The 72,089-nt window shown below is 43.3% G+C and overlaps 1 protein-coding gene across 1 annotated transcript; it reads left to right on the top strand.

Moving 5' to 3' along the window:
* The first annotated feature begins 42,194 nt into the window (after positions 1-42,194).
* Positions 42,195-59,229, top strand: lrrc71 (leucine rich repeat containing 71). The gene is made up of 17 exons (XM_084165494.1): positions 42,195-42,608; positions 42,781-42,819; positions 43,128-43,262; positions 43,864-43,983; positions 44,290-44,365; positions 44,586-44,660; positions 46,968-47,036; positions 47,146-47,305; positions 47,466-47,549; positions 47,766-47,840; positions 48,197-48,301; positions 51,196-51,283; positions 51,369-51,448; positions 51,554-51,580; positions 54,066-54,177; positions 58,462-58,553; positions 58,730-59,229. The coding sequence occupies exons 1-17, from the start codon at positions 42,527-42,529 to the stop codon at positions 58,850-58,852; spliced, it is 1,542 nt and encodes a 513-aa protein (XP_084021620.1). The 5' UTR covers positions 42,195-42,526; the 3' UTR covers positions 58,853-59,229.
* Positions 59,230-72,089: the final 12,860 nt, after the last annotated feature.

Genomic DNA, 72,089 nt, shown 5'->3' with positions numbered 1-72,089 from the left:
GGAAGACAGCGTTTAGTACCACCTCGGGTCATTACGAGTATCTTGTCATGCCATACGGGTTGATGAACGCTCCTTCAGTTTTCCAATCATTCGTGGATGAGATCTTCAGGGACATATAGGGGCAGGGGGTGGTCGTGTACATAGATGACATTCTTGTGTACTCGTCTACCCGAGTCGAGCATGTGGCCCTGGTGCGCCGAGTGTTGAGGAGGCTGTTGGAGCATGACCTGTATGTCAAGGCAGAGAAATGTCTGTTCTTCCAGGAGTCGATCTCCTTTTTGGGTTATCAGTTGTCTGCGTCAGGGGTGAAGATGGAAGTTGACCGGGTGTCAGCCGTGCGTAATTGGCAGACTCCAACCACTGTTAAAGAGGTGCAGCAGTTTTTGGGGTTTGCAAATTACTACCGGAGGTTTATCCGGGGTTTTGGACAGGTGGCAGCTCCCATAACGTCTCTTTTGAAGGGGGGTCCGGTGCGTTTGCAGTGGTCAGCCGAGGCGGACAGGGCTTTTGGGAGACTGAAGGACCTGTTTACTTCGGCTCCGGTGCTGGCGCATCCGGATCCCACTTTACCATTTCAGGTAGAGGTGGACGCGTCAGAGGCCGGTATAGGGGCCGTGCTTTCGCAACGGTCCGGCACCTCACCTAAACTCCGCCCCTGTGCTTTTTATTCCAAAAAGCTCAGTCCGGCGGAGCGAAATTATGACGTAGGGGACAGGGAGCTGTTAGCCGTGGTACAGGCCCTAAAGGTGTGGAGGCATTGGCTTGAGGGGGCTCAACACCCTTTTCTCATTTTGACTGACCACCGTAACCTGGAGTACATCCGGGCAGCTAGGAGACTGAACCCTCGCCAGGCGCGGTGGAACATGTTTTTGGCCCGGTTCGTATTTAAGATCACGTACATCCCTGGGTCACAGAACGGTAAGGCAGACGCACTGTCTCTGCGGTATGACACGGAGGAGAGGTCCGTGGAGCCCTCTCCCATACTGCCGGAGTCTTGTCTGGTGGCACCGGTAGTGTGGGAGGTCGATGCTGAAATCGAGCGGGCGTTGCACACCGACCCTAGTCCTCCTCAATGCCTGGAGGGTCGGACGTACGTCCCGCTCGAGGTTCGGGATCGATTGATATATTGGGCTCACACGTTACCCTCCTCTGGACATCCTGTTATTGGCCGGACAGTGCACTGCCTTAGTGCTAAGTACTGGTGGCCCACGTTAGCCAGGGATGTGAGGGTTTATGTCTCCTCCTGCTCGGTGTGCGCCCAGTGTAAGGCGCCTAGACATCTGCCTAGGGGTAAGTTACAACCCCTGCCCGTTCCACAACGACCATGGTCTCACCTCTCGGTGGACTTCATCACTGACCTTCCCCCCTCGCAGGGGAATACTACTATACTGGTCGTTGTGGACCGGTTCTCTAAGGCCTGTCGTTTGCTCCCTATGCCGGGCCTTCCTACTGCCCTACAGACCGCCGAAGCTCTATTCACCCACGTTTTCCGGCACTACGGGGTACCCGAGGATATTGTGTCTGATCGAGGTCCCCAGTTCACCTCCAGAGTCTGGAGAGCATTTATGGAGCGTTTGGGGGTCTCGGTGAGCCTTACCTCAGGTTACCATCCAGAGAGTAATGGGCAGGTGGAACGGGTGAACCAGGATGTGGGTAGGTTTCTTAGATCATACTGCCAGGGCCGGCCGGAGGAGTGGGCACGGTATGTTCCCTGGGCAGAAATGGCCCAGAATTCCTTACGCCACTCCTCAACTAACCTAACCCCTTTCCAATGTGTGTTAGGTTACCAGCCGGTTCTGGCACCATGTCAGCAGAGCCAGATCGAGGCTCCTGCGGTGGATGAGTGGGTGCGGCGCTCGGAGGAGACGTGGAACGCTGCACACGTCCATCTGCAGCGGGCCATCCGTCGTCAGAAGGCGAGCGCCGATCTCCACCGCAGTGAGGGGCCGGTGTACGCACCTGGTGATCGAGTTTGGCTCTCTACCAGAAACCTGCCCCTCCGCCTGCCCTGCCGGAAACTGGGTCGGCGGTTTGTGGGGCCGTTTAAAGTCCTGAGAAGATTGAACGAGGTGTGTTACAGATTACAACTGCCTAGTGACTATCGTATTAACCCCTCGTTCCATGTGTCTCTTCTCAGGCCGGTGGTAGCTGGTCCACTCCAGGAAGATGAGATCAGAGAGACTCCTCCGCCCCCATTGGACATCGAGGGGGCACCGGCGTACACCGTGCTGTCCATTTTGGATTAGAGACGTCGGATGGGGGGTCTCCAATATCTCGTGGAGTGGGAGGGGTACGGCCCGGAGGAACGGTGCTGGGTGCCGAGGAGAGACATTTTGGACCTGTCTCTCCTGACAGAATTCCACCGTAGTCACCCTGACGCGCCCTGCTCCGCGTCCTCCTGGTCGTCCCCGAGGCCGGGGTCGGCGCACGGCTGGAGCCGCGCGTCAAGTGGGGGGTACTGTCACGGCCGAGGCTGCCTCTCTTCCTTGCTCGGGCAGGCTTCGGCGGTCGTCGTCTCCGGAGTACTAGCTGCCACCGTTGTATGTTTCGATGTTCGTTTGGTTTTGTCTTGATGTTGTACACCTGTTATCGTTTAGCGTTCATTATTGTCCTATAAGTTCTCGTTGTGTTTGTCAGGTGTTGTGTGTGATTGCGCTACTGTTGGTTGTCTGTGCTTCGTTGGTTCCTCCTCTGTTTGGAGAGGGTTCTCGCACATGTTAGTGCGCATTTTGTTTCACGCCTGTGTGCGTATTTACTCGCCTCCGGGCTTTTTGGCTCGTGTTCTAAGTGATTGTTCACTAAAGTCTTTTGGACTAAGTTTCTGCGTCCTGCGCCTGATTCCTGCACCACACCCACCTACAGCACCCACTGACAGTGTTTCCCTTCAGGATTTACCTTAAGGAATTATTTTCCCTTACCTGAGGTCATGAACAGTCAAAATCATGAATCGGATGATATTTGAAGGAAACCAGATGATGATCAAAATATAAAAAATTACTATTGCATCTACACTGATAAAGTTTGATCATAAAGTTACTGGTCCCCTCCATGATGTCAACACTTGGATTCATTATTAAGCGGGCAAGGTGACATCACCTTAACTCTCATTTTAATACACCAATGGTAACATGATATTCTCTTACCTAATTTAAATAAGTATCGCCTTGTAGCCAACATCGGAGAAGGCGTGTTTGCAGAGTGGTGTGGTTTATATAGCTAGATAGCTACTCAGTGGCGACCCGTCATTCAGGGCTGGTGGGGCATTAATTTGTGTTACATATCACAAAGAAGAAAAATAAATAAAGCCACATACAAACATGGTCTCTTTCTTGAGTAAGGCAGCTCCAAAATGTTGGTGTTTCAGCCTAGCTCAGTGCTTTCTGTAGCGGAGGGGTAGCCAGTTAAAGCACAGAGTGTAGGCGTTGGTAATCTTCTCTAGTTGCGCCGTGACCGTCTCATGGGGACACTACGTCACCGCCCAATCTACAGGGAGAGCTAGGCAGTTCCAGCTCCCTTGGGTGCTGCCATAGATTTACATTAGAAGTGCCTGTCCAAGAAGGCTCAACGTCATTGGCCACAGATAAAATGACGTCAAATCACGTTATATCTACCGTAGCTTTGATTGGACTGATCATGTAAACATCATACTTTCAAAATCTTAGCTAGCTAGCTAGACAAGCAGTCAACATGAATCATGTCGACAATCTACTGGCAAATACTTTTCAATACTTGTCATATGAAGATAAATTATAGATAACGTATCGGTGCTCATTGGCCATTGGACATAAACATTACACAAGTCGGAAATCGCAAATTCAACAAGGAATCAGTGGCTATCTGTGAGCGTTGCAAAGCAATCCCTATTTTGCTTCCCCTACCTGCTATTGGGTGGAGAGGGTGTGTGGCCCAAGTCTGGGTTTAAGGATTTAAAACATCTGTCTGAAAGGGTCTCTTATCCAAGCTACGTTCAAAACAGCTGGGAACTCGGAACTGGGAAATCTCAGACTTCCGACTTCAGTGCGTTCAAGACAACTGGGAACTCTGGGGGGGAAAAAAACAAGCTCCGACCGGGAAAATACGTTTTTTCTAGAGCTCTGACTTTCCAGCCTTGAAGATCATTGATGTCATGATTCAACCTCGTTTTTTTCCCATTTGTCTTGAAAGCACCATAAATCCAGAGAATGCCAGACTTTGATGACAAAGTTTGATGAAAGTTTGCGCACAAGAAGGATCGCCGCACCACCTTCATGTACAAGTGAGCACAGCACAACAACAGTGTCCAAAAATATGTCTTGTTTGCTGCTGCATAAATTATGTAATATGCCAGGATATGTATACCGTAGCTAAGAAAGTAATACTAAGTGTATGTTGTGTAGTAAGCGGTTAGTAGCCCATGTCTCACCCTAAGAATTTGGTCCCTCTCCCCCTCAGAACGTAGCCTACTGTTCTGACCTGGTGGTGCACATGTAGCCTATAGCCTGTTTTAGAGAAATGTCATAATTGAATATTGTAAGAGCTTTCATTGTCTGCTTATATGCCCACGTTATTTATCCTACGGTTCTGACTTGGTGTACATTGAGAATACTGTAAGAACGGCCCATGTTCTGAATTCTGTCACTGGCCATTTCAAAAGTGCTGAGCAAATTGGCTTATCGACTATGTCCGTTTTAGCACTCGCTCATTTAATGCCTTAATCTAAACTACGGCTTGCCTCTTATCCGTTCATCGCTCCCTTATGCTACAGTTTGTACATCTCAATTGTTATATTGCTTATTTAGGTCTATCGCATTAGTATCTTATTCATAATTTTTGGCAATGTTGGAATGTTGCATTTCATTGTTTTGCTTACTTTGTGTATTATAATTAGCTCATGTGCTTTTCTCCACGAGGAGGGGATACTATATAATGTTGGGTCTGTAACCATGTTTGCCAGTGACAGTCTCTTCCCATGCAAATATATTTATTCAATAAAAAGTTCAGTAATAGACCCATGTAATTCCAGTTGATATTGCGAGGGTTGTTTTTTTTGCGCAATGCGCTGTCTGTGCGTCTGTATATTTTCTATAAAAATGGATCCTCATGATTGTATTTTCCTTCCTTTTTAGACCACATAGGCCTAATAAAATACTTTAAATGATAGGCTAACCACGTCTCTCTGTCTCTCTGTGTGTGTGTGTGTGTGGTGACTTAAAGAACAGTCAAGTTTAGGCCTCAACATCTAGCTGAATTTCTGTCTGTGTCCATTTTGAAAGTGCTGAACGTCACAGCTCGTTTGCTTGCACTTGCTTATACTTAGAGCTAAGTGTTAATGATATAAGAACAAACATTATGAATTTACTGAACATAAATGTAATAATGTTTGTGTATGGTTCAAAAGTGAAAACCCACGACGGCATTCGTTATTATTGAAGGAGAATGCGGTTCTTATCGTGTTACACAAATCCACAAGGAGTCAGTAGAAACCATATTTATTTGTCAGCCATATCTGCTATGGTTTTTAAAAAGGCAGTAAATTAGGCTGAATGAGCTGTTTCGCTGCCAGATGAGGCTCCGCTGATAGCCAGGTGTAGCGGTGGTCAGGATTCACTCCATGGTGCTGAAAGGAAAGCTCTGCTGTCAGGACAGCTTTATGTAGGCCGTAACAGTTTATGGGCACCATTTGTCACTGTTATAGTGCAATTAATGCATTGTTTAGTGTTGTGTAGTGGCTTTGTTGGCATGAATCTAAAAACAATTGATGAGTTTCCCCCCCAAGATTTACATGCTAAAATCGCCACTGTAGCTACCAAAATGTGACTGTAGGGTGTCAGCAAATATAATTAAAAGTTGACCCTATTAATCTATGGCAAAGATACTTATACAGTGAGTATACAAAACATTAAGAACACCTGCTCTTTCCATGACATAGACTGACCAGGTAAAACCAGGTGAAAGCTATGATCCCTTATTGATGTCACTTGTTAAACCCACTTCAATCAGTGTAGATGATGGGGGAGGAGACAGGTTCAAGAAGGACTTTTAAGCCTTGAGACAATTGAGACATGGCTTGTATATGTGTTCAATTCACAGGGTGAATGGGCAAGATAAAAGATTTGAACAGGGTATTGTAGTAGGTGCTAGTTTGTGTCAAGAACTGCAACGCTGCTGGGTTTTTCACACAACAGTTTCTCTTGTGTATCAATAATGGTCCACCACCCAAAGGGGGGGGGGGGTGCAAATCAATATTAGGAAGGTGTTCCTAATGTCTGGTATACTCCGTGTATGTTTCCCCTTTCATCTGTGTCTGGTGTTAGCTAGGTCTTCAGCCAGCATGGAACATAAGTGGGTGGTCATTCAAAACTCAGACGCAGTTGTCAAGTCAACACATCTGTCAGTGCTGCTGTGAAACACCACAAGAGACATGCCAAACGGGAGATTATATATATTTTTAAAGATATTACCAAATTTGCTGGACATTATTTTACTGCAACACTGCTGACTGCGTCCAAGTTGCTTGACATAGGCATTTCAAAGAGCTGTCAGTAAAGGTGAGCTCATGCATATAAGCTCTCTGCCCACTACTGATGGGGAAACATAGCTTCGTGAAGTATTGAGGCTTTCCAGCTAATTGTGTCGAAAATAAATAGGTTAATTACTCAAGGCTTTGATCAACAGTGTACACTAGTGGCACCTGCTGGTCAAAATAATTTAGAGCAGCCAAATTATTATAGATGACGTCCCACACGCTGTAGCACATGCGCATAGTAGCCTTTTTGTCTTCTACCAAAACCAATACCAAACTAATCAGGTGGTTGTTCGATGAAACGAAGCTTCGGACGTCATTGATCACGTGCTTCTGATAAAGTGATACAGGCATTGGCACACTGCTTCGAAATAAACTGCTTAGCGACTTCGACGCATGCCTCGGAGCTCCGGTATCAAACATAACATCACTACCTCCCACTCAGCCTGTCTTTTCAAACTTCCTGGTAGTTAGCCATGGGAGAAAAAGTACTTTTCAGAATGACTGTTCAGGACCTTTAAGGGCGTTGCATAGAGTCACTCAAACATTTCCTTAGGTAAGGGGTTTAAGGTAGTTTGAAGGCATGTAGGGCAGAAAGAGTCTCTGGTTACCATGGAGATGACCTTCACTGACTGTAGTTCTCGTCAAAGAGATCACATTTATTTTGGGAGATCACAAAATATAACTTCTACATTCAAGACAGGAGAAACAAATTGATTCAGAAGATAAAAGTTAAGTTACTTTTTTTCTCAACTTGTTTCTATTACTTTCTAGCACGTCAATCTAACATACAGAGTAGGTAGGTAGCTAGCTAGCTTTGTAGCCAGAGATTGTTCACTTTCCATTGTTTAGCTAAGTAGCTAGCTAGATATATGCCTAGCTAGCTAGTTTGTTTTCCTTTTGCAACCAGGGCAGAGGAAAGCAACATTCACCTCCACAATATTTGGGCTTGTTTCTGGGCATCCTGTCCAAGGCATTTCTAGGTCAGTAAGATGTGTTTCGCACATAATTGCCCAGAAGGAAGGCAGATCTGGGTTTCATGCCCAGATGCCCCCGAACCCCATCAATGCACCGGAAGCCGTCATAGGGTGTATCATTCAGCGCGTGAAGCCCAGACCTGCCTTGTGGCATTGCGAAGGCTCTGTTATACTGATTAGACTATACTTTTTTGTGCATGTAGATATGATTGTCCTTGTTCCATAGAGACATTGGATGTCTTTCAGTGATGTTCCTATCGGCGGATTCATTGCTAAATATACAAGCTTTTTCCAGTCTCTGAAAGACTACAACTCGTCTGGGGCGGTGCTTTGTGCTCTGACCTCATCCTTCCCCCAAGGCTGGCTTTTTTGAAAGGGAGACGGACACCAACAACACAATCCTTTGGGCAAAACTGAAAGAACTGACCAGACCGCAATGGCTTCAAGTGATTCCTCATCAACACGAATTTGACAATGGAGCATTTTTTGATGTTCTATTAGCTACATGGTGACATTCAACCATACATGTTTCAACCGGATTATAGCAAAGAGGATTCCAAACAAAGAGTTGGATTCAGCTAGAAGCTCAGCTACAGATGCCAGCACCAAGAGGGCAGATGACAAATATGGTGGCTAGCTAAGTTATTTTTAGAACAGGTTTTACAATCGGAGATCTATTGTATCTCGCTTGTAAAACCTTTTCTCTTTTCAGTCGTAGAAATGTCTACCAAACAGCAAGCTACAACCAGCCACCTAAAGCTAGGTTTACCAGCAAATGTTAGCACATGACTGGAGTTGGCTAGCTAGTTAGCCTGGCACCTGCTGTTAACTTATGTGCCACACCTCTCATTTGTAACTTGTTAGAAAACGTGTAACATCAGCAACTGTAAATAATTTTACTAACTAGCTAGCTAGGGTTGACATTGGTTATGATTATGACCGTGGAGGCATTTCAAATCTCTCAAAATTATAGGCATGACACAAGATAGGATTCCAAACAGATGTAAATAACAATGATTTGCTATCCAGCTAGTTAAGTTTACTAGAAACAATAATACAACAATGTACTATTGTAAATCTCAAACTGATAAGATGGTTTTACTATAAACGATTTGCCTAAGCATGCCTGATAGCTATGGGACACAACATCTAGAGTCTGTATTGGTTTGATTCCCTGTGTTGTGCATCGTTCTGGTGGGTGGCAACGGAAAATAACCCAAAAAACGTTTCCTGTAAACAAAAGCATTTGTATAATCTCTAGGATCTCTACTTACCAGATGTAAAGTGAAATGTGTCACTCGCTATCATAAATATCTGAATCCAACTTTTGTACAAACCGCACCATATTCCTGCTTTGTAAACAGTGGTAGGAAGTATTGCGTGAAGTACGTGGTCTAATGGCAGCCCGCTGTCTAACTTCGCAGGAATATGGTGTGGTTCAGACAAAAGTTGGATTATGACATTTATTTGATAGCGAGGGACACATTTCACTATACGTCTGGTAAGTAGAGTTCCTAGAGATTATGCACATGCTTGTGTTGACAGGGCCATTTTTTTTGGGTGAAGCCTGCTATATTGTGGTAGGGTTATTTTCCGTCGTCACCCACCAGAATGACGCACAACTCAGGGAGTCCAACCAATACACAGACTCTCGATGTTGTGTCCCAAAGCTAATGCCTGATAGACATGGCTGTTGCTAGATACTGTCCGCTTACCTACCTAGGTACATTTGTATGGTCTGATCACTGTGCAAAATGTAATCTCTGTGCCTGTGCACATGTATGCATGTTCAACTATTCTACCCTAATGTTGATGTTATGCTGGCAGAGTTCAACTGTCGTTCAAACTGTACGATGTGAGAGAAAGATCACGTATTTACCTGATTTGTTTAATATGAATAGTTAACAATTTAATATGCTTAACAATGGTAGACATTTATTTAGTGCAAATGCTGTGCTTCTGAGAAAGGATGGTCTGGGTGTGTAGTCAAGGACATGGGATAGAGAAACTTGAGGAACAGAGACTTGTATTGTTTCAATTTCTCGTTGCTTCTGAGTAACATGGTCACACGGCAAAGAGCCTCAGAGTGACCACAGTTTTTCAGTTCATCCTGTCTTTTACTATCTTCCAAGGGCACAGTTGTGTGGAGATATGAGTAGTAACTGAACTAACATTATCACTTGTTTGTGTGCTATGACCCGATACACATAGCCACAAGAAGAAAACAAGGTAGCTCCTGATCTGTCGGGGAGGGGTGGAACCAGCCATGACTAAGCATGTTTAGGTCCACTATATAAGACGTCAGCATTTCCTGTTTGTTGGGCTCTCACTCTATCCACTTGGTTGTGTGGGTATTGCGACTAGCTCCCTTTTCAATAAGTTATTTGAATAAAGATTTAGTTTAAGTATAACTTGTGTGATAAGTTTGTCTCTCCTCATTTGATAGTATTTAAAATATCCACCACATTTGGCAACGAGGATGGGATCTGTAACTTCACCTGTTGGTCGCTCCTGAAGATCTGGTTAAACTGTGCACATGGGATCCCCAAATTGGGATCTCAGGAGAACCGCGCTCCTAAATGAGCAGCTGGACCTGCCTAAGATCTGAGAAGAAGCGGGCATGGGTGGATACCAAATCTCAAACATAGTATTGAGAGAGGGGAGCAAGATGATCCACCAATATCCTGATTGGTGGTTGACCTTGTCTCTCATTATTGAAAAGGAGGTGAGCGAACCACACGTACGTGGGCTCTGATTGTGTATTCCTGTGAGAGGTGGCACCTTGGAGGTTTAAGCAGGGCCAAGTCAGAGGAGAGTAATCTGAGAGCACTGTCAGACTCAAAGATACTCTGCCACTGGTCGGTTGCGGGCGATTTAGAGCCGTCCTGACCAGTGGCGGCTCCTGAAAAAATTCTCAGGGGGGGCAATTTTTCTGATGATTTAGGTGACCTACACACATTTTAAAAAAGATATGTCCAGCAACAACATGAAGACAGGGGCAGCATATAAGTCAATACCAGAAGCATTTATTGACTGATCTCAAAAGTGTTGGCTTACCAGGGTTGGTGGAGCCCTCAGTTTCATCTTTGCCTCGCAAAGCTAACTCAAACACGCCGCAAAACTTCACACACTGGATTAGCCGGCTGAGGATGTGGCGGTTCTTGCTAATGTCGTAGTAAATATATTTGTTATAGTGAATATGGAATATGATATGTTGAGTAAAATGTTGTGCTAAGATCTATTTAGGTCAGGAGCTGGTTATAAGTTCTGTTCCTATCCAATAACAATGGACAAAAGGGTCCTATCTTGTCAGCCTTGTCAGCAGGTGGCCAAGGACAACACCCACGCCATAGGCCTCTCAGTTCTTCCAACTCACGAGTTCTTGCTCTGAGGACACACACACACACACACACAAACACACACACACACACACACATCATCACTGTTAAACACACACACACACACACACACACATCATCACTGTTAAACACACACACACACACACACACACAAAAATCCCCTCTCTTAGGCTGAACATTTGAAGACAGAGAACCCGACTCAGAGCCAATGCAACAGTGACAGTAGCCTGGAGGGGACCTCGCCCAACTCATCAGGACCAATCAGAAGATCAGAACTACTAGATTCAACCTACTTCATTTATTGCATAAAATGTCAGCACACAATGTTTCGGGGCTCTCTTCAGATAATAATAATATGCCATTTAGCAGACGCTTTTATCCAAAGCGACTTACAGTCATGCGTGCATACATTTTTGTGTATGGGTGGTCCCGGGGATCGAACCCACTACCTTGGCGTTACAAGCGCCGTGCTCTACCAGCTGAGCTACAGAAAGTGGATACTCATGGATGCGCATCGCAATTGTAAAATGTCAACACAATTGGAGACACCACGTCATTTTTGGAGACATGTTATTGACAGTAAACTATTGTAGATGCGACTGCTAACTAAATAAAACATTTTAGCTGGCTAGCTAATCATCTTAGCTAAATGTGGGGCAAACAATTCAGTTATTTACCGTTAATTTGAGGGATTGGGGTGAAAGAAATCGAGTTACATAGTGATACTTTACGATATACTGTATTGACAATATCGCAATATTTTAGCGCTAGTTGGCTGTACCTGCACCAAAACACCATTATTGTTCCTTCATAGCTTGTTCTCAATCTTTTCACATTGGGAACCAATTTGTTTTCAGCACTTTTATTTCCATGACTGATCAAAACTCGTTCTCATGGCTTTCTGATCCCTCTGCAACAGACATATGGTGCGCAATAAAATCACAGTATCGAATCGCAATACGTATAGAATCATGAGACTCGCAATGCTGATGCATATATCTTATCGTGAGGTTCCTGGCAATTCCCAGCCCAAGTTCATTTGCCACAACAAATCTCTTCGCTAGCAAACGCGATGTCTTCTCCAAAACGGCAATGTGTCTCCAGCAATGTTTACTTTTTTGACGTTCTATGGCATCTCCACTTTCCAAGCATATATGACCACATGTAATATTTTGGTAAGTGATGCAAATAGTGAACTATGTAGGGCCAGGATGTAAAATATATGTAGCTGCAGCAATTTCTCTTATCTGATATGGTAAGTAATGGGGCTTAATTTATAGCTCCCTAAGAGTTTGACGAACGGGTCCGTGCACGCGATTCCAGATATCTTTACCTCTGAATAAACTGCCTTTATTATACCATATCCACCCTGTCCAAAGTCTCTACTTGGTCTCAGTTCTCCAGTAAACTTGTGATTATCAACACTAACCTCATCGTTGTGGCGGCGGACAGCTAGCCTGTATCCCTCATCAAGTTGAGTGGCAATGTTATTTTTCCGTTCGTACCAATTTTTGGAAAATCCTCGGGTGTAGGACTTTCCGCCTTTAGTAGAAACCTGTTGAATTATTAAATTTGGTCTGGGAGGTCCTAATTGTTTCGTTGCCAATTTATCTTCATTTGTTCGCCGACAAAAAGGAACTTCTTTCAAAGACACAATCCGCTCTTTTCTCAGTTACGTTCATGGTTACGTTACGTTACGTATGACGAAAGCGCGTAAGTGCAAGCCCTCAGACACCCATAGAGATTGTATTGAAGGCTCTGAAATTTGAAAAAAATAGATTTTACATTAGAGGCTATGAGAGACTTCTGGGCGATTTTCAACCTGACTGAAATCGCCCCAAAAGGGGGGGGAGCCATTTGAAGCACGACTTTAGCCTGATTCGACATTTAGTGGCAGTGTGGCACTGTGGCAGATCAGACGTATAGATTACAACACTGATAACTACTGTTGCCGTGATATAATTGATTAGAAAAAAAATCCCTTCCTTTTCCCGTTTGGCAGTGCGTCGCCCATATCGCCCTATTGAACAGGCCGCCCCTGGTCCTGACACTGAATTGATCACAGTAGGGATTGGTGCGGTCTGTAGGGACGAGGGGCCAGAGTGTCTGTAGATAAGCCAGTACTTGGTGAAGTCCCATTGGATGAAGGACATCTGTCTGAAGGGTGTGCCTCAGAAGTGGTGAAGTCCGGTTTATTTTAAATGTGCTAGCCAGGTATGCCCTGGAGGAGCCAGAGTGTCTGTAGAGAAGCCAGCACTTGGTGAAGTCTGTACCACAGTAGGCGATATCCCCATGTGGAAATAACACCCCGTTCTGGGGCCACTAATTAGGCAATATTTTAATGGAGATATTAATATCCCTGTTCATATGGATAAAATATAAAATCATAAACAGCGCTAACCGGTTTTCTTTGTTTGTCTACCCCTGTGTATGTGTGTGTGTTTGTGTTATGTGTGAGTGGAACAGGAACCATGGGAGCACACGGGGGCAAGGGACATGGCATTCCAGATCCCCCCACGGGGGCCCTGAAGGTTATGTGCAGATAAGTGGGAAAGGGACATTTTGGACCAGGTGAAATCATGTACAGTGGGGAGAACAAGTATTTGATACACTGCCGATTTTGCAGGTTTTCCTACTTACAAAGCATGTAGAGGTCTGTAATTTTTATCATAGGTACATTTCAACTGTGAGAGACGGAATCTAAAACAAAAATCCAGAAAATCACATTGTATGATTTTTAAGTAATTAATTTGCATTTTATTGCATGACATAAGTATTTGATCACCTACCAACCAGTAAGAATTCCGGCTCTCACAGACCTGTTCGTTTTTCTTTAAGAAGCCCTCCTGTTCTCCACTCATTACCTGTATTAACTGCACCTGCTTGAACTTGTTACCTGTATAAAAGACACCTGTCCACACACTCAATCAAACAGACTCCAACCTCTCCACAATGGCCAAGACCAGAAAAATGTGTAAGGACATCAGGGATAAAAATGTAGACCTGCACAAGGCTGGGATGGGCTACAGGACAATAGGCAAGCAGCTTGGTGAGAAGGCAACAACTGTTGGCGCAATTATTAGAAAATGGAAGAAGTTCAAGATGACGGTCAATCACCCTCGGTCTGGGGCTCCATGCAAGATCTCACCTCGTGGGGCATCAATGATCATGAGGAAGGTGAGGGATCAGCCCAGAACTACACAGCAGGACCTGGTGAATGACCTGAAGAGAGCTGGGACCACAGTTTCAAAGAAAACCATTAGTAACACACTACGCCGTCATGGATTAAAATCCTGCAGCGCACGCAAGGTCCCCCTGCTCAAGCCAGCGCATGTCCAGGCCCGTCTGAAGTTTGCCAATGACCATCTGGATGATCCAGAGGAGGAATGGGAGAAGGTCATGTGGTCTGATGAGACAAAAATTGAGCTTTTTGGTCTAAACTCCACTTGCCGTGTTTGGAGGAAGAAGAAGGATGAGTACAACCCCAAGAACACCATCCCAACCGTGAAGCATGGAGGTGGAAACATCATTCTTTGTGGATGCTTTTCTGCAAAGGGGACAGGATGACTGCACCGTATTGAGGGGAGGATGGATGGGGCCATGTATCGCGAGATCTTGGCCAACAACCTCCTTCCCTCAGTAAGAGCATTGAAGTTGGGTCGTGGCTGGGTCTTCCAGCCTGACAACGACCCAAAACACACAGCCAGGGCAACTAAGGAGTGGCTCCCTAAGAAGCATCTCAAGGTCCTGGAGTGGCCTAGCCAGTCTCCAGACCTGAACCCAATAGAAAATCTTTGGAGGGAGCTGAAAGTCCGTATTGCCCAGCGACAGCCCCGAAACCTGAAGGATCTGTATGGAGGAGTGGGCCAAAATCCCTGCTGCAGTGTGTGCAAACCTGGTCAAGACCTACAGGAAACGTATGATCTCTGTAATTGCAAACAAAGGTTTCTGTACCAAATATTAAGTTCTGCTTTTCTGATGTATCAAATACTTATGTCATGCAATAAAATGCAAATTAATTACTTAAAAATCATACAATGTGATTTTCTGGATTCTGTTTTAGATTCCGTCTCTCACAGTTGAAGTGTACCTATGATAAAAATTACAGACCTCTACATGCTTTGTAAGTAGGAAAACCTGCAAAATCGGCAGTGTATCAAATACTTGTTCTCCCCACTGTATAGGGAAGGTGGTTTTCTGCAGACAGGGACACTCAGTGTAACAATGTTAGACAAAGTCAGGGAGAGACTGACAGAGTTTGAAGGGACTAAAAAAGGTAAAAAGATAATAGACTGGGTTAAATTTAGAAAATGGGTGGGAAAGGCGTAGACAGAAACAGGACCCATTTCGAGGACAGCCCCGTCAGAATATGGTAGTGCAGACTGAGGAGGAAGGGAAAACTGATAAAGACGAGACAGTGAGAAAGAACAGAAAAGACGAGAGAGATTTCCCCCCTCCCTACTTTTCTCCTGACCAGTTTCTACCCAGTGCTGCCTGGGCCTGTGGCTGTGGCTGATGACCTCCCACCCTCGCTCTACACCCCACTGCGCCTCCTCCCCCAACTCCACAGTTCACTCCTGTGCTTCCCCTCACGTATGAGTCTCCCCTAGTAGCAGCAGCGGTGGACAAACTGCTCTCTGGACTGGCCATGCTGGCGGTGAGAATGACATCAACTCCCAAAACCAACCAGAAAGGGTGCTGCTGGAGGAGCCAGAGCGGCGGGTAGGAAGAGCTACAACTACTTCTCACAACAACCACCCCCAGCTCCGCAGAGGAGGACGACGGCGATACATCAACCCAGTCGGGGTCAAATACATCTCCTCCCCCAGCGAGTAGAACCAGATGACAGAAGAAGTTGGCACCCGAGAGGAGAGGCGGGACACGCGCTCTGGCAGCCTGTCGTGTGGATCCAAAAGGTGAAGACCCAGAAGCGACAAGCTGCTCAATTGACTTTCTACCAAGGCCAGGCGCTAGCCGAAGGAGGGCCTGGGAAGGGTTGTGGGGGTAAGACCAAACCAGGGAACGGTTTCACATGTGGTCAACCAGGCCATTTCTCAGCCCAGTGTGAACAAGCTCAAGCTCAGCAAGCCGGAGCACCGGGGAGAGGCAGAGGCAGGGGCGGATCAAGAGGTAGAGGAGCCCCAAGGGAGGACAAGGACTGTGAAATCCCCCTGCTAAACAGCCATGAAAGCCGCCAACCAACCAATGGCCAGGGCCACCCCAACAGGGGGCCCCTCAGCAACAATGGGGCCCACAAGGGGGCCCTCAAGGCAGACGGCCCTGTACAGACGGGGAGGAGGAGGAGGGAGAATATTGACGGGCGGAGGGGGAAGTAGTAGTTGAGTTAGAATTGTCAGCGCAACCAGAACATTTGTTTTTAAAGAGCCATAACCTTCCTCGAATCGAGCCAACAGTGGAGGCTTGCATCAATGGTGAGTCAATAATATTTATTGTTGATACGGAGCTACGATGTGTGTGGTTAACTGTAAAGGCTGTGACAAAACCTCCCATGTCTAGTGAAACAGTCAACTGTAGGGGCTTCAGGCCTTCCATTCAGAGAGCATGTAACTATGCCTCTGCCTGTCTCCTTTTGTGAGTAGAAGTGTCAGCATCAATTTCTCTATTTTACTGTCCTGTCAATCTGAAGGGGCAGGGACCTCCTGTGTAAACTGGGCATCAACATAGCATGTGGCCCAACCGGTTTAACCGTTATTCATGAGGAGGAGGATGAAGAGGGGGAGCAATTTATGTTAATGTCTGAGTTTTGTGACTGGTATTATGCATGGGACGTTGATAAATGAGGTGCCCAATATTGCTCGTGTTTTCTCAATGACCAAAAACACATTGGGGTCACAAGGGCAGTTTCATGTCTGAAGCAGGCTTACATTGCACCTCCCATTTCTCACCATTGACAAAATACCTGAGATATGAGAACAAATGGCTGTTAGAAAGTGTAGCGCCAGAATCTATCCAGTGTGAAGGGCTGTATTGTAGCAGTGATTTCTGTGCTTTGGGGGTTAATCTAACCCCTGCACAGAAAGAGCTCTACATGTTTGAAGATAGTGCATTACATGTGTCCCTGGCAAAATCATGCAGAATTGAGTGGGAGGATACTGGGGTTTGGATAAAGGGCCTGGTCAATGCTGTTGATTGGGAGATGGGTTCAGATGGGTCAACTTATTCACCCACCATACTGACATATTGTTAACCCCTCAACTGGGACACAGCAGTTGAGAGGGGTGTGCATGGACTTGATCAGCCCTCCTTTGTCACCAATATCATGCTTTTGAGTGAGGACTCGCCCCTCTTGAGAGGGGTCCCTGATTGCCTATAGGCAAGGGATAATTATGATTTTGGCAGGATGAAGAGGGCTGAGGTCCTTGTGTCACTCCCAAAGATACCAGGCGCCCCTCCAGAGCACAGTATCCATTCAGTAAAGAAGCTATTGCTGGTATTACTTCTGTACATGCTTCACTCCCGAGTGGCGCAGTGGTCTAAGGCACTGCATCGCAGTGCTAGCTGTGCCACTAGAGATCCTGGTTTGAATCCAGGCTCTGTCGTAGCTGGCCGTGACCGGGAGACCCATGGGGCGGCACACAATTGGCCTAGCGTCGTCTAGGGTAGGGGAGGGAATGGCCGGCAGGGGATGTAGCTCAGTTCGTAGAGCATGGCGTTTGCAACGCCAGGGTTGTGGGTTCGATTCCCACGGGGGGTATGAAAAAAAAAAATTTATGCACTAACTGTAAGTCGCTCTGGATAAGAGCGTCTGCTAAATGACTAAAATGTAAATGTAAATTGGTAGAGAAGGGAGCGTTAGTCCTGTGTCCAGAGTCACCTTGCAATACCCCTATCTTGCCAGTAAGAAAAGCCTCAGGGGATTGGTGTTTTGTTCAAGATTAAGACCTGTGAATGATGCAGTCTTTGCCCGTGCCCCAGTGGTTCCCAATCCAACTACGTTATGATATTTATTTTGATGATTGTTTTTGTAAGGGAAATGTACTGCTTGGAAAGCATTTACTGCTGTTAGCAGGTTATAGTTGTTTACGTATTTTTTTTTATTTGTAACGGAAATGTACTGCTTAAAGCATTTACTGCTGTTGTTTTTATTTAAGATTAATTATCTTGAAATTATACGTTTGAAGACAATGAGAAAATTTGCGTTGACGTATATGAAATTTGTTTAAGGGGTATTAATTTCGTATTGGAATGAATAAGAGTACTGTTGTAACTTTAGACCTTCCTAAATTTTATAAGATCTACAATTGCTGTAGACTGTAGTTTTACAAAATTATAACTAAGCTACTGACTGAAGGAGGTATGACTGATTTACAACAATACCATTTTATGTCTGCCTGCTAGTTGTAGCAGTGTTGTATAAGTCACCTTGCAATACACTATCTTGCCAGTAAGAAAAGCCTCAGGGGATTGGTGTCCTCTGTAGCTCAGCTGGTAGAGCACGGCGTTTGTAACGCCAAGGTAGTGGGGTCGATCCCCGGGACCACCCATACACAAAAATGTATGCACGCATGACTGTAAGTCGCTTTGGATAAAAGCGTCTGCTAAATGGCTTATTATTATTATTATTGTAACCGCTAACCTTTGCTTTCACAGCACAACCGGTTGAAAACTTTAGAATTCTACGTTTTGAAAGTTAAATGCTTTGAGTCTTGTGTAGAGAAGGCCTGTGTACAAAATGTGAAAAAAGGGTTCTTGATGTAACCGATTCCTGGTTTTCAAGTGAGTCGATACGTGTAGAAAGAATACCAGTATTTTCGGGAACTGAATTTAAGTAGTGAGAATTGTGTTGATTGCTCTTTGGAATTGAATTTAAGTGAACCAAATGTCATTTAAAATAGGCCTGGAATTAGTTACCTGATTGATAAGGAGGGGTACCCCATTAATTAATGTGTGGACGCACACAATAACTGAATGATTGCATAATGATGAACTGTTTGAACTGTTTAACACACAACACTTACAGGAATGACGGAAATCACTCAACCATTTTCTGATCTCACCCATGGCCACAAGATGGCGATGAAGGACATATAAAGTGGACTCCGGAGGGTTTGCAGGCAGTTGACAACATTTGACACAGTTGCTAACCTTTTCTCCTTGTTTAGGTTTGCCGGATCATTCTAAACCATTTAATCCATTGGTGTCAAAATTTTTTTTATGTCATCTGTCCTTATACAGAATCACAGTGGGAAGCAGCGGCCCGTTGCATACTGCTCTAAGAGACTTGACAGTGTGGTGAGAGGGTTGGTGCGTCGCCTCAGAGCTGTAGCAATGTCAATGTGCCATGTCCCTACCAACTGACGATGAGGGTGAGCCCCATGATGGTGCTGTCCTAGTTGACCAGGTCTGTAAGACACGCCCCGATTTATCTGACGTGCCTTTAATGAATGCTGATTTGGAACTTTTCGTTGATGGTTCCGCTCAAAAATCCCCTCCAGGCGAACCATTAGTGGCTTATGCAGTAACCACGGTTGCCACTACCTTAGAAAGTGCTAAAATACCACCCCATCTGTCAGCTCAGGCTGCAGAATTGTTTGCTCTTATTTTGGCCAAGAATAAAACTGTTATGATTTATACTGACAGCAGGTATGCATTTGGGGTTGTGCATGACTTCGGTACACTCTGGAAACAACGGGGGTTCCTCACCTCATCTGGTAAGACAATTTCACATTCTAAATTGGTTGAAAACTTGTTGGCTATTTTGTTGCACTTCCTGTCTCTGTTAAAAACATTTATTTACAGGATGTGTCTAGACCTGCAGTCTACAAAATGTACTGGCCTGCCAGCATTGCCTAGGTCCTGTTTCCCATGTGTCAGAGGGGAGTGGTGGGAATTTTCCTGTATTTGCAGAGCAATTTTGTGCAAAATGTGTAAACCCCTTTTCCACAGAACAGATTGACACTGATTGGTTGCGAGGATCAAATGGTAAGCTACTGTGCTGCACTTAACAATGTTCTGAAGTCTATTCTCCCCAGGGTAAAAGCATCTTTGCCTGAATCAAAGGGAGGACAGCTCCACAAATTCCAGCCAGGAGATTGGGTGGTCATCAAGGACCTCTGCAGAAAGACTTGGCACAAACAGCGCTGGACTGGTCCATTCCAGGTGCTCCTGACGGTTGCAGAGAGGTCGACGTGGGTTCATGCCAGCCACTGCAGGAAGGTGCCCCACAACCCAGACGATGATGTACCAGCCGATGAATCGTCATAGGCGACCCCAGTGGCCATGGGAGGACCAGGACCGGACTCTACGCATCATGTTTGTTGCTTTCGTGGTCAGTCTTCTCATAGCAGCTGTAGTATGGGCCCTGGGAGAAGTGGCCACAATGCAATTGAAGAATACCAGCATAGTCCCACGGCGGGACTTAAATAACAGCCGCTCCAGCTCGAGCCAACAGCAGGCTCAGGACGGGAGTCCAGCAAACAATAGCCGCCCCATTGTTTAAGAGGACTGAGATCGACGCATCAACGTGATGATTGTCCTCTTTGTACAGATGAAGAGTGTACTTCTTAAACTTTTTAATTGTGTAAATGAGTGTTTTGCACCAAGTGAAGGTGAAGTTAGAGTAATAATTCACATTTTAAATTATTTGGACTGATTAAGATTTAGCAAAAGTGAAAACGAATTAAATGTTTGTTATGAATATTTGTTAATGGTGTTAATACCGTGTTTGATTTGTGTGTTTTTTTTTTGGTTTAGTGGACTTTTCACAGGTTATAAATGATACACCTTAAAGGGCACATAAGTTTCTATTGCCAGAGTCTTGGTTGCACACATGTAAATGACCTGATAACAAATGTACTGAAACACCCAATGTAAACCTGGTACACAAATTGTTTGAAATGTCTTTAACTAATGTCTGATGGTCCAGGGTAAACACTAATGATTAGGAAAAAGTTTATAATTTAGCAATAGTCCTATGTGTGATTCGAACCATGACAAGGACAGAGTATTGATTTTGCTGCTCATCCTCATGTTGAAGTTTTGCTGCAATATGTCTTAAAACTGGACAAATGTAAATGTTAAATGTTGCCATGACCAGGGCCAGAATACAGGATGTGAAGGATTAGCTGAGCTACCTTTTACTGCTGAGGACAGTGATGTTTGACCTGTTGCATAGTTAGATTCCCCTGTTGTAGAAAGAGGTTTGCTCACAGTGTCGGCTCAGTAGGAGTGGAATATTGGCTGAACGCCCAGACTCTGTGATTGCCAGGTGTTCTCTCCTAGAAAGCCGCACTCTGGGAGCAAATGCTTTACTAAGAAATAATCCACTTGGCTATCTTTGTTATACCTAATCATCAGCAGACACTGGCAAGTTAGAACTGTATATGGGCCCCATGTAGCTCAATTGGTAGAGCATGGCGCTTGCAACGCCAGGGTTGTGGGTTCGATTCCCACAAGGGGCCAGTATGATTTCTTTTTTTTATGTATGCACTCACTAACTGTAAGTCGCTCTAGATAAGAGTGGGTTCGATTCCCACGAGGGGCCAGTATGATTTCATTTTTTAAATGTATGCACTCACTAACTGTAAGTCGCTCTGGATAAGAGCGTCTGATAAATGACTAAAATGTAAATGTATATGGTATGTGTAGAAGGTAAAAGGTTTGAAACCCAGTAACACAAAGGGAGGTTCCTCATAAGGATGATATACATGTCATATGTTACATCTGGAAGGTTTTCTATTTATTTATTTTTGTCTTTACATATGGTGTGAATTTGTCATATTTTATAGAAGATTGTGAGAGAAAGATCATGTAGACCTGTATTGTTTCAATTTCTTGTTACTTCTGAGTAACCTGGTCACACAGCAAAGAGCCTCAGAGTGACCACAGTTTGTTTTACTATCTTCCAAGGGCACAGCTGTGTGGAGATACAGTGGCTTGCGAAAGTATTCACCCCCCTTTTTCATATTTTGTTGCCTTACAACCTGGAATTAAAATAGATTTTTTTGGGGTTTGTATCATGTGATTTACACAACATGCCTACCACTTTGAAGATGCAAAATATTTTTTATTGTGAAAAAATGAAATAAGACAAGAAAACTAAACTTGAGCGTGCATAACTATTCACCCCACCCCCCAAAAAATATTTGTGGTATCCATTACTGGGAGTTACAGGATAGGTACTGTTTGGTGTAGCACAGATACTTTTGGACCAACCTTAGCTTGGTGATGCTGTCTTTGTCCTCTATTTGTGGAAACAGGAGTCTCATAAAATGTCAGTGTCCAGTTGCAGGGGGTCAGTTTGACTTTAGAAAATGCTCAGTTAAAATAAATAATTGTTTTGCTCCATGAAATAATCCAACAATGTGTACGCCACCATCTTGTCTTTTTCAAGTCTTCTCTCATTGATGGAGACCGGTGTCTGTTATCATGACATGCGGCACTTTGGGGTGGACACCCACCTGCCTAGATCAATGAGAAGACTTGAAATAGACAAGATAGTGGCATACAATTTGTTGGATTACTTCATGGAGCAAAACAATTATTTATTTTAATAACGGAGCATTTTCTAAATTCAAACAGACCACCTGAAACTGGACACAGACATTTTATGAGACTCCTGTTTCCACAAATTGAGGACGAAGACAGTATCGTTGGTCGAAAATTCTCTGTGATACACTAAACAGTACCTATCCTGTAACTCCCAGTATTGGATACCAAAAATCTTTGGTTAAATCACATGATCTGGTGTAACAATCTGTAACTACAGTTCTCTGCACTTTGCTACACCTGAGACACTGGTGTTTGGCACGGTGGGCTGTGGAAGCCGAGACTCTTTGTGCTTGTGGCGAATGGTCTAGTGTACGGCCAGCTGGATAAGACTACCGTAAGTGGTGTAGGGCTCGTAGACCTTAACCACCAACTGTTTGGACCTCTTGCAGAATATTTGCTGGTACTGCACATCTCCTGGAAAGATGTTTGTGGTGTTACCATTTTACACTTTTTGTGGAAAATATGTAGGGCAACACACCTTTGTTGGTAAAGGTGTCAACCGATTGGGACCTAAGTGTTTAGAGACAGACTAGTGTATTGTTTAGGGACAATGATGGACATTGGGAGCTGCTTTTGAGAGGAAAGATCAGTCAACAAAGTGAATGGGCTGGGAGGCTGCAGAAGGTGTGAAAAGTCTTAAGAGGGCAGTTCTTAATATTGTTGTGTATGGGAGATTGTGGAGAAATGGCACCTTTCAATCGTTCTCATACACAACAATACATTTACTGTCTCGAAGCACAACCCTGCACAACCAAAAAACCCTTCATCTCAAAGACTTACCTGTAAACCATTGACAGATCATTCTTGTCAATAGTAGCCCTTGACAGGGGATTTTTGTAGATGTGTCTTTGTATTGTGTTTTAAGAATCTGCAGAGAGAAGAATGTGGTTGTGTCATTACTGTTGTAGTCTTGATTTTATACCTTTCAGTGTCCCTTGCTGGTTTTTGTCCCCACAATCTTGTTGTGCTCCATAACCGCAAGGTGTGTCCCCTCCCTCATGCTCGTGTACCCCAAATTCTGCCACTTTGGGGTATTTTTCAGCAGGGCACTGTGGAAGGACTGCAGATCACCTGAGTTTTACAAAGAGAAAAGGTAAAAAGATTAAAGGGATAGTCTAAATTGATTACATGGTATGGAAGGTACTCTGTGATCCTCAGGCAACATCTAACCACATGTAACCCCATAACACAAACACAAACCCATACAAACACTACCCAATTCATGTTTATGCCACGCTTACTGTAAATTGAGTTATCTTACCCGTCAGTTTGTAATTATTTTTGCCAACTTACCTTCACCTTGTGCAGAGCTAGGGGTTGGAAGCACATGCTGCTGCAATCACATTATGTACCACCTACAACAAAACAAATAGCAATACACAATTTAACCACCCCACTAATTGTATTGATCTCTATTAAGACTGGCTAGCTTAGCACACCTAACATGGACATTTCAATGCTGTTGGCCAGTGTCACTAAATTGGCAGCAAGATTGCTAGCCAGCAAGCAGAGAACCAACCATAGACAATTTATACACATTCTTCATTGCTACCAACACACAAACAGAGTGACTTACCTATATCGACAATTATATTTTTAGTAACGGAGTGTTGTCCAGACAAGGGTAGAATAGATGGCTACAATATTTTTTTATTTTACCCTTATTTTACTATGTAAATTGACTGAAAACACTCATTTACAGCAACGACCTCTAATCGAGAATCTTCCGTTTTGTTGTGAATGAAAGAAAATGGTATCGCATCACCCCTCAACTGTGGTCAAAATGGTTTCCTCATCAGTTCAGCCTGAAAAAAACCTATAATCTTTGGTCACCGTAAGTATCATTATTGATAGCTGCAAGTCACTGGCAGCATTGAGGTAAATCTCTGGTAGGTAGTGTGGGGATCTAGATGTGATGACTAGCTTTTAGAAAGAATGCATTAATGATTAAACATAAAAGGTTTGTACGCCAACGGATTGGCTGAGTAAGTCTAAACCACGCTCAGTCTCTACTCTGATTGGCCAGCAGGGAGCGGGACTATCTCTGTCAGAGTATTTGAAGAAGAGCCTGTAACAATGGATCAGTTCTCTGAGTGCCCTGCGTGGTATTTCAGTGGACCCGTATATACGAACATCATATTTACCATTTAAATGTTTTGCATTAATTAAAATACTAGTCTATTTTAGAAGACGTGTATTGACCTCTTTTGTTCCTAATACCAGATTTGAATTGACGCAACTTAATAATTGGTGACCACCGACTGTGATCTGGTAGAAGGGACTTCGCTGGGTATTGTCCGGCCCATTGGACATCTCTGTCATTGAATGGTGTGTTTCACAAAGAGTCCGGACTACTAAAAATAGGTAAGCAGACACCTATTGTTATATAACTAAAGTTCTGCACATTGGCTTTATCCAAATTAATTTTGTGAAACACCTGTTTGATGTAAGTGAACTAATGTATGAAACTATTATGAGTAGATAAGCACAATATTGTGACATGCAAACCTTTGGTGAATGTGAGTGTTAAAACCATGGTATTATAGAGTATTGTTCACCGGCACGTACCAGAGGGCTAGGTACGGCTAGGATCGGGAATGATACTGAAATCCCCAGGCTAGGACCACCAGGGGTGGGAACTGGGGTTACAGGGAATTATTGGCTTAAAAGTGTTGCGCTATTGACACGTATCAGAAGGCTAGATACGGCTAGGATCATAAGGGACACTTACATTTTAGTCGACTCCAGGCTAGGATCACAAGTGGTGAGAACTGGAGGCGTAGGGAATTATTGGCTTAAAAGTGTTGCGCTATTGACACGTATCAGAAGGCTAGATACGACTAGGATCATAACGGGCACTTACATTTTTGTCGACTCCAGGCTAGGATCACCAGTGGTGAGAACTGGAGGCGTAGGGAATAATTGGTTAAAGGTGTTACGCTACTGACACGTATCAGAGGGCTAGATACGGCTAGGATCAGAGGGACACTGGGTGTTGTTGTATGCATGAGAGTGCGAATGATCCCAGACTAAATAAAAGAGTGAATGCGGGTTACTAAAATTAATAAACCTGTATGCCTTGATAGAAAACTAATTAGGAATTAAAGACGTCTGTGGCTGTCCAAACTGTATAATTTGTGAATAACTGTTGGGTTTGTGGTTGCTTAAACCGTATAACCCGTTAATAACAATTGGGAACATAAAGGTAAAGTAATGAATAACTAGTATGACTAAACTGAAACGTTTGAACTGATATAACTGAACTGTAACGTTTGATGTTTGACATAGCATAATACTGGTTTTAAATAATTATGTTGAAGCAATTTGGTTTAGTATTTGATTTAACGTTTGATGTTTAACATAGCATAATACTGGTTTTAAATAATTATGTTGAGGCAATTTGGTTTATTATTTGATTTAACATTTGATGTTTGACCCTGCAAAATACTAGTTAAATAATTAGACTGAAATAATTCGGTTTATCGTTGAAATATAAATATGCACCGACTTTAACTAATTAGGTGGGAATAATTTGATTTAAATAAATAGACTTACGTACTTTAAATAACGGCAGAATATTGGAAATGCTAAAACAAAAAACAGACAAAGCCTGTTCCGACTGGACACAGAAGGGAGAGTTGCAAGGGGAGGGGCTGGAGACAGCGAGAGTGTGGCTTTTGGAGCCAGGAAAGACTGGGAGTTGGCTGGGAACACCACGGGGCGATTGTTTGAGAGGTGCCTGTGGGTTTCTGACGATATATACGTATGAACTTGCTCACCCGAACGTAGACGTACATCATGGGTGAGAAAGTAGAGAATATTTACATTTGCATTTTTTGTCATTTAGCAGACGCTCTTGTCCAGGGCGACTTGCAGGAGCAATGCAATGCATGTCATGAGGACTTAATGAACACTTGGGATAACTAACATTTATGAAATATTTAGAATAATGGTAATGTTTAGTATACTATGGGATGGAACAGTTCGTTGAATGATTTCAATGGCCTCTAAACTCTGTTTTAACTTTCTGGTGTTAATTAATCATCCACACTAGTAAATTCTAAAGGCATGAGAGGAGGACTTTAAGATAGCTTATTTTACTAAGTTGACGGTAATTTATAATACTGTGAAAAGTGTGAAGAAGATTATAATTTGGTAATAATATATATGATTTGAACCATAAAATAACAGAAGAGAGAGTGGAGGGATGGCAATTGGATAATGAATTACCAATATTACCTAAGTGATTGTTTAGGTAGGTGGTAATATTGACACATGGGCAAATAATGTGTCAAAAGGGGGATGGTAGGATTAAATAATAAATATATACGAAGGAGAGGACAAAATACTTAAAAAAAACAAAACAACAAGAATAGAAATTGAGAGCTGAACATGTATGTGTGAAGATAGTTTATTAACCACACCTGTATGTCAGAGGTTTTGTGCCCCACAGGTGAACTAAAGGAGAAGGTGACCCACTCTATCTAACCAGGAGACTGGTGAGCATCCAGTCCCTAAAGAAGAAAGACTGGAAGCAGGCCTGGTGGGAAGGGCCCTATCAGGTTATATTGGTCACTGCCTTTGCCAGCAGAATAGCTGAGAGATCCACATGGGTGCATGTCACACACTGCAAAAAGGCAAACCCAGCTACACCTGACGAACAAACACAGAGTTAGGAGAAAGAACCGATCACCACTAGGGCTCGGGGTTGGCTCCTTAACGAAGATTCCCTTACCCTGTCTGATCATCCCTGTGTGAGTTCGATAGAAGGTAAAGCAATGGGTTGGCCTCTGGCGTCTGACATGTTCTCAGGGCGAGGGTGGGGATTCACAGGTCTCCTGAAGGTAGGTAGCTGTCTGATTGTGGGGGCCATATTCCTAACACACTCAAACCCTCCTGATTCGCCAGAAGTAGTAGTTAACCTAACACAAGTTGCTAAAATAATACCTGAGCACAGTCTACGAAGGCATAGGAGACAGCTAGATGTAGGGAAAGGGGAAGTACTAGGGACCGTAGGGAAGGACATCACCTTTTGAGGTCTTTGAGGACGAGTTGGGGACTACTGGCTGGTAGTATCGTAAAGGATGGGAGATATATATGTATGTCACCATGTACATCCTGGGACTATGTAGTTGCTCATACCAAGCGGGGGGGGGGGGGGATATGTCAATCTCCATACACAGTTTAAGGACAGGTGTAGTATTGTGAAAGTAGGGAATTACCAGAAATGGCAGTGCGACCCATATAAGGGTAGGTACTGTCTGAAAGTCTGAATTACGCTAAAACAGGTTACAGACCTGACAAGTGAGATATCATCTTCAACTGGGGCACCCTATAGAGTAAACCTCTCTGAGGGAGGTAGTGAGACCAGGGCTGTGGTGAAGATAGTGCAAACTATAGACCTGAAGGAAGTAGTACAGGTAGAGACGGGTTATAGAGATCTTAACCTGTGGTTGGAATGGATTCAGTATTTGGCAAGAACTATGTCTAAAGAGGACTGTTATGCCTGTGGGACAGCCAAACCAAGGTTAACAACTACTCCGTTCCCCTTGACAGGCTTTAACTCTCCGTCAGGTTTATCCTCCATGATTAAATTGTTCAAGCCACCTGGGAATGTGGTGAAGGAGTCTTGTAGTAACTTGCACTATCTGTATCCCCCGATAACAAAGTCACCCCAACCTAGGTTGCCTCCGTTTGAGGTCTCAGGGGATTCTTATTATTGTTTTTCTAGGACTAATAAGAAAGGATACAGGGTAGGGCATCTTAGCTCCTGCTCCCACACAGAGAATGTCACAACTAAAGAGACCATGACTAATCTCTCCTCTTTGTTGCAGCCAGAGGATTTTAGGAACCAAAACCAGGCCCGTGCTGACATCTGATGGTTGTGTGGTGATAACAGATTGTGAACTCACCTACATACGCAAACATTCAAACGTGTCAGAGACTGGTGAGTTGTCACGTAGAAATTGGGACCTCCTCCCGGGATCCTTTGATGAAAGGATATATATTGATGGGATAGGAGTACCTCAAGGGGTTCCAGAAGAATTCAAAGCTAGGAATCAGATCGCAGCTGGGTTTGAATCAAGTCTTTTCTGGTGGTCAACAATTAATAAAAACGTAGATTGGATAAATTAAATTTACTATAACCAGCAAAGATTTATAAACCACACTCGTGATGCAATAAAGGGATTGGCTGAGCAGAAAACGGCAACTAGCTTAATGGCATGGCAGAATAGAATAGCTTTAGATATGCTTTTGGCTGAGTGGGGCGGAGTTTGTGTTCTGTTTGGATCTATGTGCTGTACTTTCATCTCCAACAATACAGCACCGGACGGGTCCGTGACCAAAGCGCTTCAGGGACTCACCACGCTGGCGAACGAACTGGCTGAGAACTCTGGTATTGATAGCTCCCTAAACGGTTGGTTTGATAACATATTTGGTAAATGGAAAACTATTGTTGTAACTATTCTGGGTGAAGTTATAGCTTCTATGGGTATACTTGTTCTTTGTGGATGTTGTCTTATTCCCTGTGTCTGAGGGTTGGTGAGAAAGGAGATGGAGAAGGCAGTTTCCCAACAGATGGTGAGATACGGCCCAATCCCGGACTCCAACCTAAGGAATGAAGGATATGACCTACCAGGCTTGGTGGAGTGACACCCTAGAGGGTGTCTAAAGGGGGCCAACATTTACTTCCCTGTTTGTGTTTTATGTTTTAATAATCTTGTGTTTTGTGTTCTATTAATCCTGTGTTTTATGCTTTATTAATCAAGTTAACCATTGGGAATGTTTGTCTTTCCTTGTGTGAAGGTTTGAAGTTCCTGGGTGGCTGGTAGCCAACCTAGTACCAGTTGGGTGTAGATGGAAGGACTGAAGGCCTTTTTATTATCATTATTGCCTATTAATAAAAGTGTGATTATTTTTGTTTGTATTGTATTTTAATGAGTGACACCCTGTGTTTTCTTATTTTGGGTTCACACCCAGTGTGTGTGAAAAGGGGGATTGTGGGGATCTAGATGTGTTGACTAGCTTAGAAAGAATGCATTAATGATTAAACATAAAAGGTTTGTACTGTACTGATATAAATTGTTTCACATAACAAGCTGTGATTCATGTGAGGAACGTTAGGGGGTAGGATGAGATAAGACTTGTATTTCTCACAGACACGAACACTGCTTCTTTGTGATCTGTAAACCGTCCAAGGACGTAGGTACAAGGAGTACAGGGGAACAGTGTCTATGGGTGATGACTCTACAGGTTGTGATAATAACAACCTATGCCTGGCAACAGTGTGCAACAGTGGAGCGCCAAGGGACTGGGACCAGCCTGTGCGCCAACGGATTGGCTGAGTAAGTCTAAACCACGCTCAGTCTCTACTCTGATTGGCCAGCAGGGAGCGGGACTATCTCTGTCAGAGTATTTGAAGAAGAGCCTGTAACAATGGATCAGTTCTCTGAGTGCCCTGCGTGGTATTTCAGTGGACCCGTATATACGAACATCATATTTACCATTTAAATGTTTTGCATTAATTAAAATACTAGTCTATTTTAGAAGACGTGTATTGACCTCTTTTGTTCTTAATACCAGATTTGAATTGACGCAACTTAATAGTAGTTTGGTGAAAGATAACTCATTTTCACAATTGTTTGTAATTAGCACAGCCAGACACAGAACACCACACGGGCAGGATGACAAACGTTAGTGAACTAATCTTGCCTAGAGAAATTCTGAGATTACAGTGTGTTGGTCATTGGAAGTAGGCTAAACAACGACATCATCCAAATTTGAAGGCACGCCCCATCTACCTTCTTCTTCTTCTTCTTCTTCTTCTTGTTCTGCTTGTTCTTCTTCTTCAATGAGGTTTAACGGCGGTTGGCATCCAATTTCTTGCATTACCGCCACCTACTAGACTGGAGAACAACTCCCTTATATTGTGCGCCGCCCCATGGGTCTCCCGGTCGCGGCCGGCTACGACAGAGCCTGGATTCGAACCAGGATCTCTAGTGGCACAGCTAGCACTGCGATGCAGTGCCTTAGACCACTCGGGAGGTTATAACTCACTTTGCTACAACAAAATAGAAAATACAACAAATACCCTACCATCTAATACTACACTACATAAAAAACAAAAACCATTATAACTACCATACTCCACTATTTAAATATATTTATTCCTACCAACAGCCTGAAGGGATGGGACACCACCACTAAACACACCCTGTAACTCTTCTGATGTCAAGTCTTGCACACCCAAATACCTCTCTGCAGCTGCCACCACAACCTCTATTTTCTGCGACTTACATTCCACCCCTGCAGTACAGTTGATAACCATTGCTATAAATCCAATCTTACTGAAACATATTGACATTTTTGTCATTTAGCAGACGCTCTTATCCAGAGCAACTTACAGTTGGTGAGTGCATACATTTTCATACTGGCCCCCCGTGGGAAACGAACCCACAACCCTGACGTTGCAAGCACCATGCTCTACCAATTGAGCTACAGGGGACTTGTTGATTTTTCCCTCTGTACTGGTATATCTCTACTACTCACACCATTCCTCTCAGGATCTCTCCCCTTTGACCCATCTTAATCTACATTCTTCACTGCCTCAGCATATGACAACTTCTGCACTACTCTAACCCTGGAAACCTCAACCTGCCTCCCTCGCACCGGACATTTCGGATCCCCATGGGCACCCCTACAATTAACACATACCACTACTTTTCCCAATGCTACACATTCCTTTGTCTCATGTCCTTCTGCACACTTCTCACACCTAGGAACCTCCCTCCTACACACTGCTGCCACATGCCCATAAGCTTGACACCTATAACAACGTAATGTATTCGGCACAAAAGCTCGTACCGGATAACTTATATATCCTAACGTCACTTTGTCGGGCAAAGACTCAACATCAAAACTCAAAAGAACAGACAATGACTCTTCTGTTTCTCCACTCACGCCACCCTGTCTGCGTCGCACCAAACAACGAGCATCACAAACACCGGGAATCTTCCCCTTCAGTTGGTCAGCTTTCACATTTACCGCTAACCCAGTAATCACGCCTTTCAATTGTGCCTTTTCTTGAGAGCAAAACAATTCACATTTCTTGCCCCCATTCGTTTAACACAGAGTGCCTGCTCCATCTGACAACAATTATCACTAGACCACTTCTGGTTACCCTCACCGATTTCACAGCACCCAACTCTGTTTTCACCCACCCTGAAACCACAAATGGTTCAGCCAAAAGGCAAGGGTCCACTTTTACCAAAAACTTCACTCCTACTGTCACAGACTCATCTTTATCCTGACCCTCTGTGCAAACCTCGGGCTCCGAGAACTTCACCACACCTACCACCTCCGATACTTCGCCCTCATTCACTTCCATTTCTCCTCCTGTCTTCAACTCACTCTGTTTACACTTTCTACCATTCTTCTTTAACAAACCATCTCCACTTTTACTTGAGTCATTTTCTATTAAGGTTTCTTTACTTTTACTCAAGTTTGACAACTGGGTATTTTTCCACCACTGAGAATAATGCAATAATTGTGTAACATTTCAAAATGCAATTGAGCGAAAAAACAGTTGGCAACTGTTGTGGGTTTTATAGAGTTTCCCTTTCCTGAAGTGAATTACCCTATGTGATAGCCAATTTGTACACAAAAAGATGTCAGCAAATCAATCGCTATTGAACAAAATAAATCTGCAATTCTGGAGCCCTATTTTGACAGTTAAATTATAGCAACAATAGTCTAATTCTCAAAAATTAATGCCAATCGCTGGTTTAGGTATTGCACATTAAAATACAGTATCTTTTTCATGAGTTCCTGCTTGGACATGTTAGATGAAACAACTTATTTCTTGAATGAATAAGTATGGAGCCATCCTATATTGTTTTTTAATATAGGCTATATTGATAAAGGGTTGACCAGTGTAGACTGGTGGGAGGAGCTATAGGAGGACGGGCTAATTGTAATGGCTGGAATGGAATCGATGGAACGGAGTCAAACATGTGCTTTCCATATGTTTGATGTGTTTGATACTGTTCAATTTATTCCATTCCAGCCATTACAATGAGCCCGTCCTCCTTATAGCTCCTCCCACCAGCCTCCACTGGGGTTGACATGGGTTCATGGTAGGCCAACTTTGAATTTTAAAGTGAAAGCAAGTGCCATGCATGATCCCAAATAGGCCTATGGGAGTTTTTTAAATGCTCCGGAGTTGAGAATATTGGTATAGGCCTATCCAGATACCAAAAAGCTGAACAGATAAACACATTTTTGCAGGAGGGGGGAATTGCATTAAATCAAATTAATAATGTCCAATGATTTATGGGGTGCCGTTAGTGATCATTTAAATGATCAATAGCCTACTGAAGGTGCAACTGTAGTTGAATGACCAAAAGGTAGGTAGGACTGGTGCCTGTTTGGATAGTTCAGAGATCTGGGGTTTTAGGCTGGGTTCTTAGAAAGCACTTTGTGACATCTGCTGCTGTAAAAAGGGCTTTATACATTTTATCTGCTCTTTTCTATCCATGTCATCTTATGGGATGAGAGGAGAAGGCAAGGCAGGCAGGGGCAAGGAGGGAAGGTGTGGTTAACTCAAGGCTTGGTATAGAGTACCACATTATGAGTCATAATACCCATAAAACCTAGCGGTCAAACGCGGAAATGATTCCAATCGTTTTTCCACCATTCATTTTTCCAATAGGGGATTTTAGAAACATTTCAAATAAGGGCTGTGTTGTGTATAGGCTTAACCTGGTGTGACGTTATTATAACCGTGTAAATCTCTCTCTGACAAGGTGACTTTTAACAATATATTTGCCTTTCTTTACCCCCTAAAAATGAAATGCGAATAAACTGCTAATGTGGCTATCATACAGAACTACAAATGCCTGCCTCAAGCTTCACGTCACTCACCAGGGCCATGATGATCTGGATGAGACTGCCGAATCGAGGCAAAGGTAAGAATCTCTGTATTAACTATCTAATGTTAGCTATATTTAGTAATGAATAAATTGGCTACATTTGTTTAAATTGACAATTCTGTGAACTGTCTTGGGTAAGTTTTAAATGTACACAATACCTGTTATCTAGCTCATTGGTTCCTAGTTAGCAACATGAGCCTGGCTAGATGGCTACATTAGGCTAGCCATTTAAATGCATGAGAAATTCATAAAAACTAGTGTAGCTTTTTGTTTTGCTTTTATAATCATTCTTGATAAGGTTTATTTGTGTCTGTGGGTGAGGGGTGGGTAGCCTACTTCAAGTACTACTTGAATTGTAGCTACCCTAGCTAGCTGTATTATTTTGGTCTGGCTTTTTGAGAGGTTTCAGAGATGGACTAATTAGCATCCTCTCTTGTTTTAATTTGTGTGAGATTGAGGGCATCTAGTTTAGATTGTAGGTTGGCCGGGGTGTTAAGCATATCCCAGTTTAGGTCACCAAGCAGTACGAACTCTGAGGATAGATGGGGGGCAATCAGTTCACATATGGTGTCAAGGGCACAGCTCGGGGCTGAGTGGGGTCTGAAGCGGCAACAGTGAGAGACTTATTTCTGGAAAGGTGGATTCTTAGAAGTAGAAGCTCAAACTGTTTGGGCACAGACCTGGATAGTACGATAGAGCTCTGCAGGCTATCTCTACAGTAGATTGCAACCCCACCCCCTTTGGCAGTTCTATCGAGATGGAAAATGTTGTAGTTGGGGATGGACATTTCTGAATTTTTAGTGGCCTTCCTAAGCCAGGATTCAGACACTGCTAGAACATCAGGGTTGGCGGAGTGTGCTAACGCAGTGAATAACTTAAACTTAGGGAGGAGGCTTCGGATGTTAACGTGCAAGAAACCAATACTTTTACGGTTACAGAAGTCAACAAATGATAACGCCTGGGGAGTAGGAGTGCTACAGGGCCTGGGTTAACCTCTACATCACCAGAGGAACAGAGGAGGAATAGTATAAGGATACGACTAAAGGCTTTAAGTACTGGTCTTCTAGTGTGTTGGGTACAGAGAAAAAAAGGGGCAGGTTTCCGGGCGTTGTAGAATAGATTCAGGGCATTATGTACAGAAAAGGATATGGAAGGATATGAGTACAGTGGAGGTAAACCTAAGCGTTGGGTAACAATGAAAGAGGCACCGATTGAGTCGGTTCCGCGTGTATGGGGGGTGGGACAAAGGAGCTATCTATGGCAGGTTGAGCTGGGCTGGGGGATCTACAGTGAAATAGTACAATAAGAAATAACCGAAACAGCAATAAGCAAGGCATACTGACATGGGAGAGAGGCATAAAGCAATCACAGGTGTTATTCGAGAGTGCTAAGACAACAGCTGGTAATGGCGACAAAGTTTGGGCTGAGGCTAAACATAAACAGGATGCGGTACCGTATAAAGGAACAGTCCAGCAGGCATCAGCTGTATAGCTGAGTTATCATAAGGTCCGGAGAACAGCAATAGGAGAGTTCGGAGGTAGTTCGGGGGCTGCTATAGCACTGGCGAGCAAGAGGCCACGGCTAGCGTGTGCTAGCGGGCCGGGGCTAGCAGATGGATCTTCGTGGTCGACGTCGTAACGGGAAACGTGTTGTAATCACTTCAGACGATTTCATCGGCAGACCAGTCGTGTTGGATCGGCGGGGCTCCGTGTCAACACTAGGAGGTCCCGTCCGGTTGACAGAGAGGTAGATAGCCAGGAGAAGGGCCTGGCTCGCGGCTAGCTCAAGGTTGATTAGCCAACAACAACGTCCATTTGATTGCAGCTATTGTTGGGATCTATTTTCTTATAATTAGATGTGATGCCTAGCTTAAAAAGAATACATTAATGATTAAACATAATAGGTTTGTGCTGTACTGATTGTTTAACATAACAAGCTGTGACTAATGTAAGGAACCGTTAGGGGGAAGGCTGAGATAGACTTGTGACACACACACACACACACTGCCTCTTTGTTAAACCGCTCAAGGACATGTGTACTGCAACAATGAAGAAGACGAAACTATGTCTGAGGGTTGCTGACTCTCGAGACAAGTTGCAAAAAACAACTAATGCCCGGCAACAGTGAAGCGCCAAGGGGCTGGGACCAGCCTGTGCGCCAACGATAGGCTGAGTAAGTTTAAACCACGCTCAGCCTCTACTCTGACAGGCCCGCTTTGAACGGGAACTATCTCTGTCAGAGTATTAAAATAATAACTTTGGGTTGGGACAGTTAGTTCTCTGTTTTGCCCTGCGAGGTGTTACAGTGAACCCGTATATACGAAAATTGCATTTACCATTTATTCGCTTGACTAATTATATTAATAAAAAAGCTGAGAATATATTCAGTGACTTAGTGTTAAATTCTGTTCTGATACCAGATTCGAATTACGCAACTTAACAATATCTAGCTACGATGATCCGGTGTTAAAGGTCCAGTGAATCAGTGATTCCGGCAGAAAAAACAATATGTTCTGGGTCGATAACGCGCTGTACAGACAGTGCAGACTGGCCGATAATAGTCCAGGCTAGAGCTGGCTGGTAGGTAGTGCAGGCCACAGACAATGGTGAGAAACAGCTAACGGTGGCTAATAGCAAGTAGCTAGTTAGCTGGCTACTCCCGTCCGGTAGACAGAGAGGTAGATAGCCAGGATATGGGCCTGGCTCAAGGCTAGCTCAAGGCTAACTGGTGCTTGCTTCAGGGGCAGTGGTGATTAGCCAAACAGCAACATCCAATTCGGTTGTGGCTAGCTAGTTGCAATCCGGTGTTAATGTCCAGTGATTCAGTTATTCCGGCAGAAAATCATATGTTCTGGGTGAAAACCGCTAACGGTGGCTAATAGCAAGTAGCTAGTTAGCTGGCTAGCTGGTATCAACTGGAGATTCTAGATAAAAGGTACGTCAATAATAGAATCCGTTCCACATTGAGTGAGGTGGGTTGCAGGAAAGTATAATTTGTAGAAGGATGAAAAGTGTGATAGGGAAATATGTATGAAAAATAAAATTAAAATAAAAAAAACAGGCTATTTACACAGACACACAACAAAGACCACGACCGCACTGCTACGCCATCTAGACTCAGTAACACGTTTGAAAGTGTTGTGGTGTACTGTATTTGCTACCTTTTTTTCACCTATATAATGCTGTCCTCCTGCCTGTTCTGGGGTTCAGACTGAATGCAGTGTTAAATGTGCTGCTCACAAATGACAGCAACCACATGGACCTGTTCAATTGACAAGAAGGGTGTTCATTTAGCATGGCATCCTTGTTTTGAGTCTGTTAAGTGTGTTTCTCATTCTAATGGAGTTTACCTAGTATTTTATATTAAACCTACCTTACCTACCAGTTGTACCTCCATTTGTAACTTACCCACCAAAAATGTAAATATGCTGTTTTACATTTTGTTTTATTTGTGCTGTCTAATTCCTAAAATGGAAAAGCAGAAGAATCTGTGCGCTCTCAGATAGTAATAATAGTTAATATGGTGCTCTTTGATGTCCCAGGTTTGTGGTATTGATGAATAAATAATGTAATATTTACTTAACGCGTCCACTGAGGGGCTCTATAGATGGGTTAGTTGACAACGTCTCGAAAACGATGCACGTGCTTCAAAGGGGCAGAATCGTTGGCTTAGATTGTTGATAACATGTCAACTATATTTGGTCTCCAATGTTTATTGAAAACATAAACAAAGTTGCACAATAAGCACTTGTTGTCTCAAATAAATTGTTACAGTTGTTGGTTAGCTAGCTAGAATTTTCTTTGTCATATTAGCATAGATGTGACATCAGTCAAAACAAGACATAGGATCAAGAACAAGATCAAACGAGCAACTTATGATTTACCACATGGCAGTTTCTTGTCATTGTTGCTAGCTCTCTGGCCATCCAGACCACTGAGGTATAGTAAGAAGGTTTTGCCCCATAGTTGGGCACGCATCGGTTTTGTTGCTAAACATCCAACCGTCTATAAAGGGTGCATTGGGGGGGGGGGGGGGGTGCTTGTGGGTCAAGGATCAAAACGCAACCGGCTAACTTATTTCCCAACATGATTTTAACTATAACAAACTTTAACCCCCTAGAGTCGATTGAAGCACTGGTGTGTCAATCTAAGTAGCATGGAATAAAAAAATAACCATCAAAATCCGTCAGTTTAAACTAGAGATATATTCTCAATCCACCGCATCCACCTATGTCGCACTTCCGCATCTGTGGTGAAAGGTGGAAGAGCTAGAGTAGTGTTTGTCAGACCATGCGACATCCCGAAAATCGGTCTTCTCACGAAAACGTCTGTTTGACCTACAAACTATTACGACTCCACGTGTCAGGGGACTCGTCTGAGTCGGTACCTTCGATGTGCCAACTTCTGTTTGTAGCGTCTGAACCGTTTGGGCTACAAACTAATGTGACCCCACTGTGGAAAGGGGATATTCTAATAAACACGATGGTGTTCTACGTTTTGCTCTACGACCCACATAAGTGTCAAGGGACTCGTCTGAAGGTAACCAGTACCGGTTAAAATGTTTTCATGGAAGTATGAAGGTAGTTTTGTGCCTACCCCAAAAATTGGTTAAATGTGTAAAAAAATATATATATATACAGTGGGGAAAAAAAGTATTTAGTCAGCCACCAATTGTGCAAGTTCTCCCACTTAAAAAGATGAGAGAGGCCTGTAATTTTCATCATAGGTACACGTCAACTATGACAGACAAATTGAGAAAAAAATTCCAGAAAATCACATTGTAGGATTTTTAATGAATTTATTTGCAAATTATGGTGGAAAATAAGTATTTGGTCACCTACAAACAAGCAAGATTTCTGGCTCTCACAGACCTGTAACTTCTTCTTTAAGAGGCTCCTCTGTCCTCCACTCGTTACCTGTATTAATGGCACCAGTTTGAACTTGTTATCAGTATAAAAGACACCTGTCCACAACCTCAAACAGTCACACTCCAAACTCCACTATGGCCAAGACCAAAGAGCTGTCAAAGGACACCAGAAACAAAATTGTAGACCTGCACCAGGCTGGGAAGACTGAATCTGCAATAGGTAAGCAGCTTGGTTTGAAGAAATCAACTGTGGGAGCAATTATTAGGAAATGGAAGACATACAAGACCACTGATAATCTCCCTCGATCTGGGGCTCCACGCAAGATCTCACCCCGTGGGGTCAAAATGATCACAAGAACGGTGAGCAAAAATCCCAGAACCACACGGGGGGACCTAGTGAATGACCTACAGAGAGCTGGGACCAAAGTAACAAAGCCTACCATCAGTAACACACTATGCCGCCAGGGACTCAAATCCTGCAGTGCCAGACGTGTCCCCCTGCTTAAGCCAGTACATGTCCAGGCCCGTCTGAAGTTTGCTAGAGTGCATTTGGATGATCCAGAAGAGGATTGGGAGAATGTCATATGGTCAGATGAAACCAAAATATAACTTTTTGGTAAAAACTCAACTCGTCATGTTTGGAGGACAAAGAATGTATCGTGAGATTTTGAGTGAAAACCTCCTTCCATCAGCAAGGGCATTGAAGATGAAACGTGGCTGGGTCTTTCAGCATGACAATGATCCCAAACACACCGCCCGGGCAACGAAGGAGTGGCTTCGTAAGAAGCATTTCAAGGTCCTGGAGTGGCCTAGCCAGTCTCCAGATCTCAACCCCATAGAAAATCGTTGGAGGGAGTTGAAAGTCTGTGTTGCCCAGCGACAGCCCCAAAACATCACTGCTCTAGAGGAGATCTGCATGGAGGAATGGGCCAAAATACCAGCAACAGTGTGTGAAAACCTTGTGAAGACTTACAGAAAACGTTTGACCTGTGTCATCGCCAACAAAGGGTATATAACAAAGTATTGAGAAACTACAATGTGATTTTCTGGATTTTTTTTTCTCATTTTGTCTGTCATAGTTGACGTGTACCTATGATGAAAATTACAGGCCTCTCTCATCTTTTTAAGTGGGAGAACTTGCACAATTGGTGGCTGACTAAATACTTTTTTCCCCACTGTATATATATATATATACACACTACCGTTCAAAAGTTTGGGGTCACTTAGAAATGTCCTTGTTTTTTTCAATTTTTTTGTCCATTAAAATAACATCAAATTGATCAGAAATACAGGGTAGACATTGTTAATGTTGTAAATGGCTATTGTAGCTGGAAATGGCTGATTTGTAATGGAATATCTACATAGGCGTACAGAGGCCCATTATCAGCAACCATCAGTCCTGTGTTCCAATGGCACGTTGTGTTTGCTAATCCAAGTTGATCATTTTAAAAGGCTAATTGATCATTAGAAAAACCTTTTGCAATTATGTTAGCACAGCTGAAAACTGTTGTGCTGATTAAAGAAGCAATAAAACTGTCCTTCTTGAGACTAGTTGAGTATCTGGAGCATCAGCAATTGTGGGTTCGATTCCAGGCTCAAAATGGCCAGAAACAAATAACTTTCTTCTGAAACTCGTCAGTCTATTCTTGTTCTGAGAAATGAAGGCTATTCCATGCAAGAAATTGCCAAGAAACGGATGATCTCGTACAACGCTGTGTCCTACTCCCTTCACAGAAGCATGGTGGAGGCAATGTGATGGTCTGGGTTGCTTTGGTGGTGGTTAAGTGGGAGATTTGTACGGATAAAATGGATCTTGAAGAAGGAAGGCTATCAATCAACTTTGCAACGCCATGCCATACCCTGTGGACGACGCTTGATTGGAGCCAATTTCCTCCTAAAACAGGACAATGACCCAAAGCACAGCTCCAAACTATGCAAGAACTATTTAGGGAAGAAGCAGTCAGCTTGTCACGACTTCCTCCGAAGCTGCCTCCTCTCCTGGTTCGGGCAGGCTTCGGCATTCATCGTCACCTAGCCACTGCCGCTCCTCATCTCATCATTCCATTTGTTTTGTCGTATTTATTACACACACCTGGTTCATATCCCCTCATCAGTACCTGTTAAGTGTTCCCTCTGCCCCCTTGTCTTTGTGTGTGATTGTTTATTGTGAGGAGAGTGAAGCTCGGTTGAGCTCATTTTATTTTGTATTGCCGGGTTATTTTCCCTGTGTGCCTTGTTGGCTCCAGTGCGCCTGTTTTGGGCACTGGACTGTTTTGACACATTACTGCGTAACTCTGTATTCCGGAATAAATTATGTTATTCTGTGATTTACCCTCCTGCGCTTGACTCCTTCAAATCACCCATCACACAGCTGGTATTCTGTCTATAATGGAGTAGCCAGCACAGTCACCGGATCTCAACCCTATTGAGCTGTTGTGGGAGCAGCTTGACCGTATGGTACGTAAGAAGTGCCCATCAAGCCAATCCAATTTGTGGGAGGTGCTGCAGGAAGCATGGGGTGAAATCTCTTCAGATTACCTCAACAAATTGACAACTAGAATGCCAAAGGTCTGGAAGGCTGTAATTGCTGCAAATGGAGGATTCTTTGACGAAAGCAAATTTTGAAGGACACGGTTATTATTTCAATTAAAAATCATTATTTCGAACCTTGTCAATGACTACATTTCATATGCATTTTGCTATATTTCCTATTCAAACTCATTTCATGTATGTTTTCATGGAAAACAAGGACATTTCTAAGTGACCCCAAACTTTTGAATGGTGGTTGTGTGTGTGTGTGTGTGTGTGTGTATATGTATGTATGTATATATTTCCTGAGTTTTCTTATATCTCATAGATAAAGGACAAATGCTTCAAAACCTTGTTTCTTATGATTAATTTTTTGACTGTCTTTTTTTTAAACCATTTATAAATGTGTTATTCAATGCATTTCTCTAGGCTATAGTAGTAAAGGCCAAATTCAATATTTTAACAAATTATTATTATTTTTATACCGAAAGGGATCCTAAAATTCAAAATCAAATAGCTAAATGATCCATAGTATGACCATCTCAAAACTATTCCATATGTCAGCTTAAAACCTCCCCCCAATGGCTTATACTTTTCATTAATAAGCTGAAAGATAAGAATGATAAGAAGTAGGCCTAAGGTATTTTAAAACAATCTTAGATTACCTAAAATAAAAGGTTAATGATTTTCTTTACATCGTTTTAGCCCCGATTCATACTGTTTTAACAGTGACGTCACGATAACAAAATGGCACAATAAACCCAAATCAAATGAATGACTCAATGAGGCATGAGTTAAAAACAGTAACAAAACTGTCCATTTGCATTGTGTCATTCATTTGATTTCGGCTTATTGCGTCATTTTGTTATCGTGACCGTTGGCTTGATTTCTGGTATTTCGCTGGATGAACCACTGAACTAGGAGGTAACTGCCAAAATAAAGGATACATCAACATAAAGTGTTGGCACTGATTCTGCAAGTGTCTGGAACTCTATTGGAAGAATAAAACACCATTCTTCCAAGATAAATTACATAAGCTTGTGTTTTGTTGATGCTGGTAGTGGAAAACGCTGTCTCAGGCGCAGCTCCAGACACACACACACACACACACACACACACACACACACACTTTAAACCCCCTATGCTCCTTTGAGACCCCTCTTTCAAAATCAATGAGATCTTTTTTTATTCTAGCCATGGTAGCCAAAATAATGGTGAACAGGGCATTTTTATGCATGAGCCTAAGCATGATGGTATGTTCATTTTTAATGAACTCAGGATTAACTCAGGAACCACACCTGTGTGGAAGCACCTGCTTGCAATATACTTGGCATCCCTCGTTTACGCAAGTGTTTCCTTTATTTTGGCAGTTACCCGTAGGTCAATCAAGAACTATATGAACTGTGGTCCAGAGAACAAAAACAGGACGAGCAGAATGCCCAAAGCCCATCCATTGCAAGTAAATCCCCCGGGGGAAGGCGGGGCGGTTGGCATGGTGATGGTAACAAGTAATGACGCCAGTCTAGCTCGCTCTGGCAGTGGCAGCTTCAAGCAAGTGACAACAACTGAAAGTCACGTAAATTGGACTGAAAGAAAACACACACACACAGCTTGCTAAAAACATACCTCGCTAGATAGCAAGCGAAATGTTATTCTGGTTCGTTTAGGAGGCTACAAGGAAATGGGTCTCCATACGAAATATTAATTTGACTAACGGACTGTAACAACAGTAGCTAGTATAGCTACAGTCAACATCTGTGAGTTTTAGCTTGCTATCTAGCTAGCTAGCTAACGTTACCTGCCAACTGCTGTATTTATTAGCTAGCTAACGTTACATCACCTTGCTTGAGGATGAAAAAGAGGGTTGAGAAAGTCGTGAAAGAGAAGGCAGCTGGGAACGTTGGGGTTGAGGAGGAGTCTTCGAAAACTGCTGGTAAGGAGAAGGAATGAAGGAAGCTGAAGGAATACAGTCCCAGTCTTGCCTGAGACAAGTGTTATTTACGTAGACCGTGGTGCAGATGCAGAAGTTTGGCTTATTTTGTCATATTTCCGTTGTTAAATAGCTGAGCACTTCACTGTTCTTTGTCCTTTTCACTGGCTTTTAGGACTAAATATACAGGAGAAGTGTCCAGTTCAGAGGATAGGTAAGATTTGAACCAGTAACGTTATCTGGGCAAAGGAGGAGACAATAAATATCACGAGTAGGCCTATTCATCATCTCCTCCTCTGCCCAGATATACCTCAGTGGCCCAGATACTGCTTCAGGTAAGATTTTACTATTTTGGCAAATATATAATACTGTCTGTACTGTAGCTAACATTTTGTTAGTTGCTGCAGATTGCACTTCCTGTTTTTAATAACATGTCTACATACTATTGCAAAACCTAATGGGTAGTCATGATGACAGGTGGAGTCACTGGATGCCATTCTGTGGTTTGATCCTCTCTAAAAGATGATTACCAGTGCTCTGGCAGTCTGGAGATGGACTTCCCTGAGCTATGTTCTCTTCTGGGCATGAGGGAGATCCCTGCTGTAACCCCACGACCCCCAGCCTCTGTCACTCCTACCACAGAGAGAGGCAACATGGGTAAATGACAGTCCACTAGCCGTTCACATCAACCACCAAACTGTGGTGCTAAGCCTCATGTCTTACTTTTTTCTCTATTGCTAGGCCCAGGGTTTTTTCTAGATCAAAAAAGGGCTTAGGTATTAGGCGTGGCAATGGGCGTGGTCGGCCTGTTGCTTTTTTAAGCCAATTTCCTGCAGTTCAAAAAATTTATCCATTGAGCTGAGAGAAAATTTTGCAGTTTTAAAGCTAATTTCCGGCAATTCTATGCATTTTGCTATTGCTAATGCTGTGTACTTTTGCTCAAACATAAGAACAGAATCAGTACTGCTAAATTAATTGGTTTTGGTGCACTACTTTTGACCAGTGTCAACAGTCCCGTGTAGCTCAGTTGGTAGAGCATGGCGCTTGCAAAGCCAGGGTTGTGGGTTCGATTCCCAGGGGGGGACCAGTTCGAAAAAAGTATGAAAATGTATGAACTCACTATTGTAAGTCACTCTGGATAAGAGTGTCTGCTAAATGACAAAAATGTAAATGTGTACTATAAAGGAAATAGGGGGCCATTTGGGACTGTCTCACTTTTTATTATTGCTGTTTATCATTTACATACTTGTGGCCTCAGAGGAGAGCCAGTCCCAGATGGGTGCTGGTATAGCGACCACAAAGTGGTGCCCTAAACCACGCCTCCAAGTGGAGCTGGAGAGCGAGGACCCTCGCAGTATTAAGGAGGTCAGGGTGTTTGGTGAGAGCATAACTGAACTAAACATAATCCTTCACTGTCTGAACAACAGTAGAATACTCCTAAAGTAAACAATATGTGATAGTACACAACATACAGAAAAAATTATTTATAAAGATGTTATGAGTTGTATAAAAACAATACTGCATTCTCTCAAGAGACACTGAGATTGACATTTGAACAGTACCACTTCTCTTACATATGCACCTCTTACACAGTGAACAATAGTACCATGTAGTGCCATTGTATGAGCAGAATTTGTAATGGCAAGCAAGCAGTGTCGTAGCCATTGTTCCTGTCACTTCATAGGTTGGAAGGTGGATGAGCTGATGGCTCGAGTGCTTAACAAGACACTGCCAGCCCTGAGCAACCTACAGAATCTGCAGTAAGTACTGTATTCAGATGGAGATGTATCCTCCTGTACTTCATGATATACAGTATTTACCCAAGGCAATGCTAAGGGCTATTGGGCATGTTTTTTCCCAGCTTGTGTCCTTTTCCTGGAAGAAACTGAGCAAAATATCCCACATTCATTGTTACTTGGTTGTTAGTGTAATATTTTGGGTATAGGCGTTGCTCTTGCAATATGATCTTCTGTGTTGCAGTCTGTGGCGTGCTGGTCTGACGGGGCGAACTCTGACCTCCCTGAAGAATACAATATCTCTCTGCTCAAACCTAAGGTGATTGGATGATTCATCATGTACAGTGCCTTCAGAAAGTATTCATACCCCTTGACTTATTCCACATTTTGTTGTGTTACGGCCTGAATTCAAAATGTATTAAATTGATTATTTTCTCACTCGTCTATAATGACAAAGTGAAAACATGTTTTTAGAAATTTTAGCAAATATATTGAATAGGAAATACAAAAATATCTAATTTACATAAGTATTCACACCCATGAGTCAATACTTATTTTCTTGTGTATTTAAATTTGTTATCTTTTTATTTTTTGTAATGTTTTTTATTTTTTTTAGGGCTTTGATATTAAATAATTAATTAATTAATCAGCTTTAATATTGCAGATAGATTGTAACTTCCATCAATGTAATTGTCTGCATCACTTCCAATCCCCCATGTTTTTTTTCTCGCAAATATATACTGTATATACATACATACACATACATATACATATACATACATATAAATACATGCATATATATATATATATATATACATATCCTTTAAAAAAATATATTTCCCTTTATTACTTTCCAACCCCACCACCCCTTCCCTAATTGGAGTAAACTAGTGAACAACAATGCTTAGGCCTCTACTTCCAGGTTATACATACTATATACATTTTATGGACACAGTCAATTTTACAATAATTCTATTTTGTTTGTTTTTACTCCTGAACTTCCTCTACCCTCTACTCCCATTAGTCAATACTTAGTAGAAGCACCTTTGGTCTTTCTGGGTAAGTCTAAGAGATTTCCACACCTGGATTGTGCAACATTTGTCAATTTTATTCTTTTCAAAATTCTTCAAGCTCTGTCAAACTGGTTGTTGATCATTGCTAGACAACCATTTTCAGGTCTTGCCATAGATTTTAAAGTAGATTTTAAGTCAAAATTGTAACTCAGCCACTCAGGAACATTCAATGTCATCCTGGTAAGCAATTCCAGTGTAGATTTGGCCTTGTGTTTTAGGGCTATTGTCCTGCTGAAAGGTTAATTCATCTCCCAGTGTCTGGTGGAAAGCAGACTGAACCAGGTCTTTCTCTAGGATTCTGCCTGTGCTTAGCTCCATTCCGTTTCTTTTTTATTCTGAAAAACTCCCCAGTCCTTAACGATTACAAGCGTACCCATAACATGATGCAGCCACCACTATGCTTGAAAAAATGGAGAGCGGTACTCAGTAAGGTGTTGTATTAGATTTGCCCCAAACATAATCATGACAAAAAGTGAATTGCTTTGCCACATTTTTTGCAGTATTTTAGTGCCTTGTTGCGAACAGGATGCATGTTTTCTAATATTTTTATTCTGTGCAGGCTTCCTTCTTTTCCCTCTATCAATTAGGTTAGTATTGTGGAGTAACTACAATGTTGATCCATCCTCAGTTTTCTCCTATCACAGCCATTAAACTCTGTAACTGTTTTTAAGTCACCATTGGCCTTAAGCTGAAATGCCTGAGCGGTTTCCTTCCTCTTCGGCAATTGAGTTAGGAAGGACGCCTGTATTTTGTAGTGACTGGGTGTATTGATACACCATCCAAAGCGTAAGTAATAACTTCACCATGCTCAAATGGATATTCAATGTCTGCTTTTTTTAAATGTTTACCCATCTACCAATAGGTGCCCTTCTTTGCGAGGCATTGGAAAACCTCCCTGATCTTTCTGGTTGAATCTGTTCGGAATTCACTGCTCGACTGAGGGACCTTACAGAAAATGTTATGTGTGGGATATAGAGATGAGGTAGTCATTAAAAAATAATGTTAAACACTATTATTGCAGTCCATGCAACTTATTGTGTGACTTTTTAAGCAATTGTTTTTACTGAACTTATTTAGGCTTGCCATAACAAAGGGCTTTAATACTTATTGACTCAAGACATTTCAGCTTTTCATTTTTAATTAATTTGTAAAAAATTCGATAAACATAATTCCACTTTGACATTATGGGGTATTGTGTGTAGGCCAGTGAGAAAAAAATCTCAATTTAATCCATTGTAAATTCAGGCTGTAATGTGGAAAAGGTCAAGGGTTGTGAATACTTTCTGAAGGCACCGTACCTATTCTCTTTGAATGTGCTTCACTACCTGTGTCATGGAGATATGCAGAGCATAATGAAAGCAAATCTGCGCCCGTATGAATCAAGCGTCTCGGAGAAGTGCTGATTTAGGATCAGCTTTACCTTTTAGATTACAATGATAAGATTACATGGACAGTAGGGACCTGATCCTAGAGCAACACTCCTACTCAGAGACGCTTGATACAGTCGGCCCCTGAACTTCTCTCATGTTCTCTGACCTCTGTCTCTTGGTTAGGACTGTGGTTTTGGAGGGAAACCCACTACCAGAGCAGAGTTATCACCTCCTTATATCTGAAGACAGTATGTGAGTCCCTGTTTTTTTTCTTCTTTCAATCATTCATGGCTAGTTGCTTGCAAATAGATGTACTTACACACACACATCATTTCAATAATGATGTATCATTGCGATACAGGCTTACTCATGTATCACTGCGTAATAACCGGATTGGCGAGGAGGGAGCTCGCCTGATTGGCTCAGCCCTCTCTACAGCCTACTCTGCCAACAAGAATCTTCTGTCACTCAATCTGGCCTTCAATTCCATTGGTGATCCGGGCGCTGCTCATATAGCACAGGTACTCTGGATGAGAGCGTCTGCTAAATGTAAATGTAAAAAATGTACACAGCTATTGTAGAAATGTGTTTTCCACATTTACCAGCCTTGAAGGGTTATACGTGGCAGATTTTTGTTGTTGTTTCTCAATCTCCTTCTTTCTCCCTTATTTTTGCTACCAGGGTTTGCGTCTGAATCGCTCTTTGCTGTGTCTCTCTCTGGCCAATAATCATATTGGAGACACAGGAGCCTCTCGTCTGGCAGAGGTGGGTACTTAACCGCTTACAAATGATTCCCCTTTAAAAATAAACTGAGTTTTGAAAGAGTATGTCCCAAATGGCACCCTATTCCTTAAATAGTGCATTCCATTTGGGCCTGGTTTGAAGTAGTGCACTACATAGGGAATAGGGTGCCATTTGGGATTCAGCTCTTTTTTTGTATCTTTACTGTCCCAGTGACCTCTCTCTGTGTTGGTTCCTTAGGTGCTGGGTCCCTTTGCTCTGACCCATGATGAGGTTGTTGAGAGGAGGAGGCTGCTGCTCAGAAGAGACCAGTCGGTGAGAGGGGAAAGCACACCTACACACTTCTTTTTTTTTTGGAGTGGGGCAGTCCCACTCCTTTTTATATTTTTTAGTTTTCGTATTTTAGTAAAATACTGACAGGAAAGGTAGGAGAAGAGAGTGTGCTAGAAAAGCAGTGGGCCGGATTCAAACCCGCGCTCTCACTGGGATATGTATTCTGGAGGCAGCAGCTTAGACCGCTAGACCATCCCAGGCCACACACACCTACACACTTCTATACAAGAATAACACACTAACTCAAACTTAACACACGCCAATAGCTACACACTAACTCAAACTAAACAAACGCACGCTAATCTGATCCTGCTTTATCTCTCTCTCTGTCTTCCCAGCCCTCTCAGGCTGACTCTAAGTGTGAACGACCTCTCTCCATCCCCAGCAGCTCCTCACTGGAGCGCAACGTCAGCAAAGGAGCCAAGGTTGCCTCCAAGAAAAAGGTACCGACCAGAACTCACAGGGCTAGTTTCCCAGACACCGGCTAAGCCTAGTCCTGGACTAAGGCATGGTCTAGGATAGGGGTTCTCAAACGTTTTGGGCTCGTGACCCTATTCTGAAATCATTAGCCAATGTTAACTTTTTTCTTTGGGGCTATGACAGTCTATTACAAATCGGTCTGACAGTACTTCAATCTGAAGTGATTATGGTTTGAAGTGACTGAAATGCATCAGAAAGGTATTGGGAAGTTCAGATCATCAGGCAAAAATGGAAAAGAACGGGGTACCTGGTCCTGTCCACTGTTCTAACGAGTCCTGCGTGGCTTATGAGCATTGTAGAGGGAAACAGACGATACAAACGTGTTCCTGAGAGTCTTAGGTCGCGTTCCCCTGCTGAAACGATGCATGCATCAAGCAATTGTGTGCCACGTCATCGACTGTGCCGTCGGGCACCAGATTGCTATAACATATGCTGTGGTCAACTGATACGTAAAAAACCTATCCAGGCGTTTAAGATCTGGCATGCGTCAGCAACGTCAGAGCAGGGGCAGACGACCTTAGCTTATGGGAATGGGGTCATAATACAGGTAACTGCCAAAATAAATGAGGGATACAAAGCATATTGAAAGCAGGTGCTTCCACACGTGTAGTTCCTGAGTTAACTAAGCAATTAACATCCCATGTATAAATATACCCAGTTGCCCATTATTTTGGAGACCATGGCTAGAAGAAGAGATCTGTGACTTTGAAAGAGGGGTCTCAATAGAGCATAGGGCGTATAAGTGTGTGTGTGTGTTAGACCAGATCTCAACCCAATTGAACACTTATGGGAGATTCTGGAGTGGTGCCTGAGACAGCGATTTCTACCACATCAACAAAACACCAAATGTTGGACTTTTTCGTGGAAGAATGGTGTCGCATCCCTCCAATAGAGTTCCAGACACTTGTAGAATCTATGCCAAGGCGCATTGAAGCTGTTCTGGTTCATGTTGGCCCCACACCCTACTAAGACACTTTATGTTGGTGTTTTGTTTATTTTGGCAGTCACCTGTAGCTTATAGTTCCAACCGTTCAAAAGTTAGAGCCACGTTTGTAGGAAGAAAACAGAAACTGCGGACAACCGCATTTAGCGGTGGATATTGAAGATTACTCACGTAACGCATTATTTATATAGAGAGGGAGAGCGAGAGAGAATATTTATGTGGTGTACAGTGCATTCTGAAAATATTCAGACCCCTTCACTTTTTCCACATTTTGTTACGTTACAGCCTTATTCTAAAATGGATGACATTATTTTGTTCCCCTCATCAATCTACACACAATATCCATAATGACAAAGCGAAAACAGGTTTTTAGAAATGTTTGCAAATGTATATATATATTTTTTACATAAATACCTTATTTACATAAGTATTCAGACCCTTTGTTATAAGACTCGAAATTGAGCTCAGGTGCATCCTGTTTCCATTGATCATCCTTGAGATGTTTCTATAACTTGATTGGAGTCCACCTGTGGTAAATTCAATTGATTGGACATGATTTGGAAAGGCACACACCTGTCTATATAAGGTCCCACAGTTGACAGTGCATGTCAGAGCAAAAACCAAGCCATGAGGTCGAGGCACAGATCTGGGGAAGGGTACCAAAAAATGTCAGCCGCATTGAAGGTCTCCAAGAACACAGTGGCCTCCATCATTCTTAAATGGAAGAAGTCTGGAACCACCAAGATTCTTTCTAGAGCTGGCCGCCCGGCCAAACTGAGCAATCGGGGGAGAAGGGCCTTGGTCATGGAGGTGACCAAGAACCCAATGGTCACTCTGACAGAGCTCCAGAGTTCCTCTGTGGAGATGGGAGAACCTTCCAGAAGGACAACCATCTCTGCAGCACTCCACCAATCAATACTTTATGGTAGAGTGGCCAGACGGAAGCCACTCCTCAGTAAAAGGCACATGACAGCCCGCTTGGAATTTGCCAATAAGCACCTAAAGGACTCTCAGGCCATGAGAAACAAGATTCTCTGGTCTGATGAAACCAATATTGAACTCTTTGGCCTGAATGCCAAGCGTCACGTGTGGAGGAAACAGCGGCAGGGACTGGGAGACTAGTCAGGATCGAGGGAAAGATGAACAGAGCAAAGTACAGAGAGATCCTTGATGAAAACCTGCTCCAGAGCACTCAGGACCTCAGACTGGGGCGAAGGTTCACCTTCCAACAGGACAATGACCCTAAGCGCACAGCCAAAACAACGCAGGAGTGGCTTTGGGACAAGTCTCTGAATGCCCTTCAGTGGCCTAGCCAGAGCCCAGACTTGAACCCGATCAAACATCTCTGGAGAGACATGAAAATAGCTGTGCAGTGACACTCCCCATCCAATCTGACAGAGCTTGAGAGGATCTGCAGAGAAGAATGGGAGAAACTCCCCAAATACAGGTTTGCCAAGCTTGTAGCGTCATACCCAAGAAGACTCAAGGCTGTAATCGCTGCCAAAGAGTCTGAATACTTATGTAAATGTGATATTTCCTTTTTTTTTGTTTTATAAATTTGCAACAATTTCTTAAAACCTGTTTTTGCTTTGTCATTAAGGAGTATTGTGTGTAGATTGATGAGGGGAAAAAAACAATTTAATCAATTTTAGAATAAGGCTGTAACGTAACAAAATGTGGAAAAGGTCAAGGGGTCTTTCCGAATGCACTTGTAAATGAGACCTAGGTCTCAATATGTCTTCCCTGTTAAAATAATAATCAGGCGACCCCAAGTTTGGGAAACGCTGTTCTAGACTAATCTTAATCTGTGTCAAGGAAACCGCCCATACAGTATGATCTCTTTCATAAACACACAGAAAAAAGGTTCCTTCATATTCACCTGAATCACAGATTAATTCCTTGATTTTTTTTTAGGACACACCCAAAAAGGATGAGAAGCAAGCAGCAAACCAGACAGGAGGGGTAGCAGGAAAGAAAGAGGAACCAAAATTGGCAAAAAAAGGTCAAGCATAGTCATAAACCCTTATGATAACTGTAATATTTCTATCTCTCTTCTATACCTTCGTATTTCTTGTTCTCTCTTTCAGCCTCTGACACCAAGGTGCCCCGGGGTAAAGGGGGAAAGTCAGGGGGTAAAGAGAAGCGCCCATCTGTGTTGGATCAAGAGGTACCAACAGAGCCAACCCTGTTATAGACTCAGATTAACTGCATTGTATCCTCTTGGAAATATGTACATTGTGGACAGCTCATGTCCCTCTGTTTCTTTCTGCAGGAGAAGACCAATGCTGCACAGAATAAGGTGTGTTTGTTTGCGTGTGTGTGTGCATGTTGCAGTTTGTCTCACAGTTTGTCACACCATGTTAGTGTTTTTTCAAAGAGAATAAGACTGTGAAATGCACAATGTTTGGATTTGGTGGATATACAGTGCGTTCGGAAAGTATTCAGACCCCTTGACTTTTTCCACATTTTGTTACGTTACAGCCTTATTCTAAAATCAATCTACACACAATACCCCATAATGACAAAGCAAAAAACGTAAAAAAAAAAAAACGGAAATATCACATTTACATAAGTATTCAGACCCTTTACTCAGTACTTTGTTGAAGCACCTTTGGCAGCGATTACAGCCTAGAGTCTTCTTGGATATGACGCTACAAGCTTGGCACACCTGTATTTGGGGAGTTTGTCCCATTCTTCTCTGCAGATCCTCTCAAGGTCTGTCAGGTTGGATGGGGAGTGTCGCTGCACAGCTATTTTCAGGTCTCTCCAGAGATGTTCGATCGGGTTCAAGTCCAGGCTCTGGCTGGGCCACTCAAGGACATTAAGAGACTTGTCCCGAAGCCACTCCTCAAATCAAATCAAATCAAATTGTATTTGCCACATGCGCCGAATACAACCGGTGTAGACATTACCGTGAAATGCTTACTTACAGCCCTTAACCAACAATGCATTTATTTTTTAAGAAAAAAGTAAAATAAAACAACAACAAAAAAGTGTAAAATAAAATAACAGTAGGGAGGCTATATACAGGGGGGTACCGGTGCAGAGTCAATGTGCGGGGGCACCGGCTAGTTGAGGTAGTTGAGGTAATATGTACATGTGGGTAGAGTTAAAGTGACTATGCATAAATAATTAACAGAGTAGCAGCAGCGTAAAAAGATGGGGTGGGGGGGCAGTGCAAGTAGTCCGGGTAGCCATGATTAGCTGTTCAGGAGTCTTATGGCTTGGGGGTAGAAGCTGTTTAGAAGCCTTTTGGACCTAGACTTGGCGCTCCGGTACCGCTTGCCGTGCGGTAGCAGAGAGAACAGTCTATGACTAGGGTGGCTGGAGTCTTTGACAATTTTGAGGGCCTTCCTCTGACACCGCCTGGTATAGAGGTCCTGGATGGCAGGAAGCTTGGCCCCCAGTGCTCGGTTGGAGGCGGTGATGCAACCAGTCAGGTTGCTCCTGCGTTGTATTGGCTGTGTGCTTAGGGTCGTTGTCCTGTTGGAAGGTAAACCTTCACCCCAGTCTGAGGTCCTGAGTGCTCTGGAGCAGGTTTTCATCAAGGATCTCTCTGTACTTTGCTCCGTTCATCTTTCCCTCGATCCTGACTAGTCTCCCAGTCCCTGCCGCTGAAAAATATCCCACAGCATGATGCTGCCACCACCATGCTTCACCATAGGGAGGGTGTCAGGTTTCCTCCAGATGTGACGCTTGGCATTCAGGCCAAATAGTTCAATCTTGGTTTCATCAGACCAGAGAATCTTGTTTCTCATGGCCTGAGAGTCCTTTAGGTGCCTTTTGGCAAACTCCAAGCGGGCTGTCATGTGCCTTTTACTGAGGAATGGCTTCCGTCTGGCTACTCTACCATAAAGGCCTGATTGGTGAAGTTCTGCAGAGATGGTTGTCCTTCAGGAAGGTTCTCCCATCTCCACAGAGGAACTCTGGAGCTCTGTCAGAGTGACCATCGGGTTCTTGGTCACCTCCCTGACCAAGGCCCTTCTCCCCCAATTGCTCAGTTTGGCCAGGCGGCCAGCTCTAGGAAGAGTCTTGGTGGTTCCAAACATCTTCCATTTAAGAATGATGGAGGCCACTGTGTTCTTGGGGACCTTCAATGCTGCAGACCTTTTTTGGTACCCTTCCCCAGATCTGTGCCTCGACACAATCCTGTCTCGGAGCTCTACGGACAATTCCTTCGACCTCATGGCTTGGTCTTTGCTCTGACATGCACTGTCAACTGTGGGACCTTATATAGACAGGTGTGTGCCTTTCCAAATCATGTCCAATCAATTGAATTTACCACAGGTGGACTCCAATCATGTTGTAGAAACATCTCAAGGATGATCAATGGAAACAGAATGCACCTGAGCTCAATTTAGTCTTATAGCAAAGGGTCTGAATACTTATGTAAATAAGGTATTTCAGTTTTTTTTATAAATGTGCAATAAAATCTAAAAACCTGTTTTCGCCTTGTCATTCTGGGGTATTGTGTGTAGATTGAGAGATAAAATAATGTAATCAATTTTAGAATAAGGCTGTAATGTAACAATGTGGAAAAAGGGAAGGGGTCTACATACTTTCCGAATGCACTGTATGATGTACATAAAGCTAACACAACTGTTCAAACATTATTACCATTAAAACCCCAGCAATAATTTGATACTGAGGTGCATCCCAAATAGCACCCTATTCCCTTTATAGTGCACTACTTTTGCCCTGGTCAAAAGTAGTGCACTATAAAAGGAATAGGGTGCAATATGGAACACTGCTTAGATTTTTCAGACTATGTTTCCCTCCACCAGTCAGCAGAGTTGGTTGAGATAGTGAGCCCCCTGCTGGAGCCGGGTGTGCAACACACTGGAGGCCGAGTAATTCTGCCTGGGAACACAGCCCTCACCTCCCTCAACCTAGCAGGTCAGACTCCGCACCAATTCCCAGAGTTGTGGACTCGAGTCACAAATTTGATGACTCTATAGAAAATAAATAACTTGCGACTTGATTTGGACTTGGAGCCTCAAGACTCGGGACTTGAGACTTGAAATGATCTGGCCAGGTTTTGTATCTCAGTGGATTGCTCTCCACGCAGCTAGAGAAAGTAGCAGCAGCATCGCCCTTGCAAAAAAAAAACGTGCAACAGATTGGCTAGTGAAACCCACACTCGGTACTGATTGGACCAGCAAACTATCAACACAGGTCGGGTGAGCTAGCGAACAGATTGCTGATTTGCTGTACAGCTATAGGATCGGGTGCAGCGCAAACGTCAAATTGTAAGGAGAGAGGATTGCCATAATAAATAGATATTAAATAGATATGCAGCTCCAAAAATTGTTTGGTGATTAAGAATATTAACTGTTTACTTTGCAAGCTCACCAGCAATGGGGCATCAAGCGACAATTACTAGCATAGGCCTACTGGTCTTTTGGTATGTCAAAATTGCTTGAAATTGATCATTTACTTATGAAGATTGCATTTGGAATTTGTTCTTAAAATTTATTAATACTGTGGCGAAGAGGCACCATAGGCTCTCCAATTGCGCTGTCCAAACTCCTGCCAGTGGAGAGTGCTTTGTTCTCTTGTTGAAATGTTTGCTGTTGCTTTCACACGTTTAAATGCATATGTGGTAAATCTACACTGAACAAAAATATAAACACAACAATTTCAAAGATTTTACAGAGTTACAGTTCATATAAGGAAATTAGACAATTGAAAAAAATTAATTAGGCCCTAATCTATGGATTTCGCATGACTGGGAATACAGATATGGATCTGTTGGTCACAGATACCTTAAAAAACAATGTAGGGGCGTGGATCAGAAAACCAGTCAGTATCTGGTGTGAGATGTCGCAGCATGACACGTCCTTTGCATAGAGTTGATCAGGCTGTTGATTCTGGCCTGTGGAATTTTGTCTTCAATTGCTGTGAGAAGTTGCTGGATATTGGCGGGAACTGGAACGCGCTGTCCTCCACGTCGATCCAGAGCATCCCAAACATGCTCAATGGGTGACATGTCTGGTGAGTATGCAGGCCATGGAAGAACTGGGACATTTTCAGCTTCCAGGAATTGTGTACAGATCCTTGCGACATGGAGCTCTGCATTATCATGTTGAAACATGAGGTGATGGTGGCAGATGGCATGACAATGGACTTTAGGATCTCGTCACAGTATCTCTATGCATTCAAATTGCCATCGATAAAATGCAATTGTGTTCGTTGTCTGTAGCTTATGCCTGCCCATACCATAACCCCAACCCCACCACGGGCACTCTGTTCACAACGTTGAAATCAGCAAACCGCTCAGCAACACATCGCTGACACAACGCCATTGTCGTGCCATCTGCTGCCATCACCTCATGTTTTAGCATGATAATGCACGGCCCCATGTCTGCCATCTGCTCGGTACAGTTGAAACCAGGATTCATCCGTGAAGAACACACTTCTCCAGCGTACCAGTGGCCATCGAAAGTGAGCATTTGCCCACTGAAGTCGGTTACAACGCCGAACTGCAGTCAATTCAAGACCTTGGTGAGGACGACAAGCGCGCAGATGAGCTTCCCTGAGACGATTTCTGACAGTTTGTGCAAACCAACAGTTTCATCAGCCAGATGGGTGGCTGGTCTCAGACAATCCTGCAGGTGAAGAAGCCGGATGTGGAGGTCCTGGGATGGCGAGGTTACACAGGGTCTGTGGTTGTGAGGCCGGTTAGACGTACTGCCAAATTCTCTACAACGACGTTGGAGACGGCTTATGGTACAGAAATTAACATTAAATTCTCTGGCAACAGCTCTGTTGGACATTCCTGCAGTCAGCATGCCAATTGCACGCTCCCTCAAAACTTGACACATCTGTGGTATTGTGTTGTGACAAAACTGCACATTTTAGAGTGGACTTTTATTGTCCCCAGCACAAGGTGCACCTGTGTAATGGCCATGCTGTTTAATCAGTTTCTTGATATGCCACACCTGTCAGGTGGATGGATTATCTTGGCAAAGGAGAAATGCTCACTAACAGGGATGTAAACACATTTGTGCACAAACTTGAGATGAATACGTTCTTTGTGCGTGTGGAACATTTCTGGTATCTTATTTAATCTCATGAAACAGGGAACCAACACTTTACATGTTACGTTTATATTTTTGTTCAGTATATATTCTATCTAATCCTAAAATAATTGCTAGCGTTTCATCATTCCATCCCCATACTGTTTATTGCAACACTTAGACATTTCTGTTTCATGTTTGATAGATACATTTTCATGTACCATTTCTTCCCTTCTGAGTGGGCGCTATGTTTATTGTGCACATGAACGTTCGCAAGACTCATGAGGTAGAAGTTCTGTTAATTTAATTTAATGTATGGTTTCCTTTGTTAAATGTATGGTTTCCGGGTTATGTCGGAGCTCCATGTGTTTGGGTCAACAGCAAACATTTCAACAAGAGAACAAACAAAGTGCTCTCCAATGGTGAAAGCGCCATATCATACAAAATATATAAGTAGATTTACCAAATATACATGGGCAATAGCCCAAAAGAAATAGCCTCTGTATCAGGCATTGTGGATGTGTTTAATAGGAGTGTGCGTGCCTCAGTGTGCCAGTAGCGGTGCGTGGGTAAAATCACTGGGGAAGACCCCCCACCAAAAAGCCATATTACAACCTAATGTGTTGTGATAATTGCATTGTTTGCTCTATAACCTGTTAGTTTATATACCTTGACACCGTGATATATAGGTCTAAGGCCGAGAATAAATTCAACCACACCTTTGTTTCATCACAAAACTGGAGAGCAACATCTGTCCGGTGGAGTCCACAATGAATATTGCATGTAACAAACAGTTGCATGACCTACAGCATGGTCAATCAAGTTAATGTTTCCGGACTACTAAACAACTATTGATTTAGAACAACGGAGAGTTACCGCAAGTCGCAAAGAAAACAGGGTCTGCCTCCACTATTCCAGCACCATTTCAACTTCAACATCATCAAATCACCAACGCTTAGTCTAATACAGTGACAACTAAAAGATTCCAAAAACAATTTAGTCCAATCAACGAAAGCTAAATATCATGTGGCTGTCCATGGTACTGATTTCTGTGTGTGCGTGCGTGCATAAGTAGAAAAAACATGTTGACTCACCCTACTTGTAGAGAAACACCAATGCCATCCTCCTGTCTTTCATGTTGCTGAAACGGTCTGTGACTCTGTCATACAGTACACGCTTTTAGTTTTTGTTGGCCTAGGCTACCTGGCTAAAATGGTTGCTCGCTAGCCTAACTTCCTATCATGGGCAATGATTAGCCAGCTAGTTAACATTAGCCTACTACATCTAGTCTGGTCCTCTGTAGCTCAATTGGTAGAGCATGGCGCTTGTAATGCCAGGGTAGTGGGTTCGATCCCCGGGACCACCCATACGTAGAAATGTATGCACACATGACTGTAAGTCGCTTTGGATAAACGCGTCTGCTAAATGGCATATTATATTATATCCAGCTACATATTGAACTTCCATCCTCTCATGCGAGAGGCACAATGTATGAATTCATGGTTGGATCAGAATCACCTTTATAATCATTGGTCAGTACGGAGAATTATGTAAAACCACAAGTCCAAATCCATATCTCCATTCATGGCTAATTTAGGAAAGGGACAATTTTAGCTAGCTAGCTAGCCAGCGGAGGACAACAACACAACAATGTTTATTTTTTTCAAAACATGCTGTAGACTGCTGAAAATGGCTATCTGAAGCCTCAATTAATAAAGATTTGTAGTTGAACCAGTCATTACATGTATAGATTTTATTTTACTTGACTTGAAAAAACTTGACTCGAATTCACTTGCTCTTAGAATGCAGGACTTGGACTTGACTCGAGACTCAACCCATTCTACTTGTGACTCGAATAATAGTGACTTGGTCCCACCTCTGCCACTTTCACAACACAGTCTGCGTCCAAAATGACACCCTACTACTATGGGCCCTGGTCAAAAGTAATGCACTTTATAGGGAATAGGGTGCCATTTGGGGCACACCCACAACACATCCTCAGGGAATAACTGCTGTAGTTTGGTGACATTGGAAGAGGATTTTTTGTGCAATTATGTAACATAGTGATGTTGAAGTCAGGAACCATCTTTTATTTTCTTACAATGAGTTGAATCGTCTTGTATTTGGATGTAATAGCTGTGCTGGTTGCTCCTTCCTGTAGGCAACAGGCTTTCAGAGCAGTCGCTGCTCCTCTTCCTGTCCTCAGTGGGGGCGCAGACTGAAGGGGGAGGTCTGCTTCGTCTCTGTGTCAATGTGAGTCTTGTCTTTTCAAGCTCTTCTACGCGTGTGATGTATTGATCTGCTTTTTGTTTTGTGTTTACGTTGCGGGTTCAAAAGCTTGAAGATTAATTTCACTAAACAACTTAATTACTCCTGTTGTCAGTGTCTTTTTAACACTGATTGTGATCCCAGTCTACTTTTTCCTACAGAGAAACCGCTTCCCTCCAGACTGTGATTCCTTCCTCAAGATAAAAGAACTGATGTCACTCAGGGATCCTCTCAACAAAACGGCCTCTGCTCAAGTAGACGAGGAACAGGGGCAGGCAGCATAAACTATAGATAGCAGAGTAAAAATCTTAACTCCCCCACCCAATTTGTTATCGTGGGTACCAGGACCAATTTGTGCTATCATTCCACACCTTGTCACTCCTTGTTTGGCATATGACAAGAAGTGGCAAGGAGTGGAATGATAACAGGTCTGGTACCCAGGCTACCAATTTGTATCTCAATTTGAATTACAAATTGAAGTTTTTCCTGCTATTGCCCCATCAATTATCTTACAATTACTCTAAAATTATTTCCACATGTCACTTATCTACTCCAGTCCAATCAATAAATGAAAACACTGACATGAAATACTACATACCTCCACAACTGTTCAGTTCATAAGTGAAATCTTTAACTCTGAAAATAAACAGTTGTAGGAATCAGGATGCAGTCAGGGATCCTTGTGAGCACATTGGATGCATTGTAGTTTAAGAATTCCATTCAAATGTCTTCTTTTGTATATCAGCAAACTCCTGATTTAGTTCAAACATTTACAAGACCAAGCCAAACAAACCACAAAAATAACGATCTGTTTTTCATACTTTTGAGTTGTCACTTGAAAGGTGCCAGCACGCACCAGGATGGAAAACTCTACTGGTGAATACATTTCAAGAAAAATGTGTCAAGGCTCATTGGACATTTATTTCATGCCTCTGTTAGCTGCTACTTAAACTTTAAATGATCTGCAATGGATGGGGTGGGGACATCCCTTGTACTCCTGCCAGTCTTTTACACTCTCAGCACCTGTTTGATGATGTGTCAACATTCACTTTGACAGCTCCGTCCAGCGTGACACCCAGTCAAACAATGTAAAAAATTTAAACGTGTTAATTATTGCGTCATTAATGTGGGGTTATGACGACAGTATTGTGTTACCGTGACGTTACGCTTTTTAAACTGTATAAATCGGGGCTGAAACGACATTAAGGTCATTCAAACCAATTAGCTCCCTTGTGATAACAGTAATACTTCAATTGGCTAATCATGAGCTTATCAAAGCCTCAGCAGCATTCAATACAAAAGTTGGCAGTTGATTATTTGGCCAGCATATTGTCTGAAACCAGACAATCTCTTAAAGAGGAAGGTGATCAGCCTCTTCCACCTCTACCAAAGACTGCTTGGGGGGAGATAGGTTGAGGGGAGATTGGCCTTTTGCTATTTTCCCCATGTGTGAGGAGGTTGCCTTAGAGCGGCCTACCTCCAGCACCATTGCCTCCCTACACGAGGAGCTGACAGCCGCAGCCTCCCACCTGAGCGACAACCTTGGCAGTGTCGAAGAGACTGCCTCAAAGCCTGAGGGCAAGGACTAAGTGTCAGCCTGGAAGAGATTTCGCAATTATCTGAGGAAGAAGCAGTCCTCATCAAAATCTGTCAATTTAATCTGGAGATATGTTTTTTTGCACTGGATGCGTCCACCGCCTATGTCGCACTTCCACATCTGCTGTGAAAGGTTGCAGATCGCGGTGTTTGTCAGACCATGAGACATCCCGAAAATCTGTGTTCTCACGAAAACCTCTGTAGCGTCCAAACGGTTTCACCTACAAACTACACTGAAGAAAAATATAAATGCAACATGGAAAGTGTTGGTTCTGGTTAGGTCTCCTGAGTGGCGCAGTGGTCTAAGGCACTGCATCGCAGTGCTAACTGTGCCACTAGAGAACCTGGTTCGAATCCAGGCTCTGTCGCAGCCGGCCGCGACCGGGAGACTCATGGGCGGCGCACAATTGGCCCAGCGTCGTCCAGGGTAGGGGAGGGAATGGCCGGCAGGGATGTAGCTCAGTTGATAGAGCATGGCGTTTGCAACGCCAGGGTTGTGGGTTCGATTCCCACGGGGGGCCAGTATAAAAAATAATAATATGTATTCACTAACTGTAAGTCGCTCTGGATAAGAGCGTCTGCTAAATGACTTAAATGTAAAAATTCATGAGCTGAAATAAAAGATCCCAGAAATTATCCATACGCAAAAAAAGCTTAGTTCTCTCAAATGTTTTGCACAAATTGGTTTACATCCCTGTTAGTGAGCATTTATCCTTTGCCAAGATAATCCATCCACCTGACAGGTGTGGCATATCAAGAAGCTGATTAAACAGCATGATCATTACACAAGTGCACCTTGTGCTGGGGACAATAAAAGGCCACTCTAAAATGTGCAGTTTTGTCACACAACACAATGTCACAGATGTCTCAAGTTTTGAGGGAGTTTGCAATTGGCCTACTGACTTCAGGAATGTCCACCAAAGCTGTTGCCAGAGAATTGAATGTTCATTTCTCTACCCTAAGCTGCTTCAAACGTAATTTTAGAGAATTTGGCAGTGCGTCCAACTGGCCTTCACATTAGTTTGTAGCCCAAACGGTTCAGACGCTACAAAGAGAAGTTGGCACATCGACGGTACCGACTTCAGACGAGTCCCCTGACACTTGTGGGGGTCTTAAAGCAAAACGGAGACCGCCATCGTGTTCGCCAGCCCAGGACCACATCCGGCTTCTTCACCTGCGGGATTATCAGACCAGCCACCCAGACAGCTGATGAAACTGTGGGTTTGCACAACCGAATAATTTCTGCACAACCTGTCTCAGGGAAGCTCATCTGGGTGCTCATCGTCCTCACCAGGGTCTTGACCTGACTGCAGTTCGGCTTCGTAACCGACTTCAGTGGGCAAATGCTCACCTTCGATGGCCACTGGCACCCTGGAGAAGTGTGCAGATGGCAGTGCTGATGTCAATGTTGTGAACAGAGTGACCCATGGTGGCAGGTTATGGTATGGGCAGGCATAAGCTACGGACAACAAACACAATTGCATTTTATCGATGGCAATTTGATTACACAGAGGTACCGTGATGAGTTGAGGCCCATTGTCGTTGCCATTCATCCGCTGCCATCACCTCATGTTTCAACATAATGCATGGCCCCAAGTAGCAAGGATCTCTACACACTTACTGGAAGCTGAAAATGTCACCCATTGAGCATGTTTGCTCTGGATCGACATTATTGACATCGTGTTCCAGTTCCCACCAATATCCAGCAACTTAGCACATCCATTGAAGAGGAGTGGGACAACATTCCACAGGTCACAATCAACAGCCTGATCAACTCTATGCGAAGGACGTGTCGCATGAGGCAAATGGTGATCACACCAGATACTGACTGGTTTTCTTATCCACACCTCTATCTTTTTTTAAAGGTATCTGTGACCAACAGATGCATATCTGTATTCCCAGTTATGTGAAATCCATAGATTAGGGCCTAATGAATTTATTTCAATTGACTGATTTCCTTATATGAACTGTAACTCAGTAAAATCTTTGAAATTGTTGCGTTTATATTTTTGTTCAGTGTAGATGCATACTATTTATACACATATTGCCAGATTATTGCTATCAACTGCTGGCTGCAAGGTATATTACCCCGTTTGTATCTTTTGGAACAATGGTAGTCAAGTTTATAAAAATTATGTAGAATATATGGGCTACCACAGGTGTCACAGACATCCACAGGTCTCGACCACCATGTTACGATGCTTCTTTAGGATCACATTGTTGTTGTCGTCGTAGAAGAGTACGGAGATGGGACTGAGCTTGGTGGGTGCGCAGCACGCTTTGGGAACCTCGTCCGGCTTCAGAAGGTGAACCTGCAATGAAAAAAGGTCAATCAGACTTATTCATACATGCACTTTTATATAATCAATGATACTATCCTGTTTATAAAAGAGATATGGATTATTATTATGCAGATACTTCAGGGCTCTCCTACCTCAGTGGGCTGTGGCTTTGCCCCCCTTGTCTGAATTTGGTCAATATATTTTAAACCGGGTTGTCTGTGCTCCACAATACTTTATTATCCAAAGCCTAGACTTTCAGAAGTTCAACAACAACTTCCATGAAACATGCTAAAACATTTCAATGGGCCATTGACCTAGCTAGTGACTTAAAAAGAACATTTGGTATTTTTGTTTTATATTATACCAACAACATAGGAAATCCTCTGGTGACAAAATAGGGTCAATAGAATTAGAATGATGAGTAGGAATGGAATTTTTATAGAATTCTAATGGTAAGCATAGAGTTCCAAACTCATTTCTATGGCAACACAGCTGTCAATTTTGTAAACAACAATTTTCAAAAATATGTGTTGCCAAGAGACATCTAACCGAAAGAACATCTCGGCGTTCTATTGAAAGTTTTCTGTTCGAAAACAACAACAACTTCAGTTTGTTGTTCAACAACAACAAATTTGACAGATTTTTGAGACCTGAGACTGAAAGATCGACTGGAAAATGCCTGGGTGCTTTTCAAAATTGGTGGAGAGAGTGCGTGGACGTCGGCGGTCTACTGCGTCGACAGGTTGTTCAAATTCATTTGTGGGTTGTTTTTGTTGTCTTTTTCCGTTTTGCAGGGTTCGCAATCGTCGGGAGGTGGACAGCGACATCGACTTCGAAGAGGGTATGTTGAGTTTAAACTTCTTATTTTACCACATTTAACAATATAAATGTAATTTGTGAAATGTTGTGTATTTCTGTAATCCATACTTGCAAGCTAACGTTGACTTTAGTGACTTTTGCTAAGAGATGCACTTTTGAACTAGTAGTACTAGCTAGCTCGCTACGTTTTACATCCTAACATTTGTTTGTTTGTATTCCAATGTTCCTAATTTTAGAATCAACTGTCCTGGATGAGGTCCAGTTGGTTGTGCCATTGGATGATGTGCCGGATGTACCACTGCTGCCAGCCATCCTTGAGGAGGTGCCAGATGTGCCGACTATCCTTGAGGTACAATTTTCTGAAAGTTTAATGTTTGAAAAGTATCCCAGATATTCAATTTGTGTCACTTTGACATTCTAAAAATCTTTGTTGTCTGCTTTCTGCTTTAGGAGGCCACTGGTAATTGGCAGTTGATACCGATTAGGTTTAGCTCCCTGTACTGTGGGCCTGTTGTGATCAGGGTAAGAGACCCACACACACAGTCACATCACTGTTGCAATGTTTGCTGTTTCTAACCTGAATGTATTGTAATGTCAACCCCCTCTTGTGCAGAACAATGCCGGTCCGGTGGCTAAAGCTTGGAGAACTTTCCAGTTCATCAGCCCCATTATCACCTACATGCGTGGGGGATCCCAGGTATGTGTCTTTGTCACTACCTAATCCTAATCTACATCGTCAGTGTCATGTGATCTTGATGGAAATATGTTACAGCGATGGCTGATGTTGTTTTGTTGATGTTGTCTTGTTGTTTCACTCCACAGCAGGTGGTGGTGAGGATGCACCATGCGAGTAGGGTTCGAGGCCTGGAGACTCAACTGCTGTGGGCCATCTCCAAGGAGACACACAGACTTAGTCCAGAGGGCATCCCCTACTGTGCCACCAAGGTGCAGTCCATCTCTTGGATCCAGGTAAGATGTAAATACTACTGAATTAGTATTAGATTAGGCTTTTCTTCACTTATTCCGTTTGGCCTTAACATGTCGTTTCTCTCTGTCAGTATGTGGCTGGCAGGGTGACCCAGTATGCGTCTCACCTCCGCCACGAGACGTCTGTGGCCGTGACGCATGGCTGCTACCAGGTAAATAAACAATTTCCTATGTATATAGAATAGAAATTACAGGGCATTTTCCATTAGATATGGTCTGTTTTCTATTAACGTGTGTTGTGTGTGTGTGTTTTGAGCAGCAAACTGATGTCTCGGTGGTGTACGCCACTCTCCACATGGGGCTGGATGGGCTGCTCTCCTCCTCGGCGTGGTCGGAGGCTGCCTCCGTCTCTACGCCCACCACTCAGCAGTTCACTGAGCCAGAGCCTGAGGGCCACAACTGCTATGAGGTCAGATGTTACACACACACATACTATTGACTAGTAGCATTAAGATCCTTCGATTTACCCATTGTTTGTCATGTCATTACATTGGTCACTGATGTTGAATAATTGTTCTGTTATTGTAGGGCTGGGAGGAGGACCTGCTGCCTGAGGAGAGGGAGGTTCCTCTGCTAAAGTGAGTCCCTCTAAATGTGTGTGTAGTCTGAGCTTGTCAGATGCTGAAGGATAGTGGTCACAATGCTGTTATCCCCCATTGACATGCTCCATTCCCTCTCTTCCACAGCCTCTACCTTACCACCAAGAGAGTGGAGGACATCGGCCTGAGGCTCGCCTCCCTGCGCCAGGCCTTTACTGTGAGTGGACCCACTTTTCTTTGACTCTCTGTGTCTTCCTGTTCTGTCTGTCTCCTAGAGTAAGATGGGTGTCTCACCCTAACTCTTCCCTCTTCTCTAGACCCTGCTCGGTTCCACCCTGAGTAGGAACCATCTGTTTGTGGCGGGAAAGGTCCTACTGGGCGCACTGGTTCAGGTCCACCAGATGGTAGCTCACTAACTCATTGTCCTTCAAGGGAAAGAGAGCGTCCTCGGTGGGAAATGTGTTCTGTGCACTAACATCACTGCTCTTTGCTTTGTGATAGGACGAGGCCGAATTCATCCGTGCCTATAACGACTTTGTGGACTACCTGAGTGACCCCTCCAAGCAGATTGACATTGAGAGGGAGCTGGCTGAGGCAAAGGTGAGTTAATTAACTCTTTCAAGTCTCACTTTGAGTTCTTCCACATGCATGTCTTTTATACGGCACAGTAGCTGATCTATTTGAAATCATTCCTATTTTCTCCAAACGTGTTTTCTTGTCCTAGATCCATCATGTTAACCTGATAGATGTCCTTTTTGAGCTGGTGCTGTTTGGGATGATGACAGCTCAGAAATCCCTGATGGTGGTAAGTAGCATCTCGCTGGTAAATGTTTAGATGTCTGTCTATTAGCAATTTCACTTCAATTTCTCTTCTCTCCTCCTCTGTTTACTTTAGCAACCTGGTGGGTTCATGGAGCGTCTGTACGCTCTCCTGTACTCCTTCCTGCCCACTGTTGCCAGCATTGAGCCAAAGGCTGAGAGATACCTGTTGCTGCTCAATGTAAGAGTCAAGAGTTTACTTCCTGTTTTCTTCCTTATTACTAGTTTACTTCCTCTTTACTTGTTCCTGGTTAACAGGGTTTCAATGCCGTTTTAGGGGGAGTAACTCTCATTGTCTCTCTCCTCTTGATAAGCTAGTAGCTCAGAGCCATTTTCTATGTGTTGTGTGGTGTTCCCTTCAGGGCGGGCTGATGGCTCTGCTAGATGACATGTTTGGGCAGCAGCTGGCCTGGTATTTTAACCGAGAGTCTCTGGTCACTGAGCTCTCCAGCCTCCTGGAGTACCACCTCGAGTACCTCATGGCCAGCATGTAGTCCTACTGCAGAGACCTGAAGGGCCACACTTCTCTTCTTCTCTCTCTCTCTCTCTCTCTCTCTCTCTCTCTCTCTCTCTCTCTCTCTCTCTCTCTCTCTCTCTCTCTCTCTCTCTCTCTCTCTCTCTCTCTCTCTCTCTCTAGCTCTCTCTAGCTCTCTCTAGCTCTCTCTAGCTCTCTCTAGCTCTCTCTGGAATTGAGGACTTGAAGTGCTTCGTTGAACCCTGATTAGTTAACACCTATTAAATTCATGTATTCTCTTGTTTTCTCTCCCCACAGGATTCTTGTGACACTTTGCCACCTAACAGGGATCTAGACACTAGTGCACTACATTACTTTGCTCTGAATTTTACATTTTTAAATAAAATAAAAGTAGTTCAAAAGCATTTGTCTCTGTCTTTTCATTTATTTGATTATTTCATCACTATTTCCTATTCCTGGAGTTGTTATGAGGCTAATATTACATTATTACATGAACAATTATGCTTTATTCTTTGCATATGGAAATAAAAACCAACTTTAAGTTGATTTACATGTACTACAGGCCCACGCTTTATGGCATTGTACTGTGATGTGTGATACTGTACTATTTAAAAACATGTAGGCCTACATACACTGAGTGTACAAAACATTAAGAACACCTTGATAATATTGAGTTGCACCCCCTGTTGCTCAGAACAGCCTCAATTTGTTGGGGCATGGACTCTACAAGGTGTCGAAAGCGTTCCAAAGGGATTCTGGCCCATGTTGACTCCAATGCTTCCCACAGTTGTGTCAAGTTGGCTGAATGACCTTTGGGTGGTGGACCATTCTTGATACACCTACTACCATACCCCGTTCAAAGGATCATAGCTTTCACCTGAATTTACCTGGTCAGTCTATGTCATGGAAAGAGCAGGTGTTCCTAATGTTTTGTACACTCAGTGTATGTTAGTTGTGTAGTAACCTGGTACAGTATAAAGTCCACCACTATAGGGCACAATTGCTTCTGTCTTGAAAGTTACTTCTCACTATCCGTACTCTATTTTAAGACTGCCATTGTAGACTCAGGTAAATTGGTTATTTTAGTTTCAGTTTGCCATAAATGTCTGAGCCATTTACCGTCATTCCCATTGAAACCAATGTTAGAGTTCATGTATAGCCCCTGGTTCACCCCAGACTTGACTGCCCTTGACCAGCACAAAAACATCCTGTGGCGTACTGCATTAGCATCGAACAGCCCCCGCGATATGCAACTTTTCAGGGAAGTCAGGAACCAATATACACAATCAGTTAGGAAAGCAAAGGCTAGCTTTTTCAAACAGAAATGTGCATCCTGTAGCACTAACTCCAAAACGTTTTGGGACACTGTAAAGTCCATGGAGAATAAGAGCACCTCCTCCCAGCTACCCACTGCACTGAGGCTAGGAAACACTGTCACCACCGATAAATCTACGATAATCGAGAATATCAATAAGCATTTTGCTACGGCTGGCCATGCTTTCCACTTGGCTAACCCTACCCCGGCCACCAGCTCTGCACCCTCCGCTGCAACTTGCCCATGCCCCCCCCCCCCCCCCCCCCCCCCCCCACATCTCCTTCACCCAAATACAGATAGCTGATGTCCTGAAAGAGCTGCTAAATCTGGACCCCGCCGAAATTGTCGCAACCCCTATTACTAGCCTGTTCAACCTGTCTTTCGTATCGTCTGAGATCCCCAGAGATTTGGAAAGCTGCCGCGGTCATCCCCCTCTTCGAGCTGGTCATGGGTGCACCTCAGCCAAGCTCAATGTCCTAAACGATATGATATCCGCGATCGATAAAAGACAGTAATGTGCAGCCGTCTTCATCGACCTGGCCAAGGCTTTTGACTCTGTCAATCACTGCATTCTTATTGGCAGACTAAATAGCCTTGGTTTCTCAAATGACTGCCTCACCTGGTTCACCAACTACTTCTCAGATAGAGTTCAATGTGTCAAATCGGAGGGCCTGTTGTCTGGACCTCTAGCAGTCTCTAAGGGGGTGCCACATGGTTCAAATCTCGGGCCGACTCTATTCTCTGTGTATATCAATGATGTCGCTCTTGCTGCTGGTGACTCTCAGATCTACCTCTACGCAGACGACACCATTTTGTATACATCTGGCCCTTCACTGGACACTGTGTTAACAAACCTCCAAACGAGCTTCAATGCCATACAACATTCCTTCCGTGGCCTCCAACGGCTCTTAAACGCTAGTAAAACTAAATGCATGCTCTTCAATCGAACGCTGCTTGCACCCGCCCGCCCGATTAGAATCACTACTCTCGGCGGGTCTGACTTAGAATATGTGGACAACTACAAATACCTAGGTGTCTGGTTAGACCGTAAACTCTCCTTCCAGACTCACATTAAGCATCTCCAATCCAAAGCTAAATCTAGAATCGGCTTCCTATTTCGCAACAAAGACTCCTTCACTCATGCTGCTAAACATGCCCTCGTAAAACTGACTATCCTACCGATCCTTGACTTCGGCGATGTCATTTACAAAATAGCTTCCAACACTCTACTCAGCAAATTGGATGTAGTCTATCACAGTGCCATCTGTTTTGTCACCAAAGCCCCATATACTACCCACCATTGTGACCTGTACACTCTCGTTGGCTGGCCCTCACTACATATTCGTCGCCAAACCCACTGGCTCCAGGTCATCTATAAATCACTTCTAGGCAAATCCCCGCCTTATCTTAGATAATTGGTCACCATAGCAACACCCACCCGTAGTATGCGTTCCAGCAGGTATATCTCACTGGTCATCCCCAAAGCCAACACCTCCTTTGGCCGCCATTCCTTCCAGTTCTCTGCTGCATATAGCTGGAACGGACTGCAAACATCTCTGAAGCTGGAGACACTTATCTCCCTCACTAACTTTAAGCATCAGTTGTCAGAGCAGCTTACCGATCACTGCACCTGTACACAGCCCATCTGTAATTAGCCCACCCAACTACCTCATCCCCATATTGTGATTTACATTGTTATTTATTTTGCTAATTGTGTGTTACAGCAAATAAGGTGATACAATGTTAGATCATGATATTATCTATTCAGTAGATTGAGTAGTTAAGGGAGACAGAAGCTCACCTTCCAGCCTAGGTCACTAAAGCTCACATATAATTCATGTCTCTTACAAGCCTGACGCCCACTGTTGACGTGGCTGTGATCTGAAAGGGATCAAAAAAGATGTTATGAGACAGGACAGACTGTAAAGCATGCTTTGGATGCATTGGATTTAAAATAAAGACACAATTAAATGTAAACGCAAGTTAAGTAATTTTGTAATTTGGATGAACTATCCCTTTAAACTCTGCAAAAACAAGCTTAACAACAACACCAAAAACCAGTGTTGTCCCCTGACCTTGTATGACCTCACCATGTATACTGGGCAGGGGACGGTCATATTTGGGCTTCTTCTTGCGGGGGTTGGGATTCAGGGCGCGACAGGGGGCCTGGCTGGCCCTGAAGAAGGTCACCATGAAGGGCTGTTTGGAGCAGGGGCCCCTTCGACCCACCAAGCCTACCCACCCAGCTGACAAGGACTGGTCTGATAGAGATAAAACAATGTGTGTGTGTGTTTGCGTGTGCGTGTGCGTGTGTGCGTGTGTGTGTGTGTGTGTGTGAGAGAGAGTGATACAATCTTGAGGTACACCAAAACAGCATATCTCCATTTCTATGTATTTACTAAACAATTACAAATACTATATGACATTACATTGCTACTGCACAGGTATTGGTGTAGTATTCTGAGTTAACTTGCCTCTTTATTCAATGGTATAATAATCAAGAAATCCACTTTGTGGGAAATACCCTCCCCATCTGCAGAGCATTTCCTGACCCTGACCATAGTATTAACCCTTTGAGGCTCACCCTCCTCTGTGTCCACATAGAGACTGCAGGGGTGCAGGACGTGACAAATAAACTCGAAACTGGGAATGTTTACTGGTTGCTCATGAATGAATAAATTTAACTAGTTGTGGAAAATATTCTAGATCAAGAAAAATAAGGTAAGGAGCAAGCGCTGCATGCATATTATGTGTGCCAAACAGGTGCTGCGTAGATTACAATATAATTTTCGGACCTTTTGGAACAACGTAAACAACAATAACTACATTATAAGCGTACCAGAGAGTTTGTTGTAACGTTTTTTTGCTAAGCCTTTATCACAGCAAAGACTAAAAACAGTCACATTCATTTGTGAATGCAATTTCGGAAATGTAACGGCTTATTGTTTAAGCTAATTATTCTAAGCTCGCTTTATTTTATTTTAAAACTAACATGCTTGATTGCATTTCAAATCATGAATGACTCATATGCTGTGTGATGACATGAACGAATGAAAGATTGATTGATACAGTAGCCTATATAAGCATTGAAATATAGGCCTAAATAAGTTACAGTATTAAGACTAAACAGGATATGCTCTTAGGCCTACAGCTCGGGCTGCTATACTAAGCCTACTAATGATAATGGCAGTACTTATTATAATGATGATCATAATAATATTAGTAATAATAACAATAAGAAGGATATCAAGAAAAAGCAGGGTTATTATTATTATCATTATTATTAATTCTGACACTTTGGAACAATGTAAACAACACTAAATTAATTATAAAGATACCAGAGAGGCTGTTCTAACGAAAAAAAAGTGTAAAGCCTTTATTACAGCAAAGCAAAGATTAAAAACAGCCGAATTTGTGAAATCGTTTACTTGACATGTTGTTGTGTGAGCCTTGGTGCTCACCGAACCAGTAGGCTATTAAACAAACACTCAAACAGGCAACAGAAGCAGGATCTGACTTATTTCTGTAGATATACAGTTGAAGTCAGAAGTTTACATACACTTAGGTTGGAGTCATTAAAACTAGTTTTTCAACCACTCCACAAATTTCTTGTTAACAAACTATAGTTTTGGCAAGTTGGTTAGGACATCTACTTTGTGCATGACACAAGTAATCTTTCCAACAATTGTTCACAGACAGATTATTTCACTTATAATTCACTGTATCACAATTCCAGTGGGTCAGAAGTTTACATACACTAAGTTGACTGTGCCTTTAAACAGCTTGGAAAATTCCAGAAAATGATGTCATGGCTTTAGAAGCTTCTGATAGGCTAATTGACATAATTTGAGTCAATTGGAGGTGTACCTGTGGATGTATTTCAAAGCCTACCTTCAAACTCAGTGCCTCTTTGCTTGACATCATGTGAAAATCAAAATAAATCAGCCAAGACCTCAGAAAATGTTCTTTAGACCTCCACAAGTCTGGTTCATTCTTGGAAGCAATTTCCAAACGCCTGAAGGTACCACGTTCATCTGTACAAACAATAGTACACAAGTATAAACACCATGGGACCACGCAGCCATCATCCCGTACATGAAGGAGGCGCGTTCTGTCTCCTAGAGATGAACGTACTTTGGTGCGAAAAGTGCAAATCAATCCCAGAACAACAGCAAAGGACCTTGTGAAGATGCTGGAGGAAACAGGTACAAAGGTATATATATCCACAGTAAAACGAGTCCTATATCGACATAACCTGAAAGGCCGCTCAGCAAGGAAGAAGCCACTGCTCCAAAACCGCCATAAAAATGCCAGGCTACGGTTTGCAACTGCACATGGGGACAAAGACTGTACTTTTTGGAGAAATGTCATCTGGTCTGATGAAACAAAAATAGAACTGTTTGGCCATAATGACCATCGTTATGTTTGGAGGAAAAGGGGGGGTCTTGCAAGCCGAAGAACACCATCCCAACCGTGAAGCACGGGGGTGGCAGCATCATGCTGTGGGGGTACTTTGCTGCAGGAGGGACTGGTGCACTTCACAAAATAGATGGCATCATGAGGAAGGAAAATTATGTGGATATATTGAAGCAACATCTCAAGACATCAGTCAGGAAGTTAAAGCTTGGTCGCAAATGGGTCTTCCAAATGGACAATGACCCCAAGCATACTTCCAAAGTTGTGGCAAAA

This window comes from Coregonus lavaretus, assembly GCF_964263955.1.
Source record: "Coregonus lavaretus genome assembly, chromosome: 7".
NCBI lineage: Eukaryota > Metazoa > Chordata > Actinopteri > Salmoniformes > Salmonidae > Coregonus > Coregonus lavaretus.
The sequence above is the reverse complement of the archived record's forward strand: the minus strand, read 5'-3'. Positions and strand labels throughout refer to the sequence as shown.

Coding starts and splice junctions, on each gene's coding strand:
- lrrc71 (XM_084165494.1), top strand. CDS start 42,527: ATGAAAAAGAGGGTTGAGAAAGTCGTGAAAGAGAAGGCAGCTGGGAAC. Junction 51,284..51,368: donor ACCAAAATTGGCAAAAAAAG/GTCAAGCATAGT, acceptor TCTCTCTTTCAG/CCTCTGACACCAAGGTGCCC. Junction 54,178..58,461: donor CACCTCCCTCAACCTAGCAG/GTCAGACTCCGC, acceptor TCCTTCCTGTAG/GCAACAGGCTTTCAGAGCAG.